This window comes from Schistocerca piceifrons, chromosome X (genome assembly GCF_021461385.2).
Source record: "Schistocerca piceifrons isolate TAMUIC-IGC-003096 chromosome X, iqSchPice1.1, whole genome shotgun sequence".
NCBI lineage: Eukaryota > Metazoa > Arthropoda > Insecta > Orthoptera > Acrididae > Schistocerca > Schistocerca piceifrons.
Genome location: NC_060149.1, coordinates 950,599,778 through 950,671,866, shown reverse-complemented (window position 1 = coordinate 950,671,866; position 72,089 = coordinate 950,599,778). Strand labels below are relative to the sequence as shown.

General features: G+C 40.3%; 1 protein-coding gene and 1 pseudogene across 1 annotated transcript; one reads left to right on the top strand and one right to left on the bottom strand.

The window, feature by feature from the left end:
* The first annotated feature begins 24,932 nt into the window (after positions 1-24,932).
* Positions 24,933-26,151, top strand: LOC124722795 (piggyBac transposable element-derived protein 3-like). Its single transcript, XM_047247930.1, has 3 exons — positions 24,933-25,004; positions 25,455-25,912; positions 25,980-26,151. The coding sequence occupies exons 1-3, from the start codon at positions 24,933-24,935 to the stop codon at positions 26,149-26,151; spliced, it is 702 nt and encodes a 233-aa protein (XP_047103886.1).
* A 3,819-nt stretch (positions 26,152-29,970) lies between these two features.
* LOC124722039 lies at positions 29,971-56,479 on the bottom strand (annotated as a pseudogene).
* Positions 56,480-72,089: the final 15,610 nt, after the last annotated feature.

Sequence of the window (72,089 nt, the reverse complement as noted above, 5' to 3'; positions counted from 1 at the left end):
TTAATCTACAGGTCATAACCAATAGATTGTGGTCAGAGTCCACATCTGCCCCTGGAAATGTCTTACAATTTAAAACCTGGTTCCTAAATCTCTGTCTTACCATTATATAATCTATCTGATACCTTTTAGTATCTCCAGGGTTCTTCCATGTATACAACCTTCTTTCATGATTCTTAAACCAAGTGTTAGTTATGATTATGTTGTGCTCTGTGCAAAATTCGACCAGGCGGCTTCCTCTTTCATTTCTGTCCCCCAATCCATATTCACCTACTATGTTTCCTTCTCTCCCTTTTCCTACACTCGAATTCCAGTCACCCATGACTATTAAATTTTCGTCTCCCTTCACAATCTGAATAATTTCTTTTATTTCATCATACATTTCTTCAATTTCTTCGTCATCTGCAGAGCTAGTTGGCATATAAACTTGTACTACTGTAGTAGGCATGGGCTTCGTATCTATCTTGGCCACAATAATGCGTTCACTATGCTGTTTGTAGTAGCTTACCCGCATTCCTATTATCCTATTCATTATTAAACCTACTCCTGCATTACCCCTATTTGATTTTGTATTTATAACCCTGTAGTCACCTGACCAGAAGTCTTGTTCCTCCTGCCACCGAACTTCACTAATTCCCACTATATCTAACTTCAACCTATCCATTCCCCTTTTTAAATTTTCTAACCTACCTGCCCGATTAAGGGATCTGACATTCCACGCTCCGATCCGTAGAACGCCAGTTTTCTTTCTCCTGATAACGACATCCTCTTGACTTACCTTAGGGGGGAAAAAGAACAGGTATACACTTGCACACACACCCATATCCAACCACATATACACAGACACAAGCAGACATTTGTAAAGGCAAAGAGATTCGGCAGAGATGTCAGTCGAGGCAGAAGTACAGCGGCAAAGATGTTGTTGAATGACAGGTGAGCTATGAGCAGCGGCAACTTGAAATTAGCAGAGGTTGAGGCCTGGCGGATAACGAGAAGAGAGGATATACTGAAGGGCAAGTTCCCATCTCCGGAGTTCTGTCAGGTTCGTGTTAGTGGGAAGTATCCAGATAACCCGGAGGGTGTAACACTGTGCCAAGATGTGCTGGCCGTGCACCAATGCATGTTTAGCCACAGGGTGATCCTCATTACCAACAAACACTGTCTGCCTGTGTCCATTCATGCGAATGGACAGTTTGTTGCTGGTCATTCCCACATAGAAAGCTTCACAGTGTAGGCAGGTCAGTTGGTAAATCACGTGGGTGCCTTCACACGTGGCTCTGCCTTTGATCATGTACACCTTCGGGTTACAGGACTGGAGTAGGTGGTGGTAGGAGGGTGCATGGGACAGGTTTTACACCGGGGGCGGTTACAAGGGTAGGAGCCAGAGGGTAGGGAAGGTGGTTTGGGGATTTCATAGGGAACTAAGAGGTTACGAAGGTTAGGTGGACGGCGGAAAGACACTCTTGGTGGAGTGGGGAGGATTTCATGAAGGATGGATCTCATTTCAGGGCAGGATTTGAGGAAGTCGTATCCCTGCTGGAGAGCCACATTCAGAGTCTGATCCAGTCCTGGAAAGTATCCTGTTACAAGTGGGGCACTTTTGTGGTTCTTCTGTGGGAGGTTCTGGGTTTGAGGGGATGAGGAAGTGGCTCTGGTTATTTGCTTCTGTACCAGGTCGGGAGGGTATTGCGGGATGCAAAAGCTGTTTTCAGGTTGTTGGTGTAATGGTTCAGGGATTCCGGACTGGAGCAGATTCGTTTGCCACGAAGACCTAGGCTGTAGGGAAGGGACCGTTTGATGTGGAATGGGTGGCAGCTGTCATAATGGAGGTACTGTTGCTTGTTGGTGGGTTTGATGTGGACGGACGTGTGAAGCTGGCCATTGGACAGATGGAGGTCAACATCAAGGAAAGTGGCATGGGATTTGGAGTAGGACCAGGTGAATCTGATGGAACCAAAGGAGTTGAGGTTGGAGAGGAAATTCTGTAGTTCATCACTGAGAGTCCAGATCATGAAGATGTCATCAATAAATCTGTACCAAACTTTGGGTTGGCAGGCCTGGGTAACCAAGCGACCCATGAACAGGTTAGCGTACAAGGGGGCCATCCTGGTACCCATGGCTGTTCCCTTTAATTGTTAGTATGTCTGGCCTTCGAAAGTGAAGAAGTTGTGAGTCAGGATGAAGCTGGCTAAGGTAATGAGGAAAGAGGTTTTAGGTAGGGCGGCAGGTGATCGGCGTGAAATGAAGTGCTCCATCACAGTGCGGCCCTGGACGTGCGGAATATTTGTGTATAAGGAAGTGGCATCAATGGTTACAAGGATGGTTTCCAGGGGTAACAGATTGGGTCGTGAAGGCACAAAGTCGGAAGTTGTTAAACCTTCAGAAACAAGATTTTCAAAAGTACTTCTTCTCAGATACCAATATTTTGCCCCTGTTTGTGTCGGATACACAGATGTCTCAGTTGTTATCACATAATTTGAGTGTAGTGACTGAATCTAGAAAACAGTTTCTTTTGCTTCCCTGTACCCCAAGCATTATGTGCAATGCAGGACTCCTAACAAGACAAACACACAGAGCACAGCCCTCTGTCTTCTCTTGCCGTTTCTGCAGTTCGGGAGCACAGTCCGGAAGTCTGACTCATGTCGACCGGACCGGCAGTGCGAAAATGGTCGACGTGGGTTCGAAGCCGGTGACAGAACGGACTGCTACAGCATGAGCAAAGGTTTTTGTGGGACCCAAACTGATGATATTCGTACGAGAAAATGGCCTGAAGAAAGGTGACGTACTTAGCGTTGCTCGCCTGGCGGGAATTGTGGGGGCCAAGCAGACGTCCAGCCTTATCCCTCTGTGTCATAACATATCTTTATCCTCTGTGGCTGTGGACTCTGCTCTCAACTGTGTGATTATAACTGGCACGGCAAAGTGTAGAGGGCAGACGGGCATGGAGATGGAAGCTCTCACTGCTGTATCGGTGTCTGCCTTAACAGTGTACGATATGTGCAAAGCTGTGAGTCATGACATTGTGATATCTGAAATAATGCTTCTGGCCAAAAGTGGGGGAACTAGAGGAGACTTCCACCGGACATGAGCATCTGTGTGGGTCAGTGAAATAAGTTAAGTATACCTGGTGTGATGTAGGCAAATTTCAAAGTCTGTTCGTAGTTATCATAAATTAAATACACATCGAATTGGCCTGAATATAAGTTGCACCTTTAATTTCGAAAAAGAGAGAAACTTAATTAAAAATAATTTGTCAAGTTGCCCATTTACAAAAGCTTTTCAAAATGTGATTTACCCTTAACCACTTTTTTTGTAGTACACTGTAGATAAATTACACACAAAAACAAAGCTTTCAGTTGCAGTTTTCATGTAAGACACTGTTAACTTCACTAACATTCATTGTTTTGTCACTGTCAGTATTTTTGTCACTCTCCTCCCAAAGTACAGTGCCGTCGCTACAATTCCGGGCATTGCATGTGCAGCATTTCTTGAACCGTACCTTTAAAAAGCACATCTGTTAGATGAATAACTGTGAGTTTGAAATTTGCAATGTAACTGTACCAAATTCCAAAATTTTCTCTCAATGTTGTGCTTCATTGGTGAAGAATAAATTATAGTCTTGATTTGTGACAGTATACCGCTGATGACGAAAAAAATTGGACCCAAAGATTTTGAGATGCGGTACAATAGAACTTTTGCTCTAGTTGAAGCGGTAAGATGCAAATGTTGTATTCACACTTTTAAAAAGCTCAGAAAAGTGTTATAACTTTTTCAGAAGTCTAAATCAAACTATGGAAACTCTCAGTAGGAACTTAGAAATATAGGAAATGATAGAGTGCTACTTACCATAAATACATGTTAAGAAGTCCATTTTTTTTTCTTTTAACAAATCTAGCACTGCATATTACTGCCAAATTAGTCATTACCTATGATTGCCCCAGTGGCAGAAGTATGTATAATAATGTCAAAACGTTTGTGACACTACACACTAGGAGAAGCTCAAGTTTCAGATACACGTTGATTGCGTTCTTCATGATGCTATCTACATGTTCATCCACACTCTGCAAACCACTATGAAGAGTATGACAGAGGGTACATCTCACTGTACCAGATATTAAAGCTTGTTCATGTTTCAAGACCATTTACCTCTTTCTCTGCATGCTGTAATTAATCTAATATTGTCCTCACGGTTCCTATGGGAGCAATAGTTACAAGGTTGTAGCATATTCCTAGAGTCGTCTTTTGGTAAGCATACTTTCTTAGGATAGTGTACATCTGATCTTGAAGCGTCTGCCAATTCAGTTATTTCAGCATCTCTGTGACACTCTCCCTTTGGTCAAACAAACCTGTGACTATTTGATCTGCCCTTCTCTGCATGCGTTCAAATCCCCCATTAATCCATTTTGATACAGGTCCCACACATTTGAGCAATATTCTAGGATGGATCATACAAACGATTTGTAGAATGACTGCATTTCTATGGTATTCTACCAAAAAAAATCTAACTCTTTCGCCTGCCTTACCCCTGAGTGGGCCCATATGACTGTTCCATTTCATATCCCTACAAAGTGCTTCACCCAGGTAATTGTATGAATAGACTTAATCCAAGCAAGACACCCTGATACTGTAGTCATACCACACTGTGTTTTCTTCATTTTGCAAAATGCACGATTTCACATGTCTGAACATTTAAAAGAAAGTTTGAAATTATCAAGATCTGACGAATGTTTGTACAATTTCTTTCAGATTGTACTTTATTCTAGATAAATGCACTATCTGTGAAAAGAGTGCTTTACTATTAATATTGTCTGCAAAGTCATTAAATTACATGAACACGAACAGCAATGGTCACAACATACCTCTCTATGACACATCTGAGGTTACTTCTACATCAGATGATGACTCCCCAGCCAAGATAACATGTAAGTCATTCCTACCAAAGTATCCTCAATTCCAGTGACAAATTTCACTCGATACCCCTCACGGTAGCAATTTTGATAATAAGCATCGATCTGGCACTAAGTCAAAAGCTGTTCAGAAATCAAGAAATACTGCCTGCACCTGTCGAGTCAGGAAGACGAAAGTTTTAAGGTCAGGTTGACAAAACAGATTTTTAATACTCTTGGAAACAACCCTAAAGTTTCTGACGTAGTTCAGGGGAATGACAAAGGGATCTTTGACAGGCTGGATTAAATCTAGGCGGCGTCTCAGACCGACCAGAGTTACAACTTTAAAGGCTTCTACGCTGAGCAAATACAACGGGCTGTTGGAGGAAGAATGTAAAGGCAGCTTCTAGTAATGTGCAATTGCTATTCTGCATGGTCTTTAATGGCCATTATCAAATTTTAAAAAATTAAGAATAACAATAACACAGTACACAACAGGAAGGGTACAGCAGACTTTCCCTGATAGTTCCCTACATTACCTTTCCTTGATTTTTTTTTAAAAAAAATGATAATGTTTCTAAGTCTTTCCTGGTTTCCATTGAAAGGTTAGGATTGTTTCAAACATTAATTTACACATTTTTTAATATTTTAATGTATTCTAGGACAGGAACTCAAAGAGCACAAGTATAAAAAAACTGCATGTAGGACATTCATGTAAAGCTTCCCATTTTTAACTGCAAGGTAATGCCAGTCTATTTTGTTACAAGAAAATGAATCGGGACTTAGTTCTCCAGAGCTGATACTATTATAAGGAGTTGTGATGGAAGAACATGAGTTCCAAACAATGGATGCCTTGGATCTGTTTGCTGCTGCTCCTTTTTAATCTCTGCTGCTAATCCCATGAGTGAAAGATCTCTACCAATGAAAAAGTAGATTTGAATGACATCAAGTTTCTTCTCTTGTCGATAGTTGCTTCTACTGAAGAGAAATGAGTCTGGTCATCTTTGTCCATTTGCAGTAATTCAAAGGTGTCGTGGCACCTGACATGTATGCTTGAAAATAACAAACGATCAATATTGTAATTAACAAAAGTATTGACAGCAGTAAGCTGTATTTATCACATTCAAAAAGTTTGTAAAAGCTGTGGACTCTTGTTTTATCATGTCAATCCATTTGTGCCAATGGCTAACAGAGTACCATTCACAATCATGTCAAGTGGCAATAACAGTTTGCTTGCATCATAAATATTGAGTGTCAAAAGTTAATTCTAACAATATGAAATAGGACAGATTGCTACTCACCAGTTAGAGCAGGCAATGGGCAGCAGACAAGCATACTGAAAAAAAAAAGAAACTGTCAGATACTATATACTCAAAAAAACACTTAGGTACTGAAGGAATTATCCAAATACCAAATAGGGCTGAAATCAGTAAATGTGACATACATGTGAAGACAGAAAAATAATTACAGTTTCAGAAAAAACTGGACGATTTATTCAAGAGAAAGAGCATCACAAATTGGATGAGATGGTCCACCTCTGGCCCTTATACAAGCTTGGCTCTGGCTGATTGAGTTGTTGGATGTCCAACAGAGGGACACCATGCCAAATTCTATTCAAATGTCACGGCAGAAAGTCAAAATCTCGAGGTGGTCTAACGGCCCTGCCCATAATGCTCCTTACATTCTCAATTGGGGAGAGATCCAGCAACTTTGCTGGCCAAGGTAGGGTTTGGCAAGCACAAGGACAAGCTGTGTGCGGACAGGCATTATCTTGCTGAAATGTAAGCAATCTATGGCTTGCCAAGAAGGGAAACAAAATAGGATGTACAGTATTGTCAACAGACCACTATGCTGTAGGGGTGACATCCATGTCACCCCTACAGCATAGTCGTCTGTTGACCAAAAGGGATCTGTTACGAAAAGAAATCGCACCCCAGATCATCAGTCCTGGTAGTTGGACCGTATGGGATGTGACATTCACGGTGGTATCCCACCGTCTGGGGTGTCTTCAGACACATCTGTGCTGATCATTGGGGCTCAGTTCATAGTGGGATTCATCACTGAAGCCAATTATATTCCAGTCAATGCAATTCCAGACCAGGGACATGCCTGGGGACACACCAGATAGCAGTGCGATACCAACCCGGGTGCTGGCTGCCATACAGCCAAACGAGGACTGATGGTCTACTGTGCCATTTCTTTTCATAACAGGACCCCTTTGGTTGTCATCTGTGTCACGATTACAACACAGATATCTGTTGACGATATTATAAACCCCATTTTGTTTCTCTTCATGACAAGCCATCATTTGCTTACATTTCAGCAAGATAATGCCTGCCCACACACAATTCGTCTTCATACTTGCCACACGTTATCTTTGCCAGCAAGGTCACGGGATCTCTCCCCAACTGAGTATGTCTGGGGCATTATGGGCAGGGCCACCCAACCAGCTCATGATTTAGACAATACAATGCGCCACTTGGATAGAATTTGGCTTGATGTCCCTCAGTAGGACATCCAACAAATCTATCAATGCCAAGCTTGTTCAAGAGTCAGAGGTGGACCAACTTGCTCAATTTGTGAAGCTCTTTCTCTTGAATAAATGATTCAATTTTTCTGACATTGTAATTTTTTTTTTTTTTTTTTTTTTTTTTTTTTTTGTCTGTGCACGTACATCACATCTACATATTTCCATCCCACACAGATAATTCTTTCATGCTGCATAATGTTTATTTTTATCTTACGAGTGTAATCTAATGGACAGAGCCCACCTCAGCATAGGGAGTCTCTGCTGGTTGGGAGTGTGGAGGTGGACAGACAGAGAGAGGTGTACTAGGGGGACAGTAACAGTGTGTGAGGTTGGAATGGGAGCAGGGGAGGGCATTGAGGTGTGGGGCCACAGGAACGAAGCCTAGAAACTCTAGCTGCGACATATTCTTCACTCCTGTAAACCCCCGTTACCTAAACCTTTGCTAGTCTCTCTGTCTCACATATCTAGGCCTTTACCTGCTCCCACCCCAGCCTCACACCACCACACCTGCTTGATGAGGACTGTCCCATACTTTCTAATATCTAAAAATCTTCCTTCAATGCGCCAGTCTGCCACTCAGTGTCTCCTCTAGGTGGGGATCAGAAAGCTATCCTATTTCATATTATTGTTATTCCATCCCAGATTTCCCAATGCTTAAAAATTAATTTTAGGCTTGCCGTAAAGTATTACACAAACACTAAGTGGTTATTTTTTCTGATATTCAAATTATATTTTACTCTCATTTTTGTCCCTTTATCTAATCAACTTTGCAGTGTGACATTTCTGACGAAAGTACGAGTTATTCAGAAAGTAGGTAAAAAGTAGTGAATTCTTCCTTTGAATCACTCTCACTTTGTCTCAGGCGCGAGCAAATGTGTGTACCCGTATATGCGTTTAGCTGTATCAAATTATCTTCCCCAACACACAAAATGGGGGCCATTATTCAATTTATCTTTAAAGTATGAGTGAAACGCACTTTCCACAAAAATGCTCAGATGCATAACTCTCAAAATATGTGTTTGAACAATAGGTCTGGAATTTTTAAAGACAAGGTGAAGAAACCATTGGATTGTATAATTTTTTTATTAATCACAAAGAAACAACATGATTCAAAGACATCAACAACAGCATTGGAAGTTCAAGTGAATTGTCTGCCTCCAATTCTGATCACAGAGAAACACTCCAATAGGAAAGAGGGCACAACATCCTGCTCCATTTTCAAAAGCTGCAATGTCAAATATTACAACCTGTAACAAAAAAAGGTCATGTGATAAATATTGTTTACATATCGATTACAGTAACAGAGGCATATATGGTCTAATAGGAAGGGGGAACAGAAGGGCAGGACATGGGGAACAATGAACAGATGAGATGTGAAACCACGGTAAGTTAATAGTGGCGATAATGCCAGTTAATGACATGTGTGGGAAAAGCAACCACTCTTGCAACTCAGAGCTACTCTTGTTTCTGCAACTGATCTTCCGTTCTTTCATTGTTCCTATTTTTCTCATATTAATAATTCTAGTTATAGAAGGTTTTCTAACTAAAAGCTTATTAGCATTTTGTAATCAAACCGACAAACAATACAGTCTCATTCTCTAATGGAAGAACACAGTACATCGCGTTCGTAAATAACTTGAACAAACCAAACTTTTCATATGAGTATCTGGACATTCATTACATGACATTTAATTTTAAGTATCAATACAAACACTTACATAAAACATTATTTACACTCAAAACCCATTATTCAAAACTGATGTCCATATGTGTAACTGTTTACAGTAGCAATTATTAATATAGTTACTATTGCTAGCTTTAATATGGATTGTTAAAAAGTTTAGAATGTTAACTTAAAAATGAACTGTAAGCAAAATCTTTTCTGTTAAAAAGTTAATGTTGGAACCACTGGAGAAACATTATAATGTATTATTGTAGTCATCATGTACACCGAAAAAAAAAAAAAAAAAAAAAAAAATTGCAACACCAAAAAGTAATTAACGTAGAGTAATGAAATTTCAGGAACATATATGTCTAAGTAACTTATTTAAGTGATTAACGTTGCAAGATCACAGGATAATATAAGTGCGAGATACACCATTGCAAATGTGATACACTAATACATTGAAATCCAGTGTAACTGCCCGAATGTAAGCATGGAAACGTACATGCATTGTGCTGGATATGAGTTTGTGGGATGAAGTTCCATGCCTGTTTCACATTGTCATCAAAACAGGGATGGTTAATGCTGTTTTTGGGAGACACTGGAGTTGTTCGATGATGTCCCGTGTGCACCGAATTGGAGTCAGACCTGGTGATCAAACAGGTCAAGGCAACATGCTGACATACTGTAGAGTATACACCCATGCCTCCATCTTTGCTACCCTCCCTGTTTACCTCTACCCTGTTGCTTCATAACCTGGGTTGTGAGTAACTGAATCCACTTTCTCTTCTTCCCCTTCTTTCCCCTCTCTCCTCCCTGATGAAGGAACAAAGTTCCAAAAGCTAGGATACGTAAATTTTCTGTTAAGTTTTGTATATCTATTGGATGTACTGGCCAGCCCCTCTATCTCTTTGTTAGTATTTGTTTCACGTCTTTATATGAGATTTTCCATCATCACAATAATGTTAGTTTATAATTTATGGACAGCCTAATCCATTATTTCCTGTCAAGGTTTGAAACTTTAGTAAATCACAATTTTTGTCTTGGTAAAATAAAGGTGGTTTCACCAGTAAACTCTTCCGGGCTAAGTTGCCGTGGTCGATCTGTAGAACTTCTTCTCCCTGACGTTTCGTTCTCAACTGCGGAGAACATCTTCCGAGGTGAGTCGACGACTGGCTGCTGGGAGCTGGGGCCGCCGCTTATATAGAGATCGTAGGGGGCGCCACCACACGTCACATGGCGTCGATGTGCAGCTATCTCTGGCTATCGTCTGTTCTCTCGATTGCAGGCAATCGATTGTCACGTGATTGATGCAACGTCGACCGCCATATCTTATCCAATTTTAATCCTTCTTCTTTACGATTAAAATTGTATTGATGTTTGTGGATTTCAATTGCCTCTCTATACATACGTGTATAATAGTGCGACGTCCTCGCTAGCACGCTTGTTTCACCAAATTTTATGTCGTGATCTCCATCCTTAAAAACATGTTCCGCTACTGCCGATTTGTCGATATGTCCCAAGCGACAGTTTCTTTTGTGCTCCGTCAACCGTGTATTGATGCTTCTTTTGGTAGTTCCTATGTAAACCCTGCCGCAACTACATGGAATTTTATATACCCCTGGGGTGGCTAGGGGGTGACGAGCATCTTTTGTTGATCTTAGGCATTCACTAATTTTCTTAGTAGGTCTAAAAATGGTCTCTACCTGAAACTTGGCTAGTACTTTTCCAATGCGATCCGTGATATTATGGATGAACGGAAGAAATACTTTTCCAGCTGATGGTTGTTGCTGTCTCCTATTTTTAGGCATTTTTCTATTTGGGTGAAGTGCTCGATTAATCTCGTTTTTTGTATAACCATTTCTCGCAAAGGCCATTCGTAAATGATTTAGTTCTTCTTGTAAGTAGCCTGGTTCACAAATATTATTGGCCCTATCCACTAGTGTTTTTATGACCCCCCTCTTTTGCCTAGGGTGGTGGTTTGAGTTCTTATGGAGGTAGCGATCGGTATGTGTACCTTTCCTGTAGACCTTAATGGCCTAAGGTCCCATCCGCCCGTTTGATAACTGATACATCCAAGAAGTTAAGTTGTCCATTCTTCTCCTTCTCCATAGTAAATTTAATCTTTGGGTTGATGCTATTTAAGTGTACCAGAAAATCATTCAAGTCTTCTTCCTCATGATTCCATATTACAAAGGTATCATCCACATACCGATACCACTTCGAGGGGCTTTTTTTGGCCGACTGCAATGCTTGATGTTCAAAATATTCCATGAATAAATTCGCAATTGCGGGACTTAGGGGACTTCCCATGGCTACCCCATCGATCTGTTCATAAAATTCACCATTATACTGAAAATAGGTTGAGGATAGACAGTGTTGGAACAAGGCTACTATATCAGTAGGGAACATATTGGCTATATGGGAGAGAGCTTCATCAACTGGAACCATCGTGAACAAAGACACTATATCAAAACTGACAAGTATGTCATTAGGACCGACAGTAATTTCCCTCAATTTCTCAGTGAAGTGTAGAGAGTTTTTAATATGACTCTCAGTTTTGCCTATGTGAGGTTGTAACAAAGAGGCAAGGTGTCTGGCTAGTTCTTGGGTAGGAGCTCCAATTGCGCTGACTATTGGTCTCAAAGGAACATCAGGTTTATGTATCTTTGGTAATCCATATAATCTCGGAGGATAAGCCTCCGTTTCACAAAGATACTTCTTAACTTCTGTAGGAATTGAAGACTGTTTTATCAGACGCTTGGTGGCATTCAGCACTTTCGTTGTGGGATCCTTTTTCAACTTCTTGTATGTGCTGGGTTCCAGGAGATCACTGATCTTCTTGTGATAATCCTCAGTATTCATTAAAACAGTAACATTTCCCTTGTCAGCAGCAACTATAATAACATTCTTGTCTGCATTGATCTCCCGCAATGCCTTCCTTTCCCCTTGAGACAGATTGCTGCTGGGTGGCTTAGCTTTGCGTAATATCCTGGAGGTTTCCATTCTAATTTCATCAGCAGAATATGATGGTAACTGACGAATTCCTGCCTCTATATTAGCAATAATGTCCTCCACAGGAATCTTGGATGGAGTTATTGCAAAATTCCCTCCTTTAGACAGAACAGAAAGTTCTTCCTTAGACAATTCTTTTTCCGATAAATTAATAACCGTTTGGGAATTGTTTGGAATCGCTGTTTCCTGTCGACCCTCTTGTAGACGATCAAACTTGTCCTTCTGCCTATTGGAAGACACTTCTGCACTAATCTCCATAGATCTAAATGTTAAACTGTCCACTTTGTTCCAATGACAAAACTGCATAGTATTGCTAATAAGTAAATGAAGATTTAGCAGTTGGCCATCACATACCGCCAGTCCTCGTCGTGTCTGATGTATCCGCTCACGTAGTAATGCCAGTTCCATACGAGAATAAATACGGTTAGCTTGTGGCGAATGAAACATTCTTCTCACTTTTAAAAACTTGGAAACTATACCGGTATCACGACAGCGTAGCAGAAAAGTGAGTGAGCAAAGTTGTTGACCTTTCTTCTTGCGTAGGTTCTCCAGTGGTTGTGCGTCGTCTCATCAGCTAGCAGTGTGGATTATCGACGAGTGTGAACGGCTCCGTGATTGTCTCTATGTGTCTCCTGTTTTATTGCCCACCGCTCTGTGACTTATGTGTCTTCTCACTGTTTTTGCTGCTTGTGTCTTCTATGGCTAAAAAAAAAAAAAAAAAAAAAAAAAAACTCCTAGCAGCCAGTCGTCGACTCACCTCGGAAGATGTTCTCCGCAGTTGAGAACGAAACGTCAGGGAGAAGAAGTTCTACAGATCGACCACGGCAACTTAGCCCGGAAGAGTTTACTGATAAAGACGCCGGCCGTGAAAGCCTACATGGAATGAAAGGTGGTTTCATTCATGTATGGAGCGTGGAAGAATGATTGTCTGAATTTGTCTGAATGCCTCTGTGTGAGCAGTAATCATTCTAATCTTATCTTCACGACCTCTGTGAGAGCAATATGTGGCGGGTTGTAGTATATCCCTAGAGTAATCATTTAAAGACAGTTCTTGAAACTTTGCTAATACACTTTCTTGGGATAGTTTACAACTGTCTTCAACAGTCTGCCATTTCAGTTCCTTCAGTATCTCTGTGACACTCCCATGGATTAAGCAAACCTGTGACCATGCTGCCTTTCTTTGTATACATTCAATGTCTCCTGCTAGTCTTATCTGGTACAAGTCCCACACACTTTAGCAATAGTCTAGGGGGGGGTCACACGAATGACTTGGAAGCATCTCTTTAGTAGACTGATTGCACTTCCCCATTATTATACCAATAAACCAAAGTCTACAACCTGCTTTACCCACAACTGAACCTATGTGATCATGCCATTTCATATTCCTACAAAGTGTTACACACAGGTATTTGTGCGAGTTGGCAGATTCCGACAGTGACTCACCAATATTATAGTCACAGGATACTAAGTTTATACATTTCTAAACATTCAGAGCAAGTTGCCAATCACTGCACCATGTTGAAATCTCATCAAGATCTGACTGAATATATATATGCAGCTTCTATGAAATAGCACTTCATTACAGATAACTGCATCATCTGCAAAAATCCTGATTTACAGCAAGGTCATTAATGGACAAGAACTGCAAGGGCCCCAACACACTTTCCTGGGGCACACCTGAAGTTACTTCTACATCTGATGATGACTCTCCATCCAAGGTAACATGCTGTGTCCTTCCTATCAAAAAGTCCTCAATCCAGTCAAGAATTTCACTTGGTACACCATATGATCATACTTTTCACAGACAGTGTAGGTGTGGAACAGAATCAAATACTGTTAGGAAATCAAGAAACACTATCTACCTGTTGCCTTGATCCAACGCTTTCAGCAAGTTATGTGAGAAAAGTGAGAGTTGGATTTCATATCATCTATGTTTTTGAAAACCATGCTGGTTGATATTGAGAAGGTAGTTCCGTTTGAGATACCTCATTATGTTTGAGCTCAAAATATTTTCTAAGAATCTACAACAAATCGATGTCAAGGCTACTGGATGGTAGTTTTGTCACTCCTACAACCCTTCTTGCAGACAGGTGTGATCTGTAACTTTTTCCAAAAACTGGGTAAGGTTTTTTGGATAGATTACAGTGAGAAGAGAGGATAACTCAGCCACAAATTCAATATTGAATCTGACTGAGATTCCATCGGGGTCTGGAGCTTTGTTTAATGATTTCAACTGTTTCTCAACACAACTGACATTAATACCTATTTCGTTCATTTTTTCAGTGTACGAGGATTGAATTGGGGCAGTTCTGGGTTTTTATTTGCAAAGGAACATTTGAAAATCGAGTTCAGAATTTCTGCTTTTACTTTGCTACCCTCAATTTCAGTTCCTGTCTCACTTGCTAGGGACTGGACACTAACTTTTGTGCCACTAACAGCCCTTACATACGACCAGAATTTATTTGGATTTTGTGAAATGTCATTTGACAATATTCTGCTACAGTAGTCATTGAAGGCTTCATGCGTTGCTCTCTTGACAGCCAAACATGTTTCATCCAGCATCTCTCAATCTATTATACTACACTTTGTTTTACACCTATTATGCAGTAATCTATGTTCCTTTAGAAGTTTTCTTTACAGTGACTGTATACCACGGAGGTTCCATCCCATTATGAACTGTTCTACTAGGAACCTATCTACTCAGTGCATGGTCAACTGTTCTTTTCAAGTAGAGGAAGAGCACCTCTACATGCTCCTGACCTGTGCTGAAAGTTTCAAGTTCCTCACTGAGATAAGATATTACTGATTTCTACTTAGTTAACTGAACGCATAATAAGAGGGAAACATTCCACGCAGTAAAATATATCTAAAAACAAAAATGATGTGACTTACCATACGAAAGCGCTGGCAGGTCGATAGACACACAAACAAACACAAACATACACACAAAATTCTAGCTTTCGCAACCAACGGTTGCTTCATCAGGAAAGAGGGAAAGACGAAAGGATGTGGGTTTTAAGGGAGAGGGTAAGGAGTCATTCCAATCCCGGGAGCGGGAAGACTTACCTTAGGGGGAAAAAAGAACAGGTATACACTTGCACACACACCCATATCCAACCACACATACACAGACACAAGCAGACATTTGTAAAGGCAAAGAGATTCGGCAGAGATGTCAGTCGAGGCAGAAGTACAGCGGCAAAGATGTTGTTGAATGACAGGTGAGCTATGAGCAGCGGCAACTTGAAATTAGCAGAGGTTGAGGCCTGGCGGATAACGAGAAGAGAGGATATACTGAAGGGCAAGTTCCCATCTCCGGAGTTCTGTCAGGTTCGTGTTAGTGGGAAGTATCCAGATAACCCGGAGGGTGTAACACTGTGCCAAGATGTGCTGGCCGTGCACCAACGCATGTTTAGCCACAGGGTGATCCTCATTACCAACAAACACTGTCTGCCTGTGTCCATTCATGCGAATGGACAGTTTGTTGCTGGTCATTCCCACATAGAAAGCTTCACAGTGTAGGCAGGTCAGTTGGTAAGTCACGTGGGTGCCTTCACACGTGGCTCTGCCTTTGATCATGTACACCTTCGGGTTACAGGACTGGAGTAGGTGGTGGTAGGAGGGTGCATGGGACAGGTTTTACACCGGGGGCTGTTACAAGGGTAGGAGCCAGAGGGTAGGGAAGGTGGTTTGGGGATTTCATAGGGAACTTAGAGGTTACGAAGGTTAGGTGGACGGCGGAAAGACACTCTTGGTGGAGTGGGGAGGATTTCTTGAAGGATGGATCTCATTTCAGGGCAGGATTTTGCAAGTCGTATCCCTGCTGGAGAGCCACATTCAGAGTCTGATCCAGTCCTGGAAAGAATCCTGTTACAAGTGGGGCACTTTTGTGGTTCTTCTGTGGGAGGTTCTGGGTTTGAGGGGATGAGGAAGTGGCTCTGGTTATTTGCTTCTGTACCAGGTCGAGAGGGTATTGCGGGATGCGAAAGCTGTTTTCAGGTTGTTGGTGTAATGGTTCAGGGATTCCGGACTGGAGCAGATTCGTTTGCCACGAAGACCTAGGTTGTAGGGAAGGGACCGTTTGATGTGGAATGGGTGGCAGCTGTCATAGTGGAGGTACTGTTGCTTGTTGGTGGGTTTGATGTGGACGGACGTGTGAAGCTGGCCATTGGACAGATGGAGGTCAACATCAAGGAAAGTGGCATGGGATTTGGAGTAGGACCAGGTGAATCTGATGGAACCAAAGGAGTTGAGGTTGGAGAGGAAATTCTGTAGTTCATCACTGAGAGTCCAGATCATGAAGATGTCATCAATAAATCTGTACCAAACTTTGGGTTGGCAGGCCTGGGTAACCAAGAAGGCTTCCTCTAAGCGACCCATGAACAGGTTAGCGTACAAGGGGGCCATCCTGGTACCCATGGCTGTTCCCTTTAATTGTTAGTATGTCTGGCCTTCAAAACTGAAGAAGTTGTGAGTCAGGATGAAGCTGGCTAAGGTAATGAGGAAAGAGGTTTTAGGCAGGGTGGCAGGTGATCGGCGTGAAATGAAGTGCTCCATCGTAGTGCGGCCCTGACGTGCGGGATATTTGTGATAAGGAAGTGGCATCAATGGTTACAAGGATGGTTTCCAGGGGTAACAGATTGGGTAAGGATTCCAGACGTTCGAGAAAGTGGTTGGTGTCTTTGATGAAGGATGGGAGACTGCATGTAATGGGTTGAAGGTGTTGATCTACATATGCAGAGATACGTTCTGTGGGGGCTTGGTAACCAGCTACAATGGGGTGGCTGGGATGATGCTTGTAACCATTGATGCCACTTCCTTATACACAAATATTCCGCACGTCCAGGGCCTTGCTGCGATGGAGCACTTCATTTCACGCCAATCACCTGCCACCCTACCTAAAACCTCTTTTCTCATTACCTTAGCCAGCTTCATCCTGACTCACAACTTCTTCACTTTTGAAGGCCAGACACACCAACAATTAAAGGGAACAGCCATGGGTACCAGGATGGCCCCCTTGTACGCTAACCTATTCATGGGTCGCTTAGAGGAAGCCTTCTTGGTTACCCAGGCCTGCCAACCCAAAGTTTGGTACAGATTTATTGATGACATCTTCATGATCTGGACTCACAGTGAAGAACTACAGAATTTCCTCTCCAACCTCAACTCCTTTGGTTTCATCAGATTCACCTCGTCCTACTCCAAATCCCATGCCACTTTCCTTGACGTTGACCTCCATCTGTCCAATGGCCAGCTTCACACGTCCGTCCACATCAAACCCACCAACAAGCAACAGTACCTCCATTATGACAGCTGCCACCCATTCCACATCAAACAGTCCCTTCCCTACAGCCTAGGTCTTCGTGGCAAATGAATCTGCTCCAGTCCTGAATCCCTGAACCATTACACCAACAACCTGAAAACAGCTTTCGCATCCCACAACTACCCTCCCGACCTGGTACAGAAGCAAATAACCAGAGCCACTTCCTCATCCCCTCAAACCCAGAACCTCCCACAGAAGAACCACAAAAGTGCCCCACTTGTAACAGGATACTTTCTGGGACTGGATCAGACTCTGAATGTGGCTCTCCAGCAGGGATACGACTTCCTCAAATCCTGCCCTGAAATGAGATCCATCCTTCATGAAATCCTCCCCACTCCACCAAGCGTGTCTTTCCGCCGTCCACCTAACCTTCGTAACCTCTTAGTTCCCTATGAAATCCCCAAACCACCTTCCCTACCCTCTGGCTCCTACCCTTGTAACCGCCTTCGGTGTAAAACCTGTCCCATGCACCCTCCCACCACCACCTCCTCCAGTCCTGTACCCCGGAAGGTGTACACGATCAAAGGCAGAGCCATGTGTGAAAGCACACACGTGATTTACCAACGAAACTGTCCATTCGCATGAATGGACACAGGTTGGTTGGTTTAAGGATGAAAGGGACCAAACTGCAGAGGTCATCGGTCCCTTTTTCCAAAATACTAAAAATACCCACAGAGATTAAAAAATGTTCAACAGAATAGGAGACAGACGACACAGAACAAAAGAAACGTAGACAAGGACCAGACAAAACGAAATAAAATCACACGGAGTGCGACGGTGGTCAGCCGACCATAGGAACAAAAAAAAGGAAAAGTCAACCACCGAGAACACATTAAAAACTGAGTTTAAAACCGTAGGCCAAAGGCCAAAATCAACAAATAAAACACACGCATTTATATTAAGCGATAAAATCCCCCTGCCTGAATAAAACGCAAAACTAAGTCCGCTATGGCAGAGTCGTCAGTTAAAAGCGCAGGGAGCTTATCAGGCAGCGCAAAAGTCTGCCTGAGCACAGTTAAAAGGGTGCACTCCAACAGAATATGGACCACCGTCAAGGACGCCCCACAACGACAAAGAGGTGGATCCTCACGACACAGTAAATAACTGTGCGTCAGTCGGGTGTGGCCAATGCGGAGCCGACAAACGACGACTGAGTCCCTGCGGGTGGCTCGCAGGGATGACCGCCAAACAGTCGTCGTCTCCTTGATACGACGGAGTTTGTTTGGCACGGGCAGGTTGCGCCTTTCAGTGTCCCAGAAATCGAAAACTTTGTGGCGTAATAGTGCCCGCAAATCAGTCGCCGGGAGGCCAATCTCCAGAGGTGGTTTACTGGTGGCCTCTTTCGCCAGGCGGTCAACATTCTCATTGCCGGGGATCCCAACATGGCCTGGGGTCCACACAAAGACAACAGAGCGGCCGCTACGTGCAAGAGTATGCAGGGACTCATGGACAGCCATCACCAGACGAAAACGAGGGAAATACTGGTCGAGAGCTCGTAAACTGCTCAGGGAATTGCTACAGGTAACGAAGGACTCACCTGAGCAGGAGCGGATATACTCTAGGGCACAAAAGATGGCGACCAGCTCAGCTGTGTAAACGCTGCAGCCATCCAGCAAGGAACGTTGTTCAGAATGGTCCCCTAGAGTAAGCGCATATCCGACACGACCAGCAACCATCGAACCATCAGTGTATACAACGCCAGAGCCCTGATACGTGGCCAAGATGGAATAAAAACGGCGGCGGAAGGCCTCTGGAGGGACGGAGTCCTTTGGGCCCTGTGCCAAGTCGAGCCGAAGGCAAGGGCGAGGAACACACCATGGGGGTGTCCGCAAAGTGGCCCGGAAAGGAGGTGGAACTGTAAAAACCCTAAGCCCAGAGAGAAGCTCTTTGACGCGGACCGCGATCGTACAACCTGACCGGGGCCGATGTTCAGGAAGATTGACAACCGATTGCGGGAACAGGAGACGATAGTTTGGATGCCCGGGCAAGCTAAAAACATGGGCAGCATAAGAGACCAGTAAATGTTGGCGCCTCAATCGCAGCGGAGGGACACCTGGCTCCACAAGTATGCTGTCCACAGGGCTGGTGCGGAATGCTCCTGTCGCCTGTCGAACCCCACAGTGGTGAACGGGGTCCAGCAGCTGCAACGCTGAGGGCGACGCTGAGCCATACGCCACACTCCCATAATCAAGCCGGGACAGCACAAGGGCTTTGTAGAGCTGCAGCAGCGTATTACGATCGGCACCCCAAGTTGTGTTGCTGAGGCAGTGAAGGGCATTCAGATGCTGCCAGCACTGACGCTTGAGCTGACGAATATGTGGAAGCCAAGTAAGCCGGGCATCAAACAGCAATCCCAGAAAATGGTAAGTGTCAACAACCCTGAGCATGGCATCCTGAGGATAGAGCTCAGGGTGGGGATGGACAGTTCGACACCGACAAAAGTGCATAAAACAAGTCTTCGCAGGAGAAAATTGAAACCCATGAGCTAGGGCCCATGCCTGCGCCTTGCGTATGGCTCCCTGCAACCTACGTTCTGCAACACTAATGGTGGAGGAGCTGAACAAGATGCAGAAATCGTCAGCATATAACGTGGGTGATACAGACGACCCTACTGCTGCTGCAAGGCCATTAATGGCCACAAGGAAAAGGGGCACACTCAATACTGAGCCCTGTGGAACGCCGTTCTCCAGGATATGAAGTGAACTATGGGATGTGCCAATTAAAACGCGGAATGTCCGAACAGATAATAAATTCTGAATAAAAATGGGGAGAGAGCCCCGGAGACCCCACCCGTGCAACATGGCGAGTATATGGTGCCGCCACGTCGTGTCATATGTTCTGGAGAGGTCGAAAAAGATGGAGACAAGGTGTTGGCACCTGGAAAAAGCAGTGCGGATTGCAGACTCAAGAAAGACCAAAGTATCGGCGGTGGAACGGCCCTGACGGAAGCCGCTCTGGCACTGAGCCAGAAGACCCGAGACTCGAGCAGCCAACACAGCCGTCGACTCACCATACGTTCCAGTAGCTTGCACAGAGTATTTGTCAAGCTGATGGGCCGATAGCTATCCACAGTAAGCGGGTCCTTACCAGGCTTCAGCACCGGAATGATGGTACTTTCTCGCCACTGCGACGGAAAGACACCATCGCTCCATATGCGGTTGAAGATGACAAGAACACATCGCTGACAGTCCGGGGACAGGTGTTTGAGCATCTGATTGTTGACGCCATCTGGCCCAGAGGCTGTATCGGGGCACTGTGCCAGGGCACTTTGGAGTTCCCACAAACTAAATGGGGCGTTATACGCCTCAGGGTGGCGAGAAGCAAAAGAAAGCCGTTTGCCTTCCTCCCGGCGTTTAAGCGCGCGAAACGCAGGCGGGTAATTCCCCGACGCAGAGGCCCGAACATAGTGCTGTGCGAAATGCTCGGCGATTGCATCAGCATCGGTGGATACCGCCCCGTTGATGGTAAGCCCTGGGACACCTGTAGAGTGCTGCACTCCAAAGGTGCACCGAATCTTCATCCACACCTGGGAGGGTGAAGTACGGGAACCAATGGTGGAAACGTACCTCTCCCAGCACTCCTGTTTCCGCCTCTTGATGAGCCGCCGTGCCTGAGCACGGAGACGTTTGAAGAAAATGAGGTTCTCCAAAGACGGGTGCCGCTTATGTCGCTGAAGAGCCCGCCGACGTTCTTTAATGGCTTCAGCGACCTCCGGAGACCACCAAGGCACTGCCTTTCGCCGGGGGCACCCTAACAAACGAGGAATGGTACGTTCCGCAGCGGAAACAATCGCTGCAGTCAGTGTCTCAACCGCTACATCGATGGTACCGTGGGGGAGAGATGCAACAGTGGCAGCAGAGGAGAATGTTTCCCAGTTTGCCTTGCTAAATGCCCATCTAGGCAGGCGTTCATGGGATCGACACTGGGGTAGTGAAAGGAAGATGGGAAAATGGTCACTACCACACAAGTCGTCATGGACTCTCCAGTGGACCGATGGTACAAGCCCTGGGCTGCCCAACGACAGATCTATGGCCTAGAACGTGCCATGCGCCACACTGAAATGCGTGGCAGCGCCAGTGTTTAAGAGGTAGAGGTCGAGTTGGGAGGTGAGATTCTCGACATCTCTGCCTCGGCCAGTAATCTTCGATCCACCCCACAGGGGATTGTGGGCGTTAAAATCCCCAAGGAGAAGAAAAGGCGTGGGAAGTTGGGCGACAAGTGCAGCCAATTCGGTCAGGGAGACTGTACCACCTGGAGGGAGATAGACACTGCAGACGGTTATGTCCTGGGTAGTCCTTATGCGGACAGCCACAGCTTCCAAAGATGTTCGAAGGGGCACAGGAGCACTATATACAGAGGTAAGGACATACACGCAGGCTCCACCTGACACACTATTGTAAGTGCTACGGTTGCAGTAATAACCCCTGTATCCACAGAGGACAGGGGTCCGCATTGCCGGGAACCAGGTTTCCTGGACAGCAATGCATAAAGCAGGTGTCATGCTTACAAGCTGACGTAGCTCAGGTAGATGGCTAAAATAACCACCACAATTCCACTGGAGGATTGTACAAAGCGTGTCCTGTAGAAGCATTCAGGCACTGAAAATGCAAATTACTGGGCAGGGTCACATGCTGCCACCGACTGAGTGACGGACGTCGCTACAGCCATCATTTCTGAGGAGACGGCGAGACCCAGGTCATCAGGGGACGCAAAGAGCTCGACCTCATCCTCAGAGGCTGAGCTGACAGGAAGCGTTGGTGCGGGAACCACTGGGTCCTTATCCTTCTTGGAGAGCTTCCTCTTCTCTCTCTTGTCTTTGGGAGGAGGGTTGGCATGCTGGGAGGGCTTTCCTGACGCGTTATCAGGAACAGAGGAAGAGCGTGAAGCCCTTCGACCAGCAGCTGGTGGCTTCTTCAGCCACTGGCTAGTGTCTTGTGAGACACTGGGGAAGTCCTTGGAAGGGACTCCCCCAAGGGATCCCTTCCGAACAAGTGAGGCCGTAGGAGGCTGTTGCGTCTCCGGCTGAGCAGCCGGAGAGAGCTGTCGCTTCCCCGGCTGAGGAGCCGGAGAGGGCTGTCGCCACTCCGGCTGAGAGGTGGGGACCGACGTCCCCGGTTGCTTGGGGCGCACTGCTCCCAAACTGGGTGTTTTGGGAGCAGTGGAAGAGAGAGTGGCCCCCACCGGTGGTGGGGCAGGCGAAACGTGACTGTTCGGTGGGCCAACTGTGATAGGAGTCTTTGCAGGAACTGGTGGCTGCAGTGTTACAGCAGCATAACACTTCAACATACGTGTGGGGTTGAGCCATTCTAATTTCTTCCTCGCCTCTTGGTAAGTTAAACGGTCCAGGGTCTTAATTTCTTGTATCTTCCGCTCTCGTTGGTAGGCTGCACAGTCTGGCGAGCAGGGAGAATGATGCTCCCCACAGTTAACGCAGGTGGGAGGTGGAGCACACGGAGCATTTGGATGCGAAGGTCGTCCACAATCGCGACACGTGGGGCTGGCAGTGCATCTGGAGGACATGTGTCCGAATTTCCAGCACTGGAAGCATCGCATAGGGGGCGGGACATAGGGCTTGAAATCGCACCGGCAGATCATGACCTTGACCTTCTCAGGCAAGCAGTCGCCCTCGAAGGCCAGGATGAAAGCACCGGTAGCGATCCTATTATCCTTGGGTCCCCTAAAGACACGACGAACGAAGTGTGCACCTCGTCGTGCCAGGTTTTCCCGTAGCTCGTCATCAGACGGTAGCAGAACATCTTTATGAAAGATAATCCCCTGGACCAAATTTAGTGACTTATGGGGAGTGACGTTAACAGGTATGTCACCAAGCTTCTCACAGGCGAGCAACGCCCTTGACTGTGCAGAGGAAGGTGCTTGTATCAAAATGGCCCCGCTCCGCATTTTGGAAAGAGAGGCCACTTCCCCGAACTTATCTTCAAGATGGGTCACAAAGAACAGAGGCTTAGTCCCCAAAAATGAATCCCCATCAGTTCTGCTGCACACAAGATATCGCGGTGAATATGGCTCCTGTCTGTCCGCAGCCCTGCGTCCCTCCCAGGGCGTGGCTAGGGAAGGGAACGATTTGGGGTTATATGCCACAGCGTTAAAGTCTACTTTACCGCGCTTAGAGACATTGGTGGTCGTGCGACCACCGGATTGAGATTGTACCCGCTTCATTGCGGGGTATCCGCCCCGATGCCACCCACTCCGACCAGGGGCTCTCCCCACGGGTGCCATCCAGCCACAGCAAAGGCCACCTAGCAGGATGGCCGTTGCCGGGAGTCCTGATGCCCCGGAGAGACGGGCATCTACTCCTTGGCTTACGTGGGGAGGCGGCAGTGCAGGCATCGGCAGTAAGATCCCTGTGTTGTCAGGGGGCTACAACCTAGAGGGTACATGACGACCCCACCACAACGGGCTGGCTACCGTGCTGGATTTTGGGTGCCACGGGTAGTCCATAGTGATCATGGGTGCAGATTATGATGCACTAAGGGCGTAACTTACACAATCCATCAGGTGTGTATGCCCAAAATGAGGGATGGAGGGTGCAGTTACGACACCCAGACGATAAAGAGTGCCAAGGTCTTAGGGCACAGAGGACCGATGTTGCACCACGTAAGGGGTCCTTCCCCAAAAGGCTCTTACTTCTGTTATGGAGGTCAAACCCTAATGGGGACCACCACATTAAAGGCCGAAACAGTTGAGACTCCTTTTAGTCGCCTCTTACGACAGGCAGGAATACCGCGGGCCTATTCTAACCCCTGAACCCGCATGGGGGAAATGGACACAGGCAGACAGTGATTGTTGGTAATGAGGATCACCCTGTGGCTAAACATGCCTTGGTGCACGGCCAGCACATCTTGGCACAGTGTTACACCGTCCGGGTTATCCGGATACTTCCCACTAACACCAACCTGTCAGAACTCCGGAGATGGGAACTTGCCCTTCAGTATATCCTCTCTTCTCGTTATCCGCCAGGCCTCAACCTCCGCTAATTTCAAGTTGCCGCCACTCGTACCTCACCTGTCTTTCAACATCATTTTTGCCTCTGTACTTCTGCCTCGACTGACATCTCTGCCCAAACTCTTTGTCTTTAAATATGTCTGCTTGTGTCTGTGTATGTGTGGTTGGATATGGGTGTGTGTGCAAGTGTATACCTGTTCTTTTTTCCCCCTGAGGTAAGTCTTTCCGCTCCCGGGATTGGAATGACTCCTTACCCTCTCCCTTAAAACCCACATCCTTTCGTCTTTCCCTCTCCTTCCCTCTTTCCTGATGAGGCAACAGTTTGTTGCGTCGAATTTTACGATTCCAACAGGATAAAAACATGCCGTGTGAACTTACATTTGAAGAAATACTAGCAGAACTAGAGAACCATCAAGAGAGTGACGATGAAGATGATATATAGAATTGGCGATTATTCCACCCGATGCAGATGTAATAACAGATGAAGAAGACACTGACGAAAATGTACTGTTGTACAAGATGACGCCAGTACTTTAGAGCTCACAACCAGCTGAGATGAAGTTAATGCTACAGTTGTACATCCAGAAGCCAAAAGAAGGAAAGCGTTGGGAGGTGGAGGAGAAAGTGGTATGTTATCTACAAAAAAATATATATGTAAGTGGTATAAATGTCAACCAACGTACACAAACAATAGTGAACCAGGGAAGAGCAACAAACATTATGATGCGGAATGTCTAGCAAATAACACAGTGCCCCAGGTGTTTGAGGATTTTTTTTTTTTTTCTGAGAAACTAATGGATACTATTATTGAACAAAGCGAAATTTATGCTTGCCAACATAACAGAATAAATTTTCTGTTAACTAAAGAAGAACTAACTGAGTGGTTATCATAAGCTTCCCCACAAGAATAAGTACTGGGAACAGGTTCCTGATGTCGGTGTTCCTTTAGTCTTCAACTCCGGGTCAAGAAATAGGTTTTGGGAAATAAAGAGATTCATTCATCTCAATGACAACTCCAAAATAGACAGAAACGACAAGATGTACAAACTGAGGTTATAATTTGAAATGCTGAAATAGGAATTTGGTAAATTTGGCGTATTTCATTCAGAACTCTCAACTGATGAAATAATGGTACATTATTATGGCAAACATTCAGCTAAAATGTTTCTGAGGGGAAAGCCTATCAAATTTGGATATAAAATTTGGTGTCTTACAAGTTCCAATGGCTTTCCTTATAATTTTTCACCATACTGTGGCAAGACTGACAACAAACAGGAGCCTTTAGGTGCAAGGGTAATAAATGAACTAACCAGCATGATTCCAGAATCAGAGTATCCGAATTATAAGCTTTTCTTTGACGACTTTTTCACCAGTGTTGACACACTGATCACACTCAGAAAGAGTAAAATGAAAGTTGCAGGAACAATAACAGAGATCCGAACTAATGCATGTCCTTTGATTGACTCAAAAAGAATGGCAAAAGGAAGGAACGAGGATTCTATGACTACATATTTGACAAAGAGAATGAAGTTCTGGTTGTGAAATGGAGTGACAACAAACCAGTATGTGTAGTGACAAATAACAGTACTATTATTCCTCGAGTTCTACTAAAAGATACTCACGGGCAAAGAAAAAGGAAATATCTGTTACACTGCCACATATCATTGAAGAATACAATGCCCATATGGGTGGCATATATCTACTGGACAAGCAGATATCACTTTATAGGACGAGGATAAGGTCAAAGAAATGGTGGTGGCCATTATTCACATAGATGATATATATCTGCGTAGTAAACACATGGCGTGCATACCAAATTGCTAACTCTAATGAGAAGCTCTTACTTTTGGATGTCCCACAGAGAATAGTGATGTTTTTTCTATCAAAGAAAAAAGGATCAGTACCAAAACAAAGAGGACCACAAGGAAGCAAATTGATGGGAGGACGGGTGAGCACAGATGTACGACTAGATCCAGGAAATCATTTCTTTGTGCCAAGTAAAACACAGAAGAGATGTGCTTACTGCAAGAAAAAAACAAGAAAAATTTGTGATAGGTGCAATGTTGGTGTACATGACAAGTGTTTTGCTTCATTTCATACTGAATATACATTCCATAATATTAAAATATTCTTTATTTAATGTTTGTGTTGCTTCTTACAATATTATGCATGGAGAATAAGATTGTGAATTTGGAAAGCGCATTTGGCCAATGTCCCAAAAATGGGACGTCTGTAGTTTTTGTTCTAATAAACTGAAACTTTTCAAAACAACTTTTTATTCAATTTATCACTCAATGTAACATATTTATGTATAAAAGTTTGCAAAAAAAAGATCCAATAGAGTTCTGGCCGGTAGAGCGTTAAGGGAAAACCAGATGTAACACAAAATGTCTGGCAGAAAATCTGCTACAGGAACTACATCACAAACCCCGACTGCTCACAGATTATGCAAAGGACAATGGTAACTTCCGAAAATTCTCAAAAATACACATTTATTTGCATTGATATACAATGAAATTCAGGGGTGATGTATACTTTGGCTGAGCTGTGAACCACAAAGCATTGATTTGCTACGTAAATTACGTATACAAAACACTGGTAGCACTAACTTACAAAGTATAGTTTTGCAGGCATCTCAAAATTCTGAAACTAAACTATTTCTCACATAATTGGACAACAAAATAAGAGACAGACTATTTTGAATGAGGATAATAGGCATACTGTTCTAAAAATTTTTGAAAGAGCACAATTTGGTTTAAGCCTACAATTGACGCTAATAGTACTAGTTTATCACGGGATTCCCAAATGTTTGAAATTTCACAACATATAAGAATTCAAACAAGTATCGATACAATCAATGAAAAATTACGCAGAAGTGACATGAACAGCAAAATATACTAATATAGAACTCCAAATAGACACATTATCTAGTACAAACAGTCCCCACATAAGGGAAAATTCCTAAGTCAGCTTTATTTAAATGGGTAAATAAAATAAATAACAAAACTGGAAATTGTCCCTCCTCTTGCAATGGATTGCTACTGGACAACTGCTTTTGTACATTAAATGGAGAGTACAGTACACATCTAATTAACACCAATGAATTTCTTTTCACAGAACAACAATCTTTGGATACTGTACTGCATAGTGTGGGAATTCTGAGACATTCTGGGTTGCTGCAGAGTGATTCATTTTCTAAAATAGACAGTGTAGTGGTGTACACTGTTAACACACTAGGCATATTACACGGGCCACTTGTTCACTCCTTTTGTACACACATCAGTTAGACTGAGGTAGCAATGGAGTTTAAAAGAAGACATTCATACATGGCACTGAATTTAAGATAGAAGTGAATTTAAAGCAGTATTTGGAATCTCTTCATGCAATAACCCAACAGTCTGCTGCTGATTTAATGATTTCTGAGACACACTCTTGAAGACTGAAGTCAATAATGACAGCCACTACTGAAGGAAACTAGCTTCACCTCTGGATAATGATGACTGAAGAGGACAGCTCCCCACTGTCTCTACCAACAAAACGAATGCAATCTTTGAATCAGATCAGAACTAGTTTGTTGAGTTCCTGCATGGCAATCTTCAGATCACAAAAATAGTTGTTAGATACAACACCTTTTAACACTTGAGTAAAAAAACTTGCTGCTAAATCCTGATATTAAACAGTTGAAAAATTTGATTCTCAGTGGTCAAAAGCAGCATACAATAACTAATGACAGAAAACAACTGTACCAATCTTAGAAACAAACATGTGATAGACCTTCTCAGAACACACCCATATGGCAAAAGTGGAAAAGAGGACACAAAAATTATTAATGTCATTGGATGAAAACGATACTTTTCAACTTAAGATAATATAGTTACTAAAAATATTTTTAGTTAAGCAACTAGTTTCAGCTCGAAAAGCCATTTTTCGGTTTATACACATAGCGAGGTCTCACAGAAATAAAAAGGCAGCAAACTCACACTATGTGCTACTGTTCATCATGGCTTACAAATTACAGTAGAAATGCTACTGTTTGTTGTACTTTAAAAACATTTAAAATGGCTTTTTGGGCCAGAACTAACTGTACAGGGTGATTCAAAAAGAATACCACAACTTTAAAAAATGTGTATTTAATGAAAGAAACATAATATAACCTTCTGTTATACATCATTACAAAGAGTATTTAAAAAGGTTTTTTTTCACTCAAAAACGAGTTCAGAGATGTTCAATATGGCCCCCTCCAGACACTCGAGCAATATCAACCCGATACTCCAACTCGTTCCACACTCTCTGTAGCATATCAGGTGTAACAGTTTGGATAGCTGCTGTTATTTCTCGTTTCAAATCATCAATGGTGGCTGGGAGAGGTGGCCGAAACACCATATCCTTAACATACCCCCCCCCCCCCCACAAAAAAAAAATCGCAGGGGGTAAGATCAGCGCTTCTTGGAGGCCAGTGATGAAGTGCTCCGTCACGGGCTGCCTGGCGGCCGATCCATCGCCTCGGGTAGTTGACGTTCAGGTAGTTACGGACAGGTAAGTGCCAATGTGGTGGCGCTCCATCCTGCTGAAATACGAATTATTGTGCTTCTTGTTCGAGCTGAGGGAACAGCCAATTCTCTAACATCTCCAGATACTGTAGTCCAGTTACAGTAGCACCTTCGAAGAAAAAGGGACCAAAATCTTTATTGGCTGAAATGGCACAGAAAACGTTCACCTTAGGCGAGTCACGTTCATACTGAGTTGTTTCCCGCGGATTCTCAGTGCCCCATATACAGACATTGTGACGGTTGACCTTCCCGTTAGTGTGGAAAGTTGCTTCATCACTAAACACAATCTTTGAAATGAAAGATTCATCTGTTTCCATTTGAGCAAGGATAAAATCACAGAAATCGATTCTTTTAATCTTATCAGCTGCAGACAGTGCTTGAACCAATTTCAGACAATAATGTTTCATAACGAACCTTTTTCGTAGGACTCTCCATACAGCTGAATGTGGAATTTGCAGCTCTCTGCTAGCTCTGTGAGTCTATTTTCCTGGGCTGCGAACAAATGCTTGCTGGATGCGTGCTACATTTTCATCACTCATTCTCGGCCGTCCAGAACTTTTCCCTTTGTACAAACACCCATTCTCTGTAAACTGTTTATACCAACGTTTAATACACCACCTATCAGGAGGTTTAACACCATACTTCGTTCGAAATGCACGCTGAACAACTGTCGTCGATTCACTTCTGCCGTACTCAATAACACAAAAAGCTTTCTGTTGAGCGGTCGCCATCTTAGCATCAACTGACGCTGACGCCTAGTCAACAGCGCCTCAAGCGAACAAATGTACAATTAAATGAAACTTTATAGCTCCCTTAATTCGCCGACAGATAGAGCTTAGCTCTGCCTTTTGTCGTTGCAGAGTTTTAAATTCCTAAAGTTGTGGTATTCTTTTTGAATCACCCTGTATAATTAAGGAGAGGTCTTATTAAAATACAACAGCTTAAATGGAAAAAATATCACCTTCATTCATTATGAAGGTTGTCGTAATGTCAGAGACATTTTGAATGTATCACACATATGTAAATTTAATTACCTGAGCAGATCAGTATCCTTCATCACTCCAAGTAATGTTGTAAACAGGATATGCAGTCTTCAGAATTTCTACAGTCTTGCTGTGGTCTGCCTTCCCAAACCCCTGAAATGAAGCAGTCCTTGGGTATTTTAAAACTAAAGTACAATTAAACAGTGTGCTACATATCACAATAATAATTAAACACTAAAACGAGAACTCTTAACTACAACTACATCATAAGTAAACAATGTGCTTGTACGTACACTAAAACTGCATCTAATACAGAGCACATGAAACCGTAAAGCAATCTGAAATTTTCTACACCACACATCACAACACAAAAGCAGCAGAAAAAGGGAGTGTGTAAAGACCTTCAGAACAGATGTGCAAGATGCAGCATCAGAATTAATTTTTCTATTGATGGGTCTGGCATTGTACACAACACTGAAACACAAGCAGCAGTAACCGTGCAAAAAAATTAAACACGTACCCACAATCTGCAACTGTATTAACTGTGTTAAATGAAACAGGTAGATCACAAAATGTGTGAAACACAGTCTGAAAAGTATAAAATAGGTGCGAGGGGTACAGAGGAATCATTTGGTCTGCTCCAAGTGCAAGGAATTGTTGATTTGAGTAATTATGACAACTGTCCTGGCAACTGGAAAAAGTCTTGTAAAAACACCAGGCTCACCACAATTCATGTGCTGCCGTAACTATACTCAATCAAAAGATACAGAAGCTGATAATAATAATAATAATAATATTAATAATAATAATGTCATAAAATTATGGAACAGAAGATCCTCTCTCTCTCTCTCTCTCTCTCTCTCTCTCTCTCTCTCTCTCTCTCTCTCTCGCTCTCGCTACATATACAACTCTCTCTCGCTAAATATACAAGTGGAAGCAAGGATTGTGGCCTCAAAAGTAATCTGAAAGGTGTAAGAAAAAATCCTGAATCAGATTGAACAGCACAGTTGGTATCAGCATTGTCCACGGAAGGCAAGGTTTCAGGATGTAGTCCTGGCCCAGCACATAGTTTTAATTTGTCAGGAAGTTTCATAATCATGGCTGCTACCCAGAACAACAGTAGCCATTTCAACCATAACACTTGTCCACAACACCACACCCAAATTATTGTACACGGGTGTAAGAAGCATGATGATGATTTACAGGTATTAACATCTGGTGACATTTACTTCTGACCATCTAACAAGGTATTCTATAATTTGTGCCATGTAACCAAAGCAGAAACTGCTTTCCCATGGAGGAGCTTGGCGTATAACATTCTTAAAAGCTTTAAAAATACTTGAATTATAGGGCACACAACATATGAACAGAAACTTCACTGTTCTTAAAATATCTTTTGTTAACTGTGGTCTGCAGCTTATACGAATTGTAGAAATGACATCATGTAACACTTTAAGCTGTTGATAATTTTTTTTTACGATGCAACCAGTTTTGGTCAAGACCATTTTCGAGCACCTGTTGTTCCCACAGCATAGAAACAGGAAAAATTCAGGCAAAAAGGATATTTCAAAATTGTAGTAACAATACATACAATGCTTGTGGATATTTAATTTATATTTCTGACATTGTATTCTTTTGATATATATAGTTTTTGCTGGTAATCAAATTCTGTAGGTGTTGCTTGTATTGTTACTATAATTTTCAAACATTCTTTTCATCCCAAATTTTCCCGTATCCGCGATGTATATACAACAGGTGCCTGAAAATGGTCTTCAACTGAAACCATTATGGTCTTCAACTGAAACCAGTCACACAGTAAAAAAATTAAGTTGAATAACAGCTCAAGATGACACATACTGTCATTTCTACAACTCACTGCTTTTGGTACTACCTGTGAGTAGCTGTACACTTTGATGACCTTGGCACTGGGGTCGTGCTGTATTCTCCCACCACCAGTGCACTCTGCATCAACGCCGAGGCCTTTCACCCTGTCCATCGTCTCATCATAGACGTCCAAATGGAAGCCAACTCACTTGTATCCTCGCACCTAGTAACAGGAACCATAGTCAAACTTTGAACAAAATGTATCAAGAGTACTAAGCAAGAAGAAAACACAAAAGTAGCAACGTGAGTGGAAATTGTGGCATCAAAAATAATCTGAAAACGTAACTTAAAGGAGCTGTTGTTATATCCACTATCTATAGGAAACACACACAGGAGCTTCTGTTTCTTTTTTTTTTCTTTTTTTTTTCCCATACCTACTGCAAATGCAAATGAAAGCTTTTGTATATTCGGACACGTGTTCTCTCGGAAAACACTGAACATAACGTAAATCATCTAGCTGACAAGGTAGTTGGCAACATCAGCACATGGCTTTTGGAGAACGGATTAATACTTCACTGCCAACAACTCAACTCTTGTAAAATAGAAATAGTCTTGTCCTGAGCTGGTCGAACAGACATTTTAAATTCTTAAGACTGAAGATAGATGAAAAGCTCTCTCAGAAGTATCATGTTCAACACCTTAAGCAGAAAATGAACACTTCTGTCTTCACTATACACTATGTCTTGGACACAAACACAAAAGCGCTTGTTTACTTTTGCTCTGTTATCTCATATGGTGTTATAGTTTGGGCCAATTCTGTGCACTTGGCAAGAATATTCTCATCCCTGAAAAATGCAGTCAGCAAGCTCTGCAGTGCCAGCTTGTGAACATTCAGGGTTGCCGCAAGTTCCCCCAAGTGACGTTCCCCGATTTCCAGCAAGTTTTAGCATTTTTCCCTGACAAATTTCGAGATCTCAAGGGCAAGTAAAGACAAGTTCACAAAAAAAAAAAAAAAAAAAAAAAAAATGTAAGGACTTCTGTATTTCTTCCCCTCATGAGCAAAAATCTTAAGTACTAATTTCAGCATCTTTTGTAATGAACAGTTTTTAGATGGAGAAAGAAAGACAATGGTATATAATATCCCATTAAGACCACTGATGTTATTTTATTTCAATAAAACTAAACATATTTGGTGACACAAATACGCATTTCCTTGGAGTCACAAGACAGATTTAAAATACCTACACTGATTTCAGAAATAACCTCAGAAAAAAGTAGGCCTATTGAAAGAAGTATATAAGGCAGGCCAAAATATACAGGTACATAGCATACAAACCGCCTGTGACTGCCACAAGTTGTTCTTCCTATCGCTCATACTTTCTAATATACAGGGTGTACATTACATCTGGGAACACTTTCAATTATTTGTTGCACAAGAACCAAACATAGCACAGATATCACACATATGTCATTTTGAAGAGAAACCCTGAAAGTTCTTTTTCATGTATACCACCACAGCATACTTTGGTGATTTGCCAATAGCACCAGTCATAAATATGGCAAGTTCAGGTGCGGAGCGAACTTTCTGTGTGTTGGAGTTCGACAAAAAAAGTGTATTCTACAGCTGTTCAATGGATGTTTAGAACAAAGTACGGTAAGAAACCACCAACAAGGAAGGCACAACAAATTTATTATGACGGGTTGCTTGTGCCCAGCACAGAGAAGCAGACATCCCAGTGTGAGTGAAGTGAATTTGGATTGCATACGAGAGACATTCATAAGGAGTCCAAAGAAATTGGTGCGTCGTGCATCCCATGAACTCGAAATGGCTCCACTGACTGTGGCAAGTCATGCGACAGAAGTTGTCTATGAAACCATTCAAATTGGAGCTAGGGTAGAAGGTCAATAACGACGACAAAAACAAGTGTTTTGAGTTTTGTTCACAGTTGCAACAATTGAATAAGGACGGGGATGGAATTTTGATCGCTTAAGTTTTAGCAATGAAGCCACTTTTGACACTAATGGGAAAGTGTACAGGCATAATTGTCGAATCTGGGGTACAAAGCATCCACACGAATGCATTGAATTTGGGTGTGATTCGCTAAATGTAAATGTTTTTTTGTGCTTTGTCGTGTCGAAAACTGTACAGGCCATTCTTCTTCGCCAAGAGCATTGTCACTGGATATTCCTACTCGGATATGTTGCAGCAATGGCTGATGCCTCAGATGCAATTGGGCTCTCCGTTCATCTTTTAGCAGGATGGGGCTCCACCCCATTTTCATCGTGAAGTTTGTGGGTACCTGAATACGGAGCTGCCGCATCGATGAACTGGCCGTGCTACAGAAGGGAACAGCTGTTTCATGAAATGGCCTCCCTGATCACCAGATCTCACTCCGTGTGACTTTTTTTCTGTGGGGACACATTAAAGATCCGGTGTATGTATGGTCTCTACCACGTGATGTAGCGGAGCTCCAGGAGAGAATACGAGAAACAAATATCACAATTGACGATGCCATGCTGGGACAGGTATGACACGAATTCGATTACTGTATTGATGTCTGCCGGGTCACTCATGTTTCGTGTACTGAATGTTCGTAAAAAAAAAAAAAAAAAAAAAGATATGTACATCCTGTATAAATTATTTTCTAAGCCCCAAAATGTACTAGAATAAATAAAATGTTTATAAAACAATGTACTTGCAGTGAGAAAGTCATAATTCCTGAACTCCAACGCCCGTGGCCTCTGGCCTGCCGAGGAGCACCACAGTCCTGAGTCCTCGGATAAATCACGAAAACCCACTGCATTATACCACACACAAACAGAGCCGGCCTGGGAGCAGATCGGCGAGACTAGATCCGATGGGCAGGGCTTGCACATTATTGGGAAACGATGGGCTTCAAATCGGCAGCCCCAATCCGTTAGAGAGACCCACAGAAACGGCCTGTGGTTTTGGCCCATCATGGAAGTCCATTCATGTGGCCAGCTTTACACAAGTCACTGACATTATGTTGACGAAATGAGATGGTGGTGATAAATCCATCAATTTGTGCAAATACTCTACACACAACACACACACACACACACACACATTCACACAATCACTCAGACACAACTCGTGCACATATGACCGTTGTCTCCAGCCACTGGGTCAACAATCTCCAAGAATCATATCAAAACAAACCACCCCTCACGCCTCCCATCGGCAGCTACTAGGCTAGTGGCAAGAAGTGGTGGCAGCACTGACTGCAAGCTGAGGGGAGTGGTAGGAAGTGGAGAAGCAGTAAGAATGAGGGAGTAGGGAAGCGGTGCATGTATTAAGCTGCATCCAGCCAGCGACGATGCAGGAAATCCCAGTAAACAAACGGTTTCATCTACTGAGACAAAAAACAAGATTTCTCCAGGTTTTTTTTCCAAATTTCCCAGCAGGGCAGAAAAAAAGAGTGATACACGTAAGTATTCAAATCCACACACAAAGGTTACCTTGTGGTATGCTACAATTCTGCATAAGAGACCCTCACAATACATGAGAACTTCTCTATGCAACATGTAATTTATCCTAATTTCTCTTAATTTCATATTTTATTAATTCTGTAATTTTTTGTTTATAAATTTTATATTCAGCTTTCTGTAAACTAGGTACCACCTCATCCCACGAGCTTTGGCTCAAAGTCTCAAGATACGCGATAAAAAAAATAAATGTCAATCCCAAAACCTCACACGCCAATATAATGATCTGCATGCAATCATTCTGTTGATAATGGCACATTAAATTTGGGAAAAAAAACTGATGCCCTTGATAATTCAAAGCTGTCATTTAAAGTCACAATTGTATGTATTATAGAACACTGTACAGGAAAAATGGAGTTGTAAATGTAGCTGTGTTTTAGTGAAAACGACGTTTTTTCAAATGATGGAGAACCAATGGAATACTTGTTGGTAACATCTGCTCTATACCATAAACCAGCACAGTACGGCACTTTATGAAGTTTAGTCAAAGGCCTGTTTTGTGAGATAATTTCTTTCTGGAAGTTGAATGCATTGCTTCCGTCACCAAAGCAGGCGTAAAAAAAAAAAAACTTGCATTCAGCCCCCTCACATCATTACATCATCAGTGCAAACCAGACGATATTTCTCGTGTAAATCTACACGGCTATCTGGCAGTTCACACTTAAGGATACGGGGCATTTTTCCAGCTCAATATTATATTTCTTTCAGGCACTGTTTATAATGTATATGTTTTAAGATTTTTTGTTGATATCAGGTAATAGAGCACACTTTCTAAACAAATTAGAAGTATTTTGAATATTTTTGAACCTGCTTAGAGTTATTTAAAAAAAGTAACAAGGAAATTCTTCCTCAAACTGAGGTACCATTTAATCCAATGTTATACATTTGAAGGAGACCAAATTTTTACCAGACATGCATGACATGGCTGAGATACTAGACCTATTTAATTCCACCTATTACGTATATTACAAGGATAAAAAAGTATCACATCTTACATTTTAATATTTATAATTTTTTCCAAATAAAAATGTTTTTTTTTCTATGATTTACCTGATTCTGCAATAAAGCTTAGGTCTACTACATAAGTATGGACGACCAAAAGTTACAGAAAAAATTAGAGCAATGCTTTATAAACTTTAGGAAATATTTGTACCTGAATTCTGAAGAAAACAACTAGCGGGAAATTGCGAATGAACATATGAGTCCAATTAAACTGTGCCTCAGAACATTCCTGAAGCATAGTCTACATCCTGCAGCCTTTCTTCATCTTCAAGCTTCCTCTTGGCATTCCTTTTAGCACTTCTTGCTTCTTTGGTAACTTGAAGAGCGAATCTTTCAGCTTCATGCACCCGTTGTCTGTCACACAGAAGAAATTGATCTTTCATATTAGAGCCACATTTTATGCCTAAATTTCTCAGGACTTCCTACCTTCCTATCACTCCGTCATTGAAACATAGCACACCATCTAGTACACCAACTTTTAATGTATTTAGTCCTACAAAAACATTCTTGAGTAATCTTTCCCGTATGGAATGGTTGAAACTTTCATTTGTATTCTGAGTGCCCCCATGAAGACATTTACCGTATTTACTCGAATCTGAGCCGCACTTAGTTTCCGGTTTTTGTAATCCAAAAAACAGCCTGCGGCTTAGAATCGAGTGCAAAGTAAGCGGAAGTTCTGGAAAATGTTGGTAGGTGCCGCCACAGCTAACTTCTGCTGTCGAATATATGTAGCACTACACAGGCATGCTTTGCAGGCACAAAGATAAATACTGGCGCCAAACCCTCTGCACGAGTGCATTAAAAAAAAAAAAAAAAAAAAGGGGGGGGGGGGGGGTGGCAGACAAGTTTTTCCTCCGTCTCGAGTTTCGACCACTGCATTTTCATACATTATCCAACGAAGTAAATACAAATTCCGTATTGTGCACCTTTGAATGTAGCAGCATTTCAATGCACTACGAAAATCCGACTGGCAAGACTGTTTGGGATGTTTGTCAATATGGCCAACTCTACGTTCTGAATTTTTTCCTAACTGTGAGAAGAGATGGTTCCTTATAGGAACTTTTATGAATTATGAATAGCATGCAGTATTCTCTTCACATAAGAATAATTAGAATATAAACATTTTGCCAGGTATTCTTTCGTGTTTGCTGCTAACTCATTTAAATCCTGTCTGCCTAATAAACTACGAAACTAGAGTGAGACAACAGCAAACGCGGAAAAATATAGATATCATCCCATGTTTATATTTGTATTATTCTTATGCCTAATAGTGATACAGTCAGAAATGAAGCACGGCAATTGACTAGATTTTTAAATCTAAGATGACTAATTTCAGTGCAGAATGTAATGTACTAAAGAGGTGCCTGCAAAGATTTTCAAACGGAGAAAAATTTTCGCTAAACTCCCGTTCAGAATATCTTCTATCATACGCTGTCTATTATTTGGTTCTTGTTGATCATTCTCAAAGAAAGCAGGAGTGTAGGTAACAGCAAATAGCAGTCTCTTGCCATTGTTTCGCTAACGAAGTACGCGAAAGAGGAAGGGTACCCGTATAATACGGACGGAGCGCCTGACGCATAGCAATGGCTACCTGGTAAAGCTTAACTACTGAGCTTACGACTCGAACCAAACTACTGTAGCTGTATCGTCATTCATTTGACCTAAATTGTGTCTCATATTACAATGGACCAAGTTTGTTTCGATTTCGAGGTGCGGCCTAAAACTTTTCTCTCCCCTTGAATTTCAAGTCTCAAATTTCAGGTGCGGCTTAGGTTCGGGAAATTTTTTTTTCCTGGATTTCAAGTCTCATTTTTCAGGTGCGTCTTAGATTCGAGTAAATGTGGTACTAAGCAAAACGGGGTCCACTCAGGTCTCTAAAAATTGGTTTTATTTCATTCATAACAGGCTCAAGGAGATAATGCTTATGATATTTTGATAGTATATTTGACCACTTTCCTTTGCTTTTTGGTAACCACACCTAAGAATCTGCTCCTTTAGGGCAAAGTCCATGAACAGTGTGGTCATCTGTGGACAACTTATGAAAGTAGGTGGCCCATACAGCTTTCCTCATTGCTGTATCATCATTCAGAGGTGCATTTTGTCTAATGGCCAGTCCTTAATACCTCTGAAGGAGGTCTATTTCAGTTTCTGTCAATCTGTCTCAGCCAGACAGAGATTTTCAATCAGATAGCAATTTTCCTTTCATTTCACTTCTTAGCTTCCTCAATCTAGCACCCATCCTCTTTTGCACATGTCCACAACACTCCAGTTTTGTTACGAAGCTATCACCATAAACATTGAACTCATTAATTTTATTGAAAGCTTTAGAGTACCCATCACCTAGGTACTTTGTATATCTAACGTTATAAACGGGCACTGACCTCTGAAATAATTTTAGAGCTCCATCACACTCCATACCTCTACTGTAACCATCATAATTATTATAACACTGATGTTCAATATGTCCTTCAGTGTTACTATGTCAGATGTGGCAATAATTAGATAAGCACTCAACATCAACAACTTTTCCATTCTCCACAGAAGTGGCACTTAAAACACCATTCAAGGAACGATGTCCTCGATGTTGCCATGTCCCATCAAGTGCAACAGCAATGTCCCTTGTTTCACTAATATTAACAGTTTTTTCTACTGCACATTTCATAGATGCTTTAGACACAACCGTCAAGGCACCTAAAAGTATTCTTATGTACTTGCTGAACCTACTGGGAGGAGGAAGGTCAATCAAATGACAAAACGTTTGTGCAGCCTTTTCTTCCTTTTCCTATTGCACGCATTGCGTACACTAACCTCAAATTCACATCATATGAATTATGTACAATGTTCAAAGTCATTTTCGAGGTAGATTTATTGCAGGATCTACACAGACCAACTAATTTTGACGCTAAACCCTTCCTACTACTTTGTTGTTCAGTTATTTCCAGACAGCCTACACCATCACATTGTTTACATTTTTCCACTTCCTTTATCAAAGAAGATAAGATACCCACACCAACAACAACAAATCCACTACAAACAGCGTCATTTTTAACACAAAAATTTGAATCACCAGGAGGCGTGCCATGTGCGAATTTCTTCACTGAAGAACTGACACGTAGGTTACTTTCAACAGTGTGGCTTGTTTTGTTTGTAAACTGGTTACCACAGAATTTCCTTTTATTGAATTTCTTGATGTGTGGCACACTAAAAAATATGTATTTTCACAAATATATGTAGCGCTTGGGAAACAAACGTTTATTAACATGTGAACAAACTGCTTCAGAACACAAAAGTAAATACTTGCAAAGATAATCATTTACAGACGCTAGAAACCTGCACTGTTACCAACATATACAATGTATCATACATATAATCGCTGGAAACAGAAAGAAAGTGCACAGTTCTTTTCAAAATAATACTGGTTTCTGTAACAGAAATAAAGGGGGCATGGCAGTATACAAGGTGCGAATGTAAAGTAATGACACTGATGTGAAAAAAAATGTTGCTTACAGTTTTAGTCAATTTTCGTGTTGTCTCCTTCAAAGTTCCCTTCTGATTGCACACACTTTTTTTAGCACTTCTGCCATTGATGGTAACATTTCTGGAACTCATCTTCTGTAATATCCTCCAAGACCTTCGTCACAGCTTTTGGGACATCTTGCGTTGTTTGAAAATGGTGTCCTTGACCGCCATTTTGATTCTTGGACAGAGAAAAAAGTTGCACGGAGCAATATTTGGTGAATAAGGTGGCCCTGGCAGTACCGAAATTTGTTTTGAGGTAAAAAATTACTGTACTGACAAAGCAGTATGGGATGGTGCATTATCGTGATGCAGAATCCAATTATCAGCAATGTTATTATTAGACAAACCGTTCCTCGATTGAAGTGCAGTTCTCCTGCAATCATTTTCATGGATAACCTTTTATCAGATTTTATGAGTTCATGCACCCTGGCCAAGTTGACATCCATCCGTGAGGTTGACAGTCGTCCACTGCAGTCTTCATCTTCAACATTTGTTCTGCCTTCACTAAACATTTTATGCCAATCAAAAACTTGAGCTTTTGACATAACCTCCTCTCCAAAAGCCTTCTTAAGGTTACCGTAAAAGTTGTCATCGCGTTTTCACTCAATTTAACGCAAAAAGAAATGGCATACTGTTGTGCAATATTATGCAGTTCCATTTCTGTGATGAGAGACACTAACACGTGTTAACTTATTACAGCACAACTAATGACTGAGCAGTTGCTTCAACATGCCGCTTGAACTAGAAGCGGCTTATAGACCAAGGTCACAGATATTGTGCCTACGCAAGCCTGCAGGGGTGCCACATCTTGCAAAGAAAATCAGTCTCCTTACTTTATTGTTGCACCTCGTACATGACCGTAACTTTAAAATTTGGTATGTATAGGTCATTTTTCATTTCAAACCCTACAGTGTATATATCAATGTAATCAGGAAAGACTATAGAATTTAATAAAGTCATTTAAAAAATTTTGATTTTTCCACCATTTATAAGTATCCTGTATCCTTAAGTGTTCGGCAGAGGATGCATCGAAAAGCCTTCAGACTATTTCTGTAACATTCCACTCTTCAACAGCTTCTGTGGGAGCTCTGATTTCTCTTACTTTATCACGATAATAATTTCTCCTTATGTAGGTGGGTGCCAACAAAATATTTTGCCATTCAGAGGAAATTTCCTGAAAACATCTCATCATAACAAAAAACACCTTTGTTTTAATGACTGTCACCCCAACTTGTATATCATGTCAGGGTATATGCGGACAAGGAAAAAAAATTCCCGGATTTCTCAGTCAAAAATACACTTTCCCCCAAGTGAAAACATACTTTTTCCCTGTTAACTGACGGTATATTTTCTCTTGGAACTGTATACCTTATAAGTCCTTTGATTATGGTTTTATACACGGGCGTAGAATTTCCTGGCGCTTTAGGAAAAAAAAAAACACGCATTTTGGAAAGATCTTTGATGTGCAGCAACATGTATGCTGCATATTTTTGTATTAGGAAAGTATAAACTCGAATTCCACCAAACACCGCATGTTACTTTCCAAAGCATTGAAATTGAGATTGGGATGCGCTTTTGTAAGTTAGTCATAGCTCATTTCATGCAATTTCGCCAGCCGATCACAGCAGGTATTCAGAGCTTAGGACACGTGATGTAGTCAACCAACAGCAACATCACTGTTAAGTAGCGCGAACACACAAACAGAAAAAGTTAATGGCTCAAATTAATGTAAATAGTGTTGCTAAACGAAACGCAAAGCCTTCACATATAATATTGGTCTATCAGATTAATACGCTGCAAGAGAAGCTAAGCTTTCTCATAAAATGTTGGTCTTTCATGCGCGTATTACAATTTAAGATGTATCACACAAAGGTGCCAGTAAAATTTTTAATAACGACATAAATGTCTGATCTTCCAGGCTCAAAATTCATCTAAATGGCTCATCATCAAAGAGTTGATTTTTAAATGAGAGTCAAACACTTTGTGATTTAAGAAATTCATCATACATTATCTCACATAGTTCTGGTGTAACTGCTGGAATGGTACTTTGATGGTAACGATTTTCAACACACCATTCGAAATATTTTCCCACGACCTGTTAGAAATAGGTTCGTTTCTGCAGTTGCCAGAGAGCGCCAGATGACAGGCGTCACTGCGCAAGCGCAGCTACGATGTCGTAGGGAGCCCGCATGTTCGTACGTGTGAAACATTAAAAGATCTTACATTATGTAAGAAACAAGACATCAGAGGATACTCCAAGAGAATCGGAATTTCGTGACCCATACTAAAATGTTCACATTTAAAGTGCAAATTTGTATGTCCAGAATCCCACGACCTGTTATTAAGCTTTTCTATGTGGTTTTTGGGATGTAAATTTTCTTGGAGTACCAGTACTGTCCTGTCTCATGTTTGGTTCTTTATTATGGCGTAATTCCAAATGTGCTAGAAGTTGAAAATGTGCACTTGAAATGCAGCAAACACAGTGTGTGGAATTAAACACTTTGTCTCAAATATATTGTCTGCCTTAGTGGAAAAGATTAATGAAAGAAAATTTCTTTGGCAAACCAACAAAAATAACTTCATTGTTCTAAAAGGCAATTAACGCTTGACTGTCAGAAAGATGGAAATAAAATAAAATCTGCAACTAATAACACAGTTTAGCCTTCCATTATTATGTGAATGTATTTTAATTCACTTGATAGCTCCCGGCCACAGAAATCTGTTTTGTCTTCATTTGATGTGGGAGCAGTAAATGAAGAGGAAACAGCAAAAACACTAAATGTAAAAATGGGTCACGTGTAGACTACCCACTTCCCAACTGTAATTCAGACTGTTCTGCGCATCAGTCCCGGATCTAGGGGGAAAAAGGGATGGGTATACACTCGCACACACACACATATCCATCCACACATATACAGACACAAGCAGACATATTTAAAGACCATTTTTTTTTTGTGGGGGTGTTGTGAGGGTGACATGGTATTAGAAGGTGGAAAGTGTAACATGAGGTTGAAATGAAAATGAAAGATAAAAATATATGGGGAGAGATAAAGGTGAACTAGAAAGCAACTGGAAATCTGGTATGAAAAAAGGCGAAAAAGTGTTGGTTAAGTTGATCCTGTGGTGAACTTGGGTTGGTAGACAGCGATGTGCATAAAGGTTACGTGGTTGTGTTGCCGCTAAAACACGTTAAAGGACGGAGAAATTCGGGAAAATTTCGAAAAAACGTGTAATATGTCTGCTTGTGTCTGTATATGTGTGTGTGTGTGTGTGTGTGTGTGTGTGTGTGTGTGTGTGTGTGTGTGTGTGTGCGCGCGCGCGCGCGCGAGTGTATACCCGTCCTTTTTTCCCCCTAAGGTAAGTCTTGCCGCTCCCGGGATTGGAATGACTCCTTACCCTCTCCCTTAAAACCCACATCCTTTCGTCTTTCCCTCTTTCCTGATGAAGCAACAGTTTGTTGCGAAAGCTTGAATTTTGTGTGTATGTTTGTGTGTCTGTCGACCTGCCAACACTTTCATTTAGTAAGTCACATCATCTTTGTTTTTTTTATATATATATATATTGTAATTCTGTCAGAGACAGCAAAGGACTTGGAAGAGCAGTTGAATGGAATGGACAGTGTTGAAAGGAGGATATAAGATGAACATCAACAAAAGCAAAACAAGGATAATGGAATGTAGTCTAATTAAGTCGGGTGATGCTGAGGGAATTAGATTAGGAAATGAGGCACTTAAAGTAGTAAAGGAGTTTTGCTATTTGGGGAGCAAAATAACTGATGATGGTCGAAGTAGAGAGGATATAAAATGTAGGCTGGCAATGGCAAGGAAAGCGTTTCTGAAGAAGAGAAATTTGTTAACATCCAGTATTGATTTAAGTGTCAGGAAGTCATTTCTGAAAGTATTCGTATGGAGTGTAGCCATGTAAGGAAGTGAAACATGGACGATAAATAGTTTGGACAAGAAGAGAATAGAAGCTTTCGAAATGTGGTGCTACAGAAGAATGCTGAAGATTAGATGGGTAGATCACATAACTAATGAGGAGGTATTGAATAGGATTGGGGAGAAGAGAAGTTTGTGGCACAACTTGACCAGAAGAAGGGATCGGTTGGTAGGACATGTTCTGAGGCATCAAGGGATCACCAATTTAGTATTGGAGGGCAGTGTGGAGGGTAAAAATCGTAGAGGGAGACCAAGAGATGAATACACTAAGCAGATTCAGAAGGATGTAGGTTGCAGTAGGTACTGGGAGATGAAAAAGCTTGCACAGGATAGAGTAGCATGGAGAGCTGCATCAAACCAGTCTCAGGACTGAAGACCACAACAACAACAACATATATATATATATATATATATATATATATATATATATATATATACATAATTTCCAAAAATATGTTCATTTTGTAGTGCACGTCTTTCTGAAGGGTCTGATGCATGCAACATGTGTGTTTGAGGAAATGTAAGACATGTCATAAGTGTGCCAAAGTGCAGTGTCTCGTCTCCTCACACAGCATTCTCCTATCGCACGTCACTGTACTTCGCTCTGTGGAATTGAAATGTGTATATTTTGTAATGGATGCCATCAAACCATATTCAGGACAGTGGAAATTAAAATGTCCTGTGGTGCCTCTCCTGTTTACAGTTGGCCGGTTTGACATTCTGTCCCTCTTTTTTTTAAAAAAAGAACTCTTCAGAAAATGTGCACTCTTTGTTCCCTATCAGCTAACAACTTGCTGCTTTGTGTGACATAAAATTAAATATAGGATATATAAACCCAGTAAAGACATGAGACAAGCAAGACAATACATGTTTCTTCAATCCTTAGCTCCTAGAATTTTTTACCCTCTAATCTTGGTACAGCTTTACATGGAGTGCTTTCCTTCTGTGAAAGAATCTATTACCTCATCAAAGTTCGTCAAACATTTTGCTACACGAAAAGTCGAAATGTCGTTGTCTAATACTGAAAAAGCTGTTAATACAAATAGGACCCAAGACTGGTGTTGTTTCCCGATCTGATTACACCTATTTTGTCACTGTCTGCTAGATAAAACAAAATAGGCCTTTCTAATATTACAACAATTGTAATACACACAAAATAAATGAGACTGTTTTGGCACAAACGGTCTGTTTTGTAAGGACAGAAAATAATTCACAAAGTACCAATATCAAATGCCTATTAGGCCAACTACAAGCAAAAGGCTTTACGTTAGGAAATAGTTTCACACTTCATTCATACACTCCCATTCCTCAAGCACGAGATCGAAAAGTAGTAGTATGAAATTTTTATACGAACTTGGAATCGTCATATTGTTCCATAATTTGTGTGATGCCCCCATTGCTTCTCCTTCATCATTCTAACAAACAGTCTTGTTATCGCTAATTCTGTAACTATTCCTGCCAATGCCAAAGCTTATTTGCAGGTTAACTTCATTAACTCTACCAGAATCACCGGTTTAGCTATCCCGTGATTATTCTCCGGTTAGGCGTTGTTACATGGTTGTACAACACATTTTCCGTGCTTCTTCCAGAACAGAACTTAAAGTAGCTGCTAGCTGGGGACTGTACAACTCGCCCTTACTAGTATAGCGATCTGCCCAAAATTTTTTTGTCAAAATTTCATTTTCTTGTATACACCGCGAAGGTAATACGTAATCATTCTTACGTGTTATTCGTTTATTTCCACTCCTGTAGTCTGAATCTATGGATTCCGCTAGTAATTACAACAACGCTCATCATTCGCAAACACAATCAACCACACAATCAGACAGCGGTTGGTATTCATCCGTTCAGCCTTACTTCGCTCAGCTCTGTCAGATTCCACTGACAGAGGAAACATGTACACTACGCACGCATTCACAAATCAACTTACGATTCATTCAAAATCAACTTAGAATGTGTTAAAAATGTTCAAAAACCGACAGGGATGAGTTTCAAAGTAATATGAATAATCGATAAACTAACGAACTAACGTGTGCTGGATGCGAGTCGCTTTGTGAAACAAGGTTTCCTCCCCCCCCCCCCCCCCCCCCCCCCTCAAGAATATGAATTTGCCCCCCCCCTAGATTTGGACCTCCTGCGCATGTATAAATCTAGCGGCTTGGGCGCTCCAGTAAAATTTTTCCCGGTAGCATCTAGCTGCTTGCTGCGACTGCTTACACAGCCAACAATTTCTGTAGCCAGAAGCGGGAGAAGGTACTACTCAACTGTGCATGCGCATGATCGAGCTCGTAACTGCTAAAATGAATTTAATGTAAACAGTTGTGACGTCACGCTCAGCGGAGGCAATTTGCTGTTACGAACCATTGCACAGTCTTCCTAAAGCCTTTGACACATTTTACTGTTGGCGGACACTTGTATGAGCACTGTTTTGTTGCTGTATATGGTGCATTTCCCTTGAAATTTAAGTTTTATTTTCGTTTTTTCTCTTGTTCATGTTTTATTGCTGCAGTATTGAGACACAGTAATATCCTTTGTTAGAGTATCGGTTCTTACCAATCAAAATTACAAAAATTTAACTGAAAACAAAAACAATGAAAAATTTCCTGGGTTTTTCCCCGGATCTTCCGGGTCGTATACACCCTGCATGTCCATGGCGCACTCCCCCTTCTTAGCTATAAAACAACATACGTTGCTCTTCTTTGAATGCTTTTTTATGTCCTCTGTCAACACTATCTGGCAAAGATACCATAGCACACAGGGCCATAACTGTAGTTCAACAGTGTTTCAGTGAAAATCTTTTGTGCGTTTTCAGTTGTATCGCCATCCACCATCTCACTTCCAATTTAACAGTAAACACTGAAACACTATGTTATGCAGATAACAACCAACCTTAGGCTACAATTCCCCATTGCAAGTCACCGACATCAGAAGAAAAATTCAACTGAGAAAATTGAAAAATGATGCTAACGACTGTCTCTCAAATAATAATGTATCACAAAGTTGACCAAATATTAGTTTACCAGTTACTGACCACTAATTTGCTCGGTTCTTTGCCATCAGGACCCTCTGGACCAAAGACACGTATTAGAACATACTTAAATGTTCCTTCTGGGTCGATATCCACATCAGGAACAGCAGCAAGCTTCTCTGCTGCTGTCATTAGTGTCCTGTTAAACAGATGTTAAAATTATTCCAGAAATATTTATATACAACAGGTGAGAGAAGAATAGTGCTGCAGTCACAATGTAAACAATACAATTCTGCATCTAGGATTTATACTGGAAACAATGTTTCCTTCAGAAAAATAATGATCTAATATTTGGATTTTTAAACGTGTGCCTATTAAGTAAATACAAGCATTCCGTGGAAGATCGTACACCATCCAAACCATAAAACTATCAATTAATTGTATCCAAAGGGAAACATACTTGAGAAAGCCATAAAATTACAAAGAGAGACAACTGCATTCTCGTAGAAAGAATTCGCTGGGTGAATTCCTTCATGTTTGGTGGACTCAAAAATATTTTTTAAAAACATTTATTGGTTATCGTTTAGAAAGAGCAGCCATTTTTGTTTCAGGCTTTCTTACACTTTTATAAGCGTCTGTGGTTTTTTAAATTATTCAGTAATGGATTGCCCCAGACCTTTCATATAAGAGGTATTTATTTCAGCAGACACTGGACTATAAATTAAAACCATGATCACCCTGCTGAATGTATTAGGGAATACACTTTTAATGTCACAAAGTTGTTGGTTGTAAATTTAAAAAACCCATTTTAATACTATCTTTCCAAAGAGTAGTTTCTTAGCCTTAATACATTTTGTGGTATTACACTACTCAGTACAGATACCTTTTTTTTTTTTTAGAGAAACAATTATGACAAGCTTATACTTAGAAACACTTTAAAAACAAATCTTTTGAATTTTTTCATTCTTTGGTCTGCAAATCTTTGTTAATGGACCAGATATAAATCTGAAAATTACACATTTAATAGACCTTTATGATATCAAACTTCTGTATAAATTTCAACCTTGAGATTCCATGGACAAAAAAAATTTCAAATATGAGTCAAAAATATGTTTCTTACTGTTTGCAATATCTGGGCTGATGGAAACAGTGTATAAATTACATAATTTAAAAATATCTAGGATAACTCTTTAAAAAATGAGACAATTCATTACATTATCCCGTTCTCAACTTGTTTGTTTTTGCTACGTTGTTTATTGAACAACAGAGATATTTCTTCACTCATGTTGGGCACAGAGTTAAATGTTCGCCTAGTCACAGTCATAAATTCCAGGGGAGAAGACAACTCCTTTAATGCATTTTTAACGGGCCTCTCGTGTTGATCCTTTTCAAATTTTTTAAATGGGGTTCTTGGTGCTGGTAAAATGTAACATCCACATCTTGGTTTTGACGAGCAATGTTACCAACTTTGGCAATCCACCACTGTTCGTCATAGACACAAGCCACTATGTCCTTACTTTGAAGTGTCAGTGGTACAAGTTTTCCACAGTGATGACATTCACTATCAGAGGCTGTTGATGTGAACTTACAGTTGAGCAAGTTGTATGACTGAGGTATAAAACAATGAAAAGATCGGGTGCCTTTAATCTTCTGACAAGTTTTGAATCTTTCCTCCAAGACATTGGCATAGAGTTCTCATATTTCCTCACATTTAATGAAACATACGTAATCCCTTTTACCTATTCTTTACAGAATTTGAACATTTCTTGACGTGTCCAGATTTGGTTCTCATAGGTCCGTTGCAGACTAGCTTTTGTGACAGCTCGCTTTGTTGTACCCTTTATGCCATCACACTCATTCTTCCCAGGACATGATGCAAAAAAGTGCTATTCTGCACCGAGCCAACAGTCTTTTTTTCTTTGAGAAAGGAGATATTAATATTTGTTTGCTTTTATATTGGCCTGCAGCACCATCAGAGAAGTTCATCAGTTTGTTTATGGAACTGTCGTGCTGTTTTACGTAGTTTGTTAACTGCAGGTGAAAAGCATGCACTGCTGTAGCTTTGTGCTCAAAGTAATCATTTGCAACACAAAAACTATAACTCTAGTCTATCTGGATCTTTATAACAGAACACAAATGGACAAACTGTGGCCTGTTTGTTTACCCAGTGGCGCCCTTGTATTTCACTTGAACAACAAAGGAATAGTTTTCAGAAAAGTCAGCAAGAGCAAGAACTATACATTCATCAACTGCCAAGGTTTGCTTTTGCCCTTCAGAAATTTATCCTGACTTTGGCAATTAAATGACACACTATTGAGTTTTCAAGGTTAGTAACCAACACTTAGAAAAACTATTCTCGTTATTTTGAGACTCCATTGCTCAACTGCACACTTCAAGGGCTCATTATTAACTAAGTGTGAGTGAACAGATGTTGGTGGAAGGGGGATGACAACACACAGATTTGTACAGGCTTGTCTACATCTACATGGATACTCTGCAAATCACATTTAAGTGCCTAGCAGAGGGTTCATCGAACCACCTTCGCAGTTCTCTATTATTCCAATCTCGTATAGAGCGCAGAAAGAAGGAACACCTATATCTTTCCATTCGAGCTCTGATTTCCCTTATTCTATTGTGGTGATCATTTCTCCCTATGTAGGTCAGTGTCAACAAAATATTTTCACATTCAGAGGAGAAAGTTGGTGATTGGAATTTTATGAGAAGATTCTGTTGCAACAAAAAATGCCTTCCTTTTAATGATGTCCAGCCCAAATCCATTATCATTTCTGTGACACTCTCTCTCATATTTCGCAATAATACAAAATGTGCTGCCCTTCTTTGAACTTTTTCAATGCACTTCTGTCAGTCCTATGTGGCAAGGATCCCACACCTCGCAACAGAATTCTAAAAGAGGACGGACAAGCGTAGTGTAGGCAATCTCCTTAGTACTGCCAATAAATTGCAGTCTTTGGTTAGCCTTCCCCACAATATTTTCTGTTTGTTACTTCCAATTTAAGTTTGATATCATGAAGATCCATTAAGTGTGTAATTTTCAGACTTTTATCTGCTCTCCTTACAAAGATATTGTAGGTCAAAGAACGAAAAAATTCAAAAAATCAATTTTTTAAAATAGTGTACATTTTGTGTAAGCTTCTCACTATAAGAAGTAGTTATACTGTATAGTGTAATAGCACAATAAATATTAAGGCTGAGAAATTACTCTTACTTTGGAAAAATACAATTAGGATTGATAAAAAATCTACTCACCAAGTGGCAGCAGAACTCGCACATAAAAGACGGAAGAGGGGTGAAGGAAGAGAACTGGAGAGGTCTAGGAAAATTGGTAGATATCGGGAAAGTCACCGAGAACAGCGGGTCAGAGGAGACTTACCGTAAGTAATGTCTTTCCTTCTCATCCCGTACGGTAAGTCTCCTCTGACCCGCGGTTCTGGGTGACTTAACCAATATCTACCCCTTTTCCTAGACCTCTCCAGTCTTTCTCCTTCACTCGATTACTTCCCCTTCCACCCTTCTGCCTGAAGAAGGAGCCACTGGCTCCAAAAGCTTGCCAATTACAGCTGTCTTTTATGTATGTGTTCTGCCGCTGCTTGATGAGTAGAATTTTTATCTATCCAATTAAATAGTTTAAAGAATACGCTTTTTTAGCTTGCAATCAACAAGTTTGAGCCATTAAAAGTAGGGCCTATATTAAGGAATACATTCAGCATGGTTATCATGGTTTTTAATTTATAGTCCAGTTAATGATTCTTCAACTCAGTACTGAATAATTTTTTAAAAAAAAAAAAAAAAAAAAAAAAAAGAAAAAAAAAGAAAAACAGATGCCTGTAAAAGCAAAAAATAGCCACTGTTTCTAAATGTTGAGAATAAATTTTTTTGAAAAATGTCTTTAAACCCATTAAACATTCGGGAATTCATCCAGCAAATATCAATTTTTTTCTGAAATGACCGAGCGACTAGTTAGTTTTTTCCCTGGCCCACTAGTCCTAGCTTACATAACAGAAATTTTGATTTTTATCAATACCATCCGTCTGCTTTCACCTATCACATAATCAAAATGCTGGACATAAATCACTCATCGAAATCAGCCACACACTGCAACGACAATTTTATCTATTCTCATAACGAAACAATCATAGGCTCCCCAACTTGCATTTAAAAATAATGCAGAAGCAATATAAATATGGAAAAAAATGACATACTGTTTTAGAGATAAGGGATCTAAAATTCTTTTATATATTTTTTGACATAATCTCACAAGCATTTCACAACGCTGTATCCAATTTTGACAAGCCAGCTAGCGCCTTTAGGGTAAAGGCACATACTGGTTTCCATTCTGTTCTCAACAACATTGAACACAACAGAAACTAATCTCTGTCTACCGTCAGCTTCAGCATATGCCTTTCGTCTGAAGACTACCACTGACTGGTTGAAACTAATTACGGCATTGTGAAACGACCCATGTGTTTGTGTGGAAGTTTTGTGCATGGATATCACACACACCACATCATCAGTAGCATGCTACCAGTCAAAGGCAGTGTCAGTAGATCCAATCAAACCTTCGGAACTCGGCATTAGGGAAGCATCCGATTTAATCCATCTGCTTTGACCCATGACGTCATCCATATGACAGAAACGCCTACGTCCAGAGTATACAAAATGTCGTCAATATTGTCACTATGTACACATGCCAACAAACCTGCAGGAAGACAGAAACAGTGAAAGTAATCTTACTTCAATGATAAAATGAAACTACAGAACAACCACGGGAAATAGGGGGTCTAGGGCAAGGACAACCTAATTTTAACAATACAAAACATCACATCACATCACCCCTAAAAAAGTCTCAACCTACAACATAATGCTACAGCCACAAAGCCAGCAGGAATCATACAGTTCACTCGACCTATATAGCTCAAACCAAGCCCACAATACCAAAAAACCAACATCTGCAATAACGAAAATGGCACTTACGCAGTTTAGGGGGTACATGCGCTGATCATGAGAAAAATACCTATTTTTGAAGCAAACATATTTCTGAAGATATAAGCATATATATGCACGGAATACCAAAAAAGTACTTATTTTCATATGGAGGTGGGGGAAAAAAAAGATTAATTAACTGTCTGCTTTCACCAGCTTATTCATGTTGCTATGCCAATATGCTGCAGACACTTTAATATATTTCTTCACAGAGTTCTTTAGCCATAGGTAATGCTTACAGTTTCATACATCCTAACCATGATAGCTATTGTTGGCTTTGCATATTGTTGCATATGGTATATGTCCCTGTTGCTCACAGTTATGCATCTTGATCAGTGCGCCCAACAACCTATATTTTTCTGTTGAGGCTGTCCGTTTTGAAGTATCGTATATTACTGCGTGTGCCAAAATGGCGAGAAATTTTCCAGATTTGAGCGACTTTGTAGTGGAAGATTTATACCATGTTATGGAGAACACCCGAAGCTCAATACAATGGGCTAGGCAACAAGATCTTATGAAGAACGATATGGTGTGTGAAAATGGGTATTGTGTTGGATACAACGAGATGAAGCTGGAGAAAACTACAGGGAAAGATGGCGAAATTTGGAGCTGCTCCATTGGCAGGGGCTGTAGAAAGAAATGTTCAATCAGGAAAATGTCATTTTTTGCTGGCAGTCATTTAGACATTTCTAAAATTTTGCAACTGTCTTACATGTGGGTTTTCGAACTCAATAGGCAAAAGTTTTTAATGAGGGAGCTCAAAATTGGCAGTGAGCACACTGTGGTCGATTGGTGCCAATTTTGTAGAGATATCTGCCATGAATATTTCTTAATTGAGCCAATAGTTTTGGGCGGCCCTGGTCATACTGTTGAAATAGACGAGAGCTGCTTCGTCAGCACCATCGAAGTCATAGGTGCGAGAGCAATGGGTCTTTGGTGGTTATGACGTTGAGACAAAGCAAAGCTTTATGGTTGCTGTGCCACAACGTGATGCTACCCATTTGCTGCCAATTTTGCAACAGTATGTTTTGCTACTGGAACCACAGCAGTTTCTGATTTGTGGCAACTTACAACACCATAGGTAACTTGGGCTACAATAATCTGGCTGTTAATCATTCGCTTTATTTTCTCGATCCCTTTACAAACGCAACCACAAATCACATGAAGTCAGTCTGGCAAAAAGCTAAAGAAAAAATCCTATAAGGCCTTTCAGAACTCACCGTGCTATGCTGAATAACTACCTGGCGGAATTTCTCTGGCGTCAATGTTTTGGGAAAATCCATTCCACAATTTTGTTATTAATTCCACCTTTCTTGAAGAGAGAGAGAGAGAGGAAAAAAAAAATTAAATTCCATGCATACATATGCAATATGTCATTTTTGATACAAAAAAAATTTTGAGACAGTTAACTGATTTTTTTTTTGCATCCAAATGAAAAATAAGTACTTTTTTGGTGAAGAGCGCGTCAGATATGACTGTAACACTCAAGTTTTGAAATAAAAAAATGTTTGGTATTCAGCGCATATATATGCTTATATCTTCAGAAATACGTGTTTCCTTCAAAAATAGGTACTTTTCTCGTGATCAGCGCATGTACTCCCTAGACTGCATAAGTGTCACGAAAAGCAGAATCAGATGTTTCCCTCGACCTATACAGCTGAAAGGAAGCCCAGATAGCAAGGAACCAATACAGCTGAAAGGAAGCCCAGATACCAAGGAACCAATAGCTACAACCCGAAGAGTGGAATCAGACATTTCCCTTGACCTATGTAGCTCAAATGCAGCTCTCAATACCTACCAGCAATAATAATAATAATAATAATAATAATAATAATAATAATAATAATGAAAACAATGTAAACTTCACACACCAACATAACTCAAAAAACACCACAAAAACCAAAACCTTCAACAACTCGAAAACGCAAAAACTTGTATATACACCAGATCAATTAAAACCAACCAAAGTACGATAAATGTAAAACAGACAGAACATCAGAATTACTACAGATTAAAACAAAAATAAAAGTTTATTACCAACAAAAGCGTGCAACAAAATCACCTAGGTTGACCGCCGCTACCAGTACGTACGTACACACACACACACACACACACACACACACACACACACACACACACACACACGAAGATTTCCAAATCCACATTGCAGCACTGGCTACCCAGACTCAAATAAACCCATGTTACCATAGTGATAATGAACCCAATATCAGATGTTAAACTCAACAAACACAAACCAATTCAAAAACACACACACACCACCATTATCTCATGGGTCAAAGGAGACAGGTGGAACAGAACACTTCCAATGGCCCCTTAACTTAGTTCCTACCTCACGCAGACAGACAGGATGTGAGGACAAGAATGAATAGTTCTGAAAAATAAGATTAGTGTTTCACTTTTAAAAGTGTTAATCAGCAGTAGGGCCTCCTGGGATCTTGCTTCCTTGACTATCAGTAGTGACCAGCCATACTGTTTCTTTATAAAACAATTCCTTAATAACTTCATTGTTTAATATTTGGATTCTTGCACTGATATCACCTCACGTGTAAGATTGTTCCCCCTATTGTTATCTAGACAACAAACTTCAACTCTAAGACATGATATCACGGTACATAAAAAGATTTTTACATGTTAGTCTGAGAACGTGGACAGTGACTAAGAAGGCATACCCTAATATTGCACTTTAAGTTTTCAAAATGTCACAACCCCTTTCTTCTGTCATTTACCACTCTTTAACCTCTGGCAACAATCTGTTAATATAAAAACTGCACTGTTTTTAGAGTTCATGTTAAACCACAGACCTCTCTATAACTGACTGGTTGGAGAAAGGCAAGACAAAGAACTGGTTATGAACTGTTGTGTCCAAATCAATCTTTGAAATGCCAACAACAGGATTAGTTAAAAATGTGATACCAAGCTTATGAACGACAACACCCTTAACTTGGTGGAGATATAAGACACAGAACTGATGGGTCTAGTGTAGCAGGGGATACAACCCGTCGGCTTTGGACAATGACGTCACAAGTCCCTAGATAGCAGTTTACCATTTTCGCTTTTGCTGTTATGTTTCAGTTTCGTTTTTTTACTGATTGCTTAATAAAGTGGATCTGTTTATTCTATCTCGTGAGATTTTTTTTTAAAAAGCCAAAAAACACTTATCAGCCACTGAAGGGAGCTACAACACTAAGAAGAATCGCTTCTCGATTGGCGACTTGTGACGTCAATGTCCAAAGCCGACGGGTTGTATCCCCTGCTACACTAGTCCCGAACTGATCAACTGCTCACATAACTAATAACACGAAAACATTAGCGAAATAAAATGCTAGAGACTAACAGGATCTCTGTGAGAAAAGGTAGTTTTGGGCCCATGATGTTCTTTCTATTAGTCCTTCAAATATATTAAAAACTTGAAAATACCAGACCACAATTCGAAAATTGAGCCTCACATATGTACTTAAATGTATCTATGGAATGACCTACCTTAAATGCATCTGTGGAATGACCTACCAACCCAACCTATCCTAGATATATGTTTACACTAGTCTACAGATCAGCCTGTCAATGTAAATGAACACATATATACATCCTGTATGCCACAAGCATTCCCTCAGTCGAACACCATCTCCAGTAGGCCTAGACTTAAAGAACACCTAGCAAACAATACAGTCTAAGCTACCAGCCACAAAAAATAAACTTCATATTATGATCAAAACACACACTCAAAATATTTCACTGAAACAAACAAAATATCATAGATGCCATATGACATCACAGTTCATATAGGCTACCTATGGCTCATGTTGTTCACTGGACTCCAAACACGTTTATTTTTTCACACACAAGCATTTATTGCTTAGTCCAGTTTCTTGAATAAGTATCATGAGGCTATCATGGTTAAGCTTGTCAAATTAACTCCCAAAAACATCTTTTTGATAGCAATATTCTTGAATACTGGTTGTTTCTCAGATTCCACACCCCCTTCAGAATACCAGCTTGGTGCTTTCTGGGGTTTAGATATTAGCTACACAGTCATAGTTACGCTACAATTAAAACAAAACTTATTCACAATTCCAATTACAATATCTACACATTTCATGTACCGGTATTCGTAAATACAGATCTTTACATACTTGGTTTAGGTGAAATAATGCCAATGCGTCACAATTATTTCAATGTGAGCAATGAAACTTCACGTAAAACATGACTGCGATACAATGCGTAATAAAATAAATATACCGAGGTCTAGAAATAAGCATGATTACACATAAAAGGGATGATTAATACAGTTCAATATTAAAAAATCTGTATTCAACAAAACCGTAGTCCTACAGAACTGGAGGGGTGCGACGGTAATGGTTTTATTTTATCAGTGAAATTACATACCAGTACTGGATGTTACTAATGCTCCAAAACATCAGACAGTATATATAATAATGGTATGAGACAACGAAGGGAGATTATTTTAGGACGTATTTTCATCAATTTTGATATGTTATGACTCGTAATAGCCCTGGAGACGTCTTTTACAACAATCGAATAATTTGTAGCAGTACACCGATAAAAATAACTGCTTGCAACTAGCAAGTAATCGCGCAACGCGCAACCAAACTTCGAACACACAAATAACTTCTTAACCCGATACGATTACATGACAATGGACACCATACGCATACTCAAAATAACAAACCTAGATAAACACAGCACTGGATTTGGTACGCCTCCAAACAAACTGCTTCTCAGAGATTGTATTTTAATAAATGAAGACATACCGGAGCAGTGGATTTTAATAATACCGACAACCAAAGACAACAAAGCAACGGAACTACGCACTAGAACAAGCCAGTTTATTTGATTAATTTAAAATGTGAAGGAAAAAGCAGAGTTGTTATTTGCTGACATGAATCCATGGCTTTTTAGATTAAAGTACTGATTTCGAAAGTGGGGGCATTTGATGACAGAATTAAAAATCATTATTGACAAAGCCAATCCAATCCAATAGAGGTGGTGGTGGTTGTTGGGATGTTTAAGGGGGACTTCCAATAGAGACCGTAGATCTTACACTAATAACTAAACAAGAAATTTCCAGAAACTTACCTCCGCTTATAAAAATGTCCACAGTGTGCGTTAGAAAAATGTGTAGAAGAATGAAACTCAAGGAGAAAATACGAATTGCTTTGGAAGTAAAGGTTACTTATTATAAATGTCACTATCTTTATAGTAAATTTTGCATATGATTCTTACGGCTTAATGCTTTGGTTGCTATTATTGGCTCATTGTAACACGAGAGTTTCTTATTTAAATTTGAACAAAACCATTAAACAGAGGCACATTTTCGAAGTGTTGTTTGACTGTTTTAGTCACTCAGTACAAAACACCTTCCTATACTCTTTACTAGTTTCAAAAAATGGTTCAAAAGGCTCTGAGCACTATGGGACTTAACTTCTGAGGTCATCAGTCCCCTAGAACTACTTAAACCTAACTAACCTAAGGACATCACACACACTCGTGCTCGAGGCAGGATTCGAACTTGCGATCGTAGCGGTGGTCTGATCACTGAAAATATTACTGCAACTTTTCTGAAGTGTATAATCCTCGCCTCATTTGCCAGATTTATGCATTCTGTAATCTCACTAAATAACTCAAGGAAAATAACAGAGACAGTTCTATCCTTCTCCAATCCGTGCATGTATCATGTCTTCAGTGAATTCAGCACCGACAGGACATTACGAATTTTACTTTTTTAAATGTCCAACCACACATGCATATTTCCTTGTCCAGCAGTTCATTCGGTTGGGCAGTCTCCAGTATACGTTTCCTTCTGTGTTTTGTTTGTACAGCACCAATCATCCACATAGATTTTAACTTATTTTTTTGCCAGTGCACTGTTAGTATCTGCGAAAACAAAAACTGCTGCACAAGCTCTGCAAACAACAAATGTGATCTTACAAAACATCAAACAATGGTTCTTCGACAATAAAATGAAAACGAATGAAGAAATAACACAACAAAATCTTACATGTAGCCTTACAAATGTTGCATACCCCGATAGTATGGAGGCTATCAAACTGCTGGGATTCCTGGTTGACAGCAAATTAATAATGAATGAACAAACAGTGTATGTGTGCTCCCAGCTCTCCGATGTACTGCCTGCAGAAAGTAAGTTGACACTCGGCGCCGTGGCTTATGGGAATGACTGTAAATGGGAGATGCCTCCACTGTCACTCGCTTCAGCCACCGCGCCGAGTGTCAACTTAGTTTGTGTGTACAGTAATATACCTTCTGAGGAGAACAGGTGTATTAGCTGACCCATACCTTATAACAGTGCATTATGCAATATTTAATAGCCACATCAATCATGGCCTACTGTTATGGGGATATTCTGAAGGCTGCAAGAATGTGGCAGTGCTACATAAAAAAAGTAGTCAGAATCTTTGCATCAAGCTAAAGACTGCAGCACTGCAAGCCTATGTTCACCCAATTAGGAATAATGAAATCTACATCCATTACTTGTTTTTATACCACATCAGAGTAAAAGAAAACCAAGGTGTTATCTGCACGAGACAAGACATGCATAATCATGAAAGGAACATTGATACAATGGTTGCTTTAAAAATATTCAACTCATTGCCCCAGAAGTGCAGTTCCTGTCACCAGGACCATTCAAAAGGACAACTGCACAAGATATGAAAGAGTAATCTTCTCTCTCTCTCTCTCTCTCTCTCTCTCACACACACACACACACACACACACACACACACACACCGAAGCGCCAAGGAAACTGGCATAGGCATGTGATTTCAAATACAGAGATATATAAACAGACAGAATATGGCAATGCCTATGTAAGACAAGAAGTGTCTGGAGCAGTTATCAGATCGGTACCTACTGCTACAATGGCAGCTTATCAAGATTTAAGTGAGTTTGAACATGGTGTTATAGTCAGTGCAAGAGGGATGGAATACAGCAGATCTGAGGTAGCGATGAAGTAGTGATTTCCCCATATGACCATTTCTCGAGCATATGGTGAATATAAGAAATCCAGTAAAATATCAAATTTACGACATCGCTGTAGCTGGAAAAAATCTTACAAGAATGGGAGAAACGACGACTGAAGAGAAGCATTCAGTGTGACAGAAGTGTAACCCTTCTGCAAATTGCTGCAGATTTCAATGCTGGGCCATCAGTGTGCAAACCATTCAATGAAACAGCATCAATATGGGCTTTCGCAGTCGAAGGCCCACTTGTGTATCATTGACAACTGCACAACACAAAGATTTACACCTCGCCAGGGCCCGTCAACAATGACTGATACCATGTTGCCTCTTTTCAAATTGTATCGAACGGATGGACATGTATGAGTATGGAGACAACCTCGTGAATTCATGGACCCTGCATGTCAGCAGGCGACTGTTCGACCTGGTGGAGGCTCTGTAATGGTGTGGGACGTGTGCAGTTGGAATTAAATGGGACCCCTTATACTTCTAGATACGATTCTGACAGGTGACATATATGTAAACATCATGTCTACCTGCCTCCATTCATGTCCATTGTGCATTCCGACGGACTTGGAAAAATCCAGCAGGTCAATCCGACACCCCACACGTCCAGCACTTCCGCTGGCCTCCAAACTCTCCAGACATGAACATGTTTGGGCATACCTGGGATGCCTTGCAACAAGCTGTTCAGAACAGATTCGACCCCCTTCTACACTAGCAGACTTATGGGCAGCACTGCAGGATTCATGGTGTCATTCCTACCATGACTACTTTAGACATTAGTTGAGTCCATGCCACGTCATGCTGCAAAACTTCTGCATACTCGCGGGGGCCCTACCCGATATTAGACAGGTGTACCAGTTTCTTTGGCTCTTCAGTGTGTGTGTCAAATATATTTCCTTATATATATGAAAAATGATAAATAACTCTTGCATATTTAATCTTCACACAGTCCGTCCAATCATGACTGGTAAACGACGCAGATCCAGAAATTAAAAACATCAAGTTACTGGTATTTCTATAGATGCGTTTACTTTGCACACCTTATGTTATGGAAGTAAGAGCTCTGGAAACCAAGGGGCTGTTAGTTCTGTTTTGCATATATATCTACTTGATTAGTTCTCATTAGTTGGAAAATAATATTGTGGAAATATGAAACCTACCACCCCAAGAAACGACAGTGAGAAGATGGATGTCATGTAAAAATAAGCAAACACTGCAGAAAGTGCTAGATTTCCAATTTCTGGAATAGACAGGAAGATTTATGGGTCTCTACGTCAGCCGAACATAATGAATAGAATAGTTTGGTAAATTCCATAAATGGATATAAGTCTGCCACAGCAGCCTGTATTCGAGATGACTGTAACTGCAAAATCATCTGAAAGGAAAAAAGATCAAGGTCAATTACAAATACACACTTTCTATCTAATCAAGTGCTTCAGATGAAGGATGTTTCATTTATTTATTTATTATACACCTTTAAAAATGCAACCAACATAATCTTTTGTGTACACAGACATAGCAATACAATTACATAAATAACAAGCACAGACTAAAAAATATTTTACGTAATTACTATTCGACATTAAATTGTCCATCATACTGTGCATGATGTATTCTGTAGAATCACATACATAAGTTTAATGTAATGAAACTATATTACCGTCTGAGATAATTTTTAAAGCCTATTTCGAACTCTTCTATTGTATAAAATGCTTTTTCTCTCAAAGCCACATCTGTGCGATGTCTTTAAACATATTGGTGACACATTGTGTACCTGTAGTGACAACATATTAAACTGTTTTACCCTCATGTATTTGTAACTGTCTAGAGTTTCCGTAAGTCTAGCGACTGTGATATCTGTCTTCTGTTTTAGGTGTGTATTATATTGATGGGCCACGTGGCTACACCACCGCGGGGTCGAGGCACCTTGCCACAGTTCCTGCAGCTCCCCCCCCCCCCCCCCCCCCATCAGAGGTTCGGATCCTCCCTCGGGCATGGATGGGTGTGTTATCCTTAGCGTGAGATAGTTTTAGATTAAGTAGTGTGTAAACCAATGACCTCATGACCTCAGCAGTTTGTCCCAATAGAAACGTACCACAAATTTCCAAAATAACATCAATGGGTAGAGTGTTTTAGTTTGTAATAATGCTAGTTTTCTTTTGTATGTATTAGACAACTTAATATGAAGAGGAATGTAGCTGTTGGTATTTTTATTTTTTTTTTTTAAATAGGGTTTCCAAGACTCATTATTTATAGCCCCACAGATGCATCTGAACTCCTTATTTTTGCCAAATGTGATCTTTTTTGCTCCAGGGAAATTCCTCAATAACACAATGGCATGTCAATGGTGCTTGGAAAAAGGTATAGTATGCATTTAGCAATAGCTTATCATTAACACATGACCTTAGTTTACCTAACAAAATTCAGTGAGATGGAACCACTTACTGGCTCCACTGAAATGATCCCTACTTTACTGCTTTAATGCTCCTCAATTTTTACCAGCTGGAACAACAGTGGTACCATCATAACATAAATTTTCACATACTAATCACTGGTTATGACATAATGTATAGTTAGTCACTAAAATTAGGAAGTATTATGTTATGTGGCTGGCATTTGGCTGAAATCAGAAATTAGTGGCTAGTGTTTGGTTGAAATCAGAAATCGGTCATGTGACATTCCTCACTTACTAATTTTGAGACACAGTATTATATCCATCATATTTCGTTGTTTCCATGTTATAACTTGGATTTTTTGACAGTATGCAATTTGAAGGCAACGTCAAATAGAAGATTTATCACAAACACATCACTCTATATACGATTTGTTATAATTAAATATCTCTTAGACACATCAGTCCTTAAGAGATTTCAAGATGAAATGCATTCACTGTGGTTAGAGACGTATTGTTACAGAACTGAAAGAAGTAGGATAATATCCTAGAACACACTAATACCTTTTCTCTCCAGCTTTGCTTTTGTAACACATTCTGGGTCTTCTTATTTATGTAATAGAAGCATGTCCCACAATATTCGATGTTATTTACATGAAATGAGTTTCTTCTCTTTCATGGCTTCAAGCTTAAAAAATGAACGATGAAACTGCTGCTAGTGAAACAAGCAGTAAAGACATTTACATCATATGAAATTTATATTTTTTCTTATCACAAATACTTGACCTTTTTTTAATATGTCATGATTCCTGAGGGTGTGGTTAGGTGGGAACCTACAAGTAAAGCTTAAGTTACTGCGAGTGAAACGAGCAGCAATCATATGTATAGTCTTGCTTGTTACCAATACTTTGTGGTTTCTTTGAAATAAGCCACGATTTTTGAGAGTGTGGTTATACACAAACCAAAGAGCACAGCTTAAATTGGTGCAAATGAAATGAGCAGCAACCATATTTATAGTTTTGCTTGTCATAAATGCTGCTTGGGATTGGCCGAGCGGTCTAAGGCGCTGCAGTCATGGACTGTGCGGCTGATCCCGGCGGAGGTTCGAGTCCTCCCTCGGGCATGGGTGTGTGTGTTTGTCCTTAGGATAATTTAAGTTAAGTAGTGTGTAAGCTTAGGGACTGATGACGTTAGCAGTTAAGTCCCATAAGATTTCACACATATTTGAACGTTTTGTCATAAATATTTAGTTATGATCGAATCTTTAGCAGCGCTTTCATAAATGTGGTAGTCAAGACAAAGAGCACATTACACTGTGGGAGAAAGACATCATGTCACAGTTTGATTTCATGCAAATGCCAGTCACACACTGTGGTACTTCCTGATTTCAGTCACTCATAGCATAAGAAACAGTCCCTAATACAACATAAAAATGCTATCAAGTTATTGTGTCTTTTCATATAAATCTTTTCACTTATATCTACTTTATCAGCTTTCACTTTGTAATTTAAGTTTTCTTATTTAGAAACTATCATCAGAATTACTAACACTTAGTGGAAACCAGAACCACCCACAGTAACATTGTGTGTGTGGAGGATAGCTTCTATGGACTAATCCCACTAACTCTGATACGAAAGTGTGTTTCACTTTGCTTTTTGGTACTTTTGTTAAACATAGTTTTTAAGCATATGAGATAGATTGATCAAACTGTGAGGTCAAAATGTCGTGATGGAAGTGATCTGATTAATCTAAAAGAAGATGTTTTAGTCATTATTAATTAACTAAAACAGAAATAAGGATGTAGCAGCAAATTTCGAGATAACTCAACCTTACAGAATCCGACGCCTAATACGTAATGTGCTAATCAGATACAGTCTTTTAATATACCAATTAAATTATGTACAATTTTGATTTTGTAGTAATTATTGTTTTCGTAACTTTTAGCCCTTCTGTCCCCACACCAAACCAGTTTAGTCAATATATTACAAACACGATTTGCCTCCAAACAACAGAGACAGAGTGTAAGGATACCTGAACATCATTTTGGTTGTCTTTGAAATTGTTTAAACGATAATTTGATTGAAAAGTCATTGTGTAATTATAACCTGACGCCATAAGAACGACATTACACATCACCATTGTAAAATTAGCTGTTATAGGCAGTTATCTACTAACCAACTAATAAGGGACACATTTGTTTGGTTTGACAGCTTCAGATGACAGTGTGTATTTTCTTTTCTGAGCTATGATATGGTGCAAACATTGATGGCAGCCATATTTAAATGCAGCAAACGTGGATGTTTGCAGAAATTTATTCAGGAGTGGTCAAGGTTTTAAAATTTTCGTATTTGATATGGCCCTCAGCAGACAATTATACCCTAAGAATAAATTGTAACATGGTATTATCAGTTTTATTGTATCTCAAAGCATTGGTAGTTTACTCAGTATATTTTGAAGAACACACTACTTTCATAACCCAAAAGGCAAGCATATTTCATAAATAAATGCAAAGTAAATCTTTTTGTACTAGTAATAATGAATATGGATACATTCTTTTCAATTAAACGATCGAAAATGACATTTGCATATGATTCAACAAATCGGGAAATTATGGCAGACAATATTCACTAAAGATATTTTCATTCATATAGTTATAATGTTTAGATTGTCACTGAATACTGCAATAGAACGAAAAAGTCAGACAGGCTACATAAACCTTGTTGAATATCACAAAAATAACAATAAAAAGTGACTGATTAAAATAGTAACTTTTAAGTCATCTGGCTTACAAAATGTAAAGTCTGATCATGTGAATGGATTTATTAGATTATTTTCACACAATCCAGTGTTTTGGGCTGACCTGCATAATTAAAGTAAAATGAAGCTTCTTTTTTGGTTTGTTTGGATAATGTGCAACCCACAGTCAGCATTCTAAGCTCCCAAAAAACTCAAGTTAACCAGTAGAACTGACTTAACAGCCTAGAACTGAAGAAACAAGATGATACTCTAACCCCAGGTTGTCGCAATATTGTGCAACATGCCTACTGCACTTCAGGGTTCATAACTCTATAGCTACATGTAGGCAATGGTTTTGCCACAGTGGTAACACCGATCCCCATTGGATGACCCAAGTTAAGTGCTGTAGAGCTTGGCTAGCACTCGGATGTGTCACTGTCCCTGTCTGCCAAGTGCTGTTTGCAAGTGGGGTGCATCGAGCAGGTAGTTTGGAGAATTTAAAAAGGGAAACGAATAGCTTGAAGATTGATATATTTGAAATTAGTGAAGTGCAGTGGCAGAAAGAACAGGACTTCTGGTCAGGTCTGTACGGGGTTATAAATACGAAATCAATTGGGGATAATGCTGGGATATGTCTAATGATGAAGAAGAAAATAAGGGTGTAGGTTAAGTTTCTATGAACAGCATAGTGAACACATTATCGTAGTCAAGAAAAAAATGAAGCCAACATCCACTACAAAATTACATGTTTATATCCCAACTAGCTTTGCACATGACGTACAGATTGAAAGAATTTATGATGAGATAAAATAAATTATTCTGATAGTTGAGGGAGAGTAAAATTTAACTTTGATGAGGATTGGAATTAGGTAGCAGGAAAACGAAAAGAAGGGAAAAGAGTAGCAGGACAAGGACTGGGGGAAAGAATGAAAAATTCTGGTAGATTCTGCATGGATCATAATTTAATCATCACTAATAGATGGTTTAAAAATCATGAAATAAGGCTGTACACATGGCAAAGACTTGCAGACACAAGAAAGATTTCAAATACATTACCTGATGGTAGGACAGAGATCTCGAAACCAGATATTAAACTCAAAAAATTTCCAGGTGCAGATATGGATTCTGCAAATATTTTTATTGGTTATGAATTGCACATTAAAACAGAGGAAACTGCAGAAAGGTAAGAAATTAACGTGATGGGACACAGATAAGTCGAAATAAGCAGAGGTTGATGAGAATTTCAAGGAAGAAGTAGGCAACTATCGACTGAAAGAAGCTTAAGAAAACCAACAGAAGGCAAATGGGTAACACTGAGAAATAAAATGGTGAAGATAGTAGAGTATCAAACAAGTAAAAAGAAAAGGACCAGTAGAAATAGCTGGATAATGCACGAGATATTGAAATGATTGACGAAGAAGAAAATATAAAAATACGGCAACTGCAGCCATGAAAAGGAAATACAGATGTCCAAAAAGAGAGATTGACAGCAAGTGCAAAATGGCTAAGCAGGACCTGCTATATGAGAAATGCAAGGATTAAGAAGCATGTATAACTAGGCAAAGATAAATTCCGCCCACAGAAAATTAAAGAGTCCTTTGGAGAAAGGGAAGCTGCTGTATAAATGTCAAGAACTTCAATGGCAAGCCAGTACTAATCAAAGAAGGCAAAGTTGAGAGGTGGAAGATATACACAGAAGAGCAATGCAGTGTAAATTATGTTGAAGGTAATGTTATGGAAAGGGAAAAGAAATTAGATGAAGATGAGCTGAAAATATAACACTGGAAGAAGAATTTTGGCAGAACACTGAGGACTTAAGTGGAAACAAGGGCCTTGTAGTGGACAATATTCAGTGTGGATTATTAGACGCTGTAGAGAGCCAACCATGACAAACTATTTTACCTGATGTGCAAGATGTAAGAGACAGGCGAAATACCTTGAGAATTCAAGAAGAATGTATTAATTCCAGTTTCAAAAGAGGCCGCTGCAGATAAGTCCGAATATTACCGAACCATCAATTATTTAGTCATGGTTGCAAAATACAGACACTAATATTCACAGAAGAATGGAAAAAACCATTAAAGCTGATATTGGGGAATATGTGTTTGGGTTCTGGAGTATGAAGGTACACACAAAGCAATACTGAGACTACGAATTATCTTAGAAGACAGTTTAAATGAAGATAAACCTACATTTATAATTTTGTAGACCCACAGAAAGCTTTCAACAATGTTGATTGGAATACAGTCTTTTAAATTCTAAAGGTAGCTGGGATAAAATACAGAGAGCAGAAGGTTATGTACTTCTAGCAAACAGACCGTATTGCAGTTATGAAATCGAAGAGCATTAAACATAACTTTAAACGTAATTTTAAATCTTTGTTAAATTTTTTCTCCCTTACATGGTTAGTGTCGAATATTTAACACCTTACCTCATTCGCATATTAATCAGACGTTTGAAGGTGTTTCATACATATGAGTTTGAATCTTTCAAGAATCAGGTGATGGGTTTACTGATGAGGCACGTAAGAGTTTTAGTTGATTTTTGCTGTTTTGACAGCAAAGTAACTGAGGATGGCGGAAGCAGAGAGGATATAAAATGCAGACTGGTTGTAGCTAGAAACACATTTCTCAAGAAGCAGAATTTGTTAACATCTAATACAAATTTCAGTGTCAGGAAGTGTTCTCTGAAGCTATTTGTGTGGAGTGTAGCCTTCTACAGAAATGAAATGTGCATTACAAGCAGTTCAAATAAGAAGAGAATAGAAGTTTTCCAAATGTGGTACTACAGAATAATGCTGAAAATTAGATAGGTAGATCGAGTGTCTAATGAGGTGGTACTGAATCTAATTGGGGAGAAAAGAAATTTATAGAAGAATTTGACTAGAAGAAGGGACCATTTGGTACTACATGTCCTAAGGCATGAAGGTAGCGGTAGTTTGATAGCAGAGGGAAGTGTGCTGAGTAAAAATTGTAGAGGGAGGCCAAGCGATGAATACAGTTAAGCAGTTTCAATTAGAGGTTGCTGTATTTAGCCAACATGAGGAGGCTTGCACAGGATACAGTAAGGTGGAGAGCTGCACAAACCAGTCTTTGATTCAAGACCACATCAACAACTTCATCACGTTTTATTGGTAGCATTATTATTATTATATTTTCCTTATTACTATGCTTGAGACGCTGGAAACAAAGGGAATGGATACCGCTACTAGCTTCACAGTTGTGTTAGGCTTTAACCATAAAGATTGCACTGTCTGAGAGGCTAATTTTGCATTTTTGAATTGATGTGTTAATCCGAGAATGTTATTAAAATTGTATTTAGAGAAATACAATATCACTCTTTCCAACGATCTGTGTGCTGAGATGACGTGGATGCGACCACACCCTGCTCTGTACTGCTATGAGAGTATCACGCCACTTCAAGACAGCCAATCCCGTGTCAGCACGTCACCACGTGACCGACGGAATGACGGCAGCTTACGGGACTTTGTTCTTCCTGTTTCTTTTGCGCAGTACTCTTGCCATACGACTGGGCAAGCTGACGCATTGGTTAGCTCACTGTACTCGCATTTGGGAGGACGACGGTTTAAACCCGCGTTCGGGCCTTCCTGATTGAAGTTTCTGTGATCTCCCTAAATCGTTTCAGGCAAATGCCGGGGTGACAGCTTTGAAAGGGTACGGCCGACTACCTCCCCCGTCCTTCCCTAATCCGATGCGACCACCGATGATCTAGTTATTTGGTCCCCTCACCCCAAATCAACTCAAACCCTCTTACCAAATGAGGCAACATAAAAGAAATCTATTGCTTCTATTAGTGAAAACACGATTTCTCGAAAGTTTTTAAAAAAAATGTTAATCATGACAAATGACAACCATCCTGTGGTTTTCCACACTCATGCAGCATACTTGTTTGCAGAACCATTATAGCCGTAGTTGCGGCATGAGTGAATAAACACCAAGTATGAAGAAAAAATTACGGCTAATCGTGGTAATTTAGAAATCTGATAATTTCCGGTATGAAAAACTGTCATCATACCCACTCCTGTGTGTGAGTTTCGTCTGAGGCGAAACGACGGGAAACTCAAAGCGGTCACAAGTCAGTGTAGTGCGATTTAGGATTAACAATAAGTTGTAAAACGAAGGGCAGCAGCGATCGAGTATTCGCTGCTGCATGGTGGTCTTACGTAGCAGCGGCGTGCGAGACGAAAGTGGAGGAGGCTGGCAAAGAAGGCGTGGCCAATATCTTATTCACAATCTCTCGACGTCAGCTATTATCGACTGATCGAGAAAAAGAAGTAGTCCATCTTTAGGCAAAGCCTTTACAAACTATTTCATTATGCCTAACTTTATATGTAGAGGTGGCAGGAGGACGTTATTTGGATCTACAAGGTTTTGTGTAGAATGTTCTTCTCACCAGGGTTTAAAGACTTCCTCACAGACGAGTTCTTTCTGTACCAGTCTTCATCCCTAGCCCTACTGTCCCATTCACACAAGAAACATGGAAATTTGGTAAAGCCACCTTGCTGACCAAGGAGCATGCATGTTACTTTTAGATCGCCACATATCATCCAACCATGAGCAGAATAGCCTATTTTATTTAACATTATTTCTATATTTTCATAGCTTTTTTCATGTGTACAGAATGTCCAACAGATATAGATGCATACATGTTACAATTGTCTAATAAAACAGCCTTAAAACTAGTTTTGGATGAATCAATAAACATCCTCCAGTCTTCCTTGTTGTATTCAATACCAAACTCATTCATCAGACCTGGAATGTCTGAGCAGTGCACTAAATCACCTTCTTGTTGAAAAAAGTTGGAAAATTGCTGCTCACTCTTTCTATGCATGTATATGCTGGTTTCAACTGCCAATAAGTTCTTTTCTTTTAATCTAAAGCCAAGCAATTCAACTTTTTCTTTCATTAAGCCCAGATCCCTAACCAAATCGTTAAGCTCGGTCTCAGTAAACAATTTGGGCTCTAGACTTTCTGTATTGCATTGGAATTTATCATCATCTGGTTCATCTAAATCACATTGTGCATCAGAAAATACTTCTGTTAGAACAGAATTCAAATCATCTGGTGGGTCAGGAAACAGCAAATCTACACCATACCTTACTGGTCGGATGGCAGATGAAAAGTTAGAGTAGCTTATTACCTTTTTTGTTTTCCTCATAATGACCAGTAATATCAACGCTGAAAAGTAGCAATCATCGGAATGATTTCTTGGCCTCCTCCATATCATGGGAACAGCAAATCTAAAGGCTTTTCTCTCCTTTTTGAACCATTTTCTCAGGTCTCCAACACACACACAATATGCCTTGTGTGGCGCCTAAAATTTATCTCGATCACCAAGTTTAGATCGAAAGTATGATAGATAAACGTTTTTCAAAAAGTCAACAATGTTTCTTTGGTGTTTTTAATCACAAATTCAACACAAATGTAACAAAAACTGTCAGCAGAGTTTTTACAACCACAATTAAACACTGTATTGAGCACATGTACAGGAAACGAGAAAGTGAAGTTAGATTGACAGTATACAAACCACCATCTGTTAACACAAAAATAGAATTGACCTTTTGTGCCAGCAAATGTTTCTCATCTACATTTATTACACCTCATTTTAAATTATTTTAACTATACAAAAGCTGTTAAATTCTTTAAAAAATCGCTTAATTTAATGAATTTAACTGTAAAGTGTGAAGAAATGGTGGGTGATACAGTTTTTGAAGTATCATATTTAGATTTCCCATCCTAACAATAAAAAGAATAAGGTATTTTCACCAAAAAGTTTTCCATTGTTGGTCTGTGTAATTATTTGTTAATATGGATTTCTCTTCACTGTTTTTTTCTCTTGCATGCAATAATTCATATTGTCACACAGTATGCAGTTTCATGGCAAGTCGCATCTCCGATGGAATAAACAGCCGAACCAGCAAGTACCACAAAAGTAAAGTAAAGCAGCTGCCGTCATTCCACCTTGCAGACATGTGGCGCCCATCCTTACCCATGTACATGCACAGACAGTCATAAACTTCCAAACAACGTGCTATTCTAGAACAACAAACTTATAAAAAACCGGTATGCTCACTATGATACTCATCATTTGTCGGCCTGGTAGACATTGTGCAACACATTACCTTACCCAAGTGGTATGTTATACTGTATGTCACCTTTTTGTGTATGTAAATGATGTCATCACAACCACAGGACATAGAGAAATAAATAATACTGCTAGTTCAGATTGTACATTTGTCTTCAGAAACGAAAATTGTTAAAACTTTGTAAAATAAAAACCCTTTACTTATGGTATTTGAACTAAGTAATATTTCATATAATTCCATTTCAAAACATCTTTACTCATGATATAGCCCTAACCTTACTTAATGATTACTTGTGGATTACTTACAAAGACTCAGTAAAAATTTATCATTTCAATGTATCTGATCTCAAATACTATGCTTGAGGTCGGATAAACACTGGTGCAAAGTAACCATTCTTCAATAGGAATTTGAATTCTTGAAGTAAGTTATAGTCTTAAAATGTTATGACCATATATTATTTTTTCATTGTCTCTATTTATGTATGTGGACCAGCCACAATGGTGGCTGGTAAACCAGCTGTACCTCTGTTTTAATTATCAATGGTCTATTCAGACACAGTGAGTATTCATAGCCTAGCCGTGCTGACTGGACATGGAGTAATTATTAATTCCTATTATGAATTGATCATAGTTGTATCTTCATCTGGATTACCAACTAAACTTGTGAGGAAACATAGGCTTAGGAGCCTCATTTCTTATTTCCTCTACACTTCCTTCAAGTAGGATAAGGTAAGCAGGCAGTTAACCTACTTATTCTAAGTTAAGCTAACATTCCCTAAAAATGTGTATAAACTAAATCATGTGATTTAACCATCCAAAATAAGTAAAAATTCCCCTCGTAAAAAGCTCCTAGCAAACAAAGGTACTGCTAACCATAAGAAAAGTACGAAACATTCTAAGGAATAGTTGTGAAACACGCAAACATCCCAAGTCGTTGGATGTATCCATTCAGTTCTGACAGCAAATTATAGTTTTCCATAGACACTTCGAGCTTTTCGGAGTTTATATATTAATCTGTCAATTCCAAACAATCAAATGTAATAAATGTTGAGAACAACTAATGTAGTAAACTCGTTAACTTCCTACTTTCTGTGTTAAGAGCAGCACACAAAGTTAAGACAATTCTGTCCTAGTTATCCATTTCTGAAATGAGTATAAGAATTAGACCACAAAACTCAGGTTCGTTCCTATATTTTGCAACTTTGGAGTAATCCTCAAAGCTAATAGTATCCTACTTCTGCAGAAACCCATAAATACTCCTCCTCCTACAGAAAAATCCTTCATAAAGACCATTCAAATTTTATAGCTATATTGGCCCTATATATATGCCTCCATTTTTCCTCCATTTAAACTTAAGTAATACTCCCTTTATCCCACCTGCACTATTCATAATATAATTCATGTATATATGCGTATCATAGCCTGTTCATTATTACATCACTCCCATTAAACCGCTACTTTCTCGTCTTTCCTCTTATAACTTTAGTTACCTTAATTCTATTGTATTTTGAACCTATACCTTATTACTGAGCTTCCTCTTAAATATACTACTGTCTCTTAAATATACGACTGTCTCTTAAATATACTACTCTTTGTTCAACTCAGCATGAGCAAGAAACATTATTTTGAGTAAAGTCATCTAGACCGATATTAAGATTTTCTTCATTTATTACACCACTTCAGCTCCTGCCACTATCAGAGATCGAAAAGCTTAGAACTTACAGAACAAGGTTGTCCTTGACAAAATATATGTTGTTCCTTTTACAGAGTAGCCTTTTTGGACTTAGAATGTAATCTGGATATTCTTGCCATTTATTACCATCTCTCTATGTGGTGATGGCTATGCGTGTAAGAGAGAATCTATTCAGTTCTGATGTCTCTTCTGACCTCTTGTTCTTTTTAAATGTGAGCTGTGGTAAATTATGGTGACTTCTGTGAGTAATGAGTAATTCCTTAATAGTAAATGCTATCTTCTCATGCATACTTATCTAGATATTACTCACAAAATATTTATTCTCATCTATTATGTAGTGAAGTTCATAGTCAGTGTGAAATAGTGACTTGTCTTGCTTCCAAATTGTTCGGTAATTGAGTAATTCAACTCATGCTTGCCAATATTTCAGGTAATGAAAGCTGTTTTTCTTTGAGCTCCCTCTCCTGGATTCGAT

Excerpts from the sequence above, each read along its gene's own strand:
- LOC124722795 (XM_047247930.1), top strand. The coding sequence starts at position 24,933 with ATGAAGTTAATGCTACAGTTGTACATCCAGAAGCCAAAAGAAGGAAAG. Across the intron at positions 25,005-25,454 it reads GGGAGGTGGAGGAGAAAGTG|GAATTTGGTAAATTTGGCGT; the intron begins GTATGTTATCTA and ends ATGCTGAAATAG. Across the intron at positions 25,913-25,979 it reads ACAAAGAGAATGAAGTTCTG|TTCTACTAAAAGATACTCAC; the intron begins GTTGTGAAATGG and ends TTATTCCTCGAG.